We start from the raw sequence: 53417 nt of genomic DNA, 5'->3' as shown, positions 1-53417 counted from the left end.
TCAAGCCTATATCATGACACAGTATCTCTCTGTTACTGTTCCCTCTGCCTTTCTCTATCTTAATTTCATGTTTTTACCAACTCAATAAAACTATACCCATATCAGCAACCAACACATCAAGCAATTTTGCTCACAGTAAGAGAGATAAGAGACTAAGGCAATACAGCCAACCTCACCCAGCACAAGAGCAATAACTTTCTAGGTTTGACAAATGCTTCCTGTAATGCAACACAACATACTAAAATAATTCACTATTGTCATACTCTTGTTTGAAGTGCGTGCATTAGCATAAAGCGACTGTAGCTGCGTCGCATGGCGTCAGGGACGGGTCACCCAGCTGCGTCTTACAATAGCAACTCATTAACCTTGTTGTGGGCAATTGATCACACATCAGACTCTTAAGTGATGTCAGCATGTGTGTGTGTGTGTGTGTGTGTATTTATGAATGCGCTAGGATGAAGGGATTACTTAGTGTTGTTGTATTAGTGTGTATTTGTGCGTGTGTGCAAATGTACAAGTGCGCATCCGTTGATGAGTTTTCCTCATTTAGAAAGTGTGTGTGTTGCTGGGTGGATGCGGTTGTCTGTTGCCTCGACGATGTTTGGCCTCACCCATAAGCCCCTGACAAAGTATGCATGTACTAACAGTGGCAGCCAGCCCAGGCAGTGAAATGGCTTTACTCACACATTCTGGGATTAAATCTTCCTAGAATACTTGGGTTAATATGTGTGTGTGTGTGTGTGTGTGTGTGTAGTCATGTACATTTATTTCTAGAATCATCAAATGGCACAAAGATGACAAGGGGTTAAATTAGGGTCCGAGCCAGGTAATGTTATCAGGCAGAGCTGAACTGTGACTAGCAGCTACAATTTTTCCCCATTAAGTGGAAATTAGGACATTGTACCTGCATTATTTGACCTTAATGATAGACTCACATTTCTTACCCCATCTCATTTATTTTTCAAGCAAAACGCACAGTCAGTCGCCTTCATGTCAGTAAGCATTGTCACTGCATCATTAAAGCTTCAATAGATTTCTTTCATCCCCACACCACTCACTGTTTGGTAGATTGAACTCCACAGGTAGGTTTTTACTTAACTTTAATTAATCTTAGTGAATTTGTTTTTCATTTGCAGTGCACCTGTCAGTGGTTGGAAACACATTTGTTGAGCTCTAGTGATTTCAAATAGTCTTTTGTCTGTGACACTGCAAACAGAGCAGTTATGAAATTATGGAAATGGGTGTAAAAATATAAAGTTCATGTTCTAGACAACGAGATTCTCATTTATTTGAAATTCATGAACTGGATATATGGAAGCAACAAAGGTACTGTTACTGGGTTTAAACAATAAATCCAGTCACCTTTGGCTTCTGTTTATACTGTATATCAGCTGGACTTTCAAACCTCCTGTCACATTCTGAGTATTCTGTACAAACTCTAAAACACAATGAAGATATATTGAATTGGAAAATTGGAATTGTCACAAACTGGCTTGGGGAAATGTGACAAAGGAAGAGTCCACACAGTAATATATACAGTATTCAACTAACATCACTTACTTAAGCTGAATTTAAATAAAGTAAACAAAAAGTGTGGAGATCAACAATGTTAGCAATTTATGAATGTACTGTGGAGGTGTGGGATGGTGCAAAAATGAAAAGAAGACAGGAAGACAGAAGTAGCTCATGTGCCAGCTTTTATAGCTGAGATCCCAGGTGACAAAGCTTCACCATCAGCCAACTGTCTCCAGAAATTGACAGCCCACTGTTCTCGACACCTCAACTCAAATAAATGTAATAAATATTCCTAATACTCAAAATGAAACCATCACTTTGTGAGTCTGAAAGGCTGATACAGTAATTACATTGGTATTTAGTGTTAGTCTGTGGTAGGCACAGGAAACTTCCGCCTGTCTGAACTGAGGGGTAAACTTCAAAACCAGCTGGGACCCTTTCATCCTTTCTTCTCTCATCTCAGCATTTCCTGCCTGAAATATTTTACATTGCTGTTCACCCAACAGAATATGCAGAAAGTGAGTTTCAAAAGCTAGACTCCTCAGTAAACGTAGATTAATTGGTGTATATGTTCACAGTCAGAATGGGCTTAACATTTAAAATGGCCAAAATTTGCAGTGAGGTTTGGTTAAGAATTAGGAACACATTTATGAATGAGGAAGAGAGAGTTAACGTTGGGAAATAAAGGTAGTGAATGAAGAAATATGGTCATGTCAACATATGTGCCTCTCTTATGTGTGTGTGTGTGTGTGTCTCATTTCAATCTGGAGTGTGTGGCATATCCCTTTACAGTTCTCACAGCCAAGGCTCTGTGTGGTGAACGTGACACATCAATTATAGATAAGCAGTAATGCACACTTTGCTTGAGTGCATACCCGAGTGGCACCATTAAAGATGAAAATATTCTGGGCTGCGCTGACTGCAACATCAATTAATTACTGTGACGTTCCTGGATACCTCTCCTCAAAGTTTCAGTCTCTTCAGCTGCTAGAGTTATAAGGAGTGCTATTAAGAAGACTGACCAGAATATGTTAGTGGGAACATGAGGGCTGAGCTGAAAGCTAGAGAGAGTTTATTGATTATTGATTCCTCTGCTGTCTTCACACTGAGTAACTGCAAGATCTAAGGAAAGAGTGAACACCTGCTTCACCTGTAGCTAATCTGATCGCAGATCCTCTCTGTCCTCATTTCTGATCTCTTTCCTTCCCGCACATAAGCAGGTATACGAACATGAAAGGGGAATTCCAGTTTATTTCAATCTAATGTATTTCCCATACATGTGGCCATTGTGGCTCCATATGTCATGCTGTTGTTGCTCTCTCCAGCTCCATTATAGAGATTGAGTTATAAATGCACAAAGCAACGAGCATCGGGGCAAGCTGCTGAGCCTCCTACATTATTTCAAATGAACATGATTTTTACATGAATCGCTTCAAAAGTTTGTTTCTGAGTCTGACAGAGAAACTAGCTGCCTGTAGCAGCCATTATGTTGTATTTAATTTGCAGAAACCATTCTCCTGACAGAAAGTTTGAGCACTGGAGTGACACGCCAGACCATGTGACACATTGTTGAGATTTGGGAGGTGTGTGCATGGGATCCTCTGCAAGCCTTCTCAGTGCAGATCCCCAGATATGTACGTGTATCTTAGCAGAACTGTTAGCAGATTCAGTCTACGGATCCTATAAATGAAGTTATCCAAAACAGCATGCACGCAACATGTTAAAGTCCCCCTCTACTCAAAAATCTGTTTTTCGTCTTGTTCTTACAGTTGGATGTTTGAGCTTCACTGTGCAGAATGATGTATGTGCAGAGTTTGACACTAGAAAGCTGTTTTCACATTCATCTGCTGAAAGTGGAAAGTTTCTCTGAGCTCATTGAAAATCAGATTTTAAGGGGCGGGCCTATAAACAGGATTTGTGACTTGACAATCAGTTTGGAGCTAATTATGGTCCAGTGTGCAACTTGTAAACATGAGGCCTCCACTGCACATACACTGAGAACAGAATTTTCAGTGAACGAGAAGACATCTTGTGTCCATCAATTCAACTTTTGAAATGAAAAACATTTGCATATTCATAGACTCTGGATTTTTTTTTTTCTGTATTCTGGAGGGAATAGGAGTAGATGGAATTTTAAGAGAGATGGTTGAACTTTTTCACAAATTATTATGCAAAGCAGAGTGTTTTATATACATAAAACATTTCTGGAGGGGATCTTTAAGCTTCTTAGCATTTTGCTGTTACTGTCAGCAGGCAGCGTGACTCAAAATATTGCTCAGCTACATCACCTTAGCAAGCAATAAAGCATACACTTCTGTCTATAACATCACCAGCTAGCACCATCACCTAAAAACATTCTAGCCAACAACAACAACCAGTCCAGCTAACATGAATATCTATGAAACACACTGACAGGGTGGGAAAAGGTGTTTTTTTTTCCAACCTTAACACTATTTAAAGCTGCCTTAATTCATTTTTTGACCACTTAAGGGTAGTGCAAAAAGCTGTAAACACAACATTTACTTGTTATCACAAGTAGACACGGAGCAACATTATCATTAATTTGGAGCTGTGGCCAAGACTCACTCTCCTTTAGCTCTATATGGTCTCCACCAATTCCTGAGGGAAATATCTGTGTCTTTAACTGCTAACGTCATCTGTTTGGTATTGGACAGGTAGCACAGTGCCTTCATCACAGAGATTAAAAAGAAAAAAACAGGTGCCTGCTGCTGCTGGAAACAAAGTTGATGAAAGCGGTGAACAGTGAAATAAAACAGTGAACCAAAACCACGAGCTGGAAGACATTGAAAGGCCTCATAGAACGGAGATGAAGTGCAGAGCAGGGTGATTATTCTCTCTGGGTTCGTCATTATGACCAACACCTTTCAGATTACACAGTCATTTGATCCATTGTTAGTGTGACATATTGATTAGAGCAGCTTTAATGAGAAATAAAAGGAGTAAACTGGATGTTAAGGGGTTAAATCACAACACACTCAAGTCTGTGTACAGTAAAATGTTCCTGAATCATATGTGTGAAAGCAGTTTTTTGCTCGCTTCTTCTTGCAGTTCCCAGTGTAGACTTGTAGATAATAATGGGTCGAGGCAGTTCTGCTTTTTAGCTCATCAGCTTTACTCCCTCTAATGCCCCTGCTGAGCCTCCCAGTGCTCCCTCCCTCTTCCTACTCTTCCTCTTCATCCTCCTCCCTCTCTCCAACTTGGTTTGTCTCCTCCCCTCATCATCATCTGGTTCTCCCACTGTCATAAACCACTCCGTTGGACATTTTTCCCTGTTTTCTCTGTCACGACTCTGTCATATGTCTCTCCCTCACCCTTTCGCTCTGGCTCTCTCCACCTTTATTTACATTTCCTCTCTTCCTTTTCAGCTGCTTTTCAAATGCTCTATTAGGCCATTGATTAGCCATAATTAGATTTTTTTCCACCATCCTCTCTTATTCAAGTAAATAGCCTTTTTGCCTACAGCTTCAATTATGTATTCTTCAAATGACTAAAAAAAAAAATCATAAAGAACATAGACAAGACATATTGTGACTCATATTCTTCTGGTTTTATAGTTGAGCGGATGAATGGTTATGGCGTTCTATATTCTGTGTCTATCCCTTGGTGCATATAGGCATAAAATGGCCTCAGGTAGGCTGCACACACACTTACACACACACACACACACACACATGCACTATGGCTTAAGGTCACCGCCTGTCTCTATTGTATTCAGTGTGGCTGTGCAGAAGCTCATTTTGCCCTTTAGCTGATTGCTATCTGCTCATTTGGTTCATTTAACATGTAATAAAAGGCTTTCTCAGATGAGCAGCTTAAAAATACACACTCATATGCACACACACGCACGCACAGGATAGGGATCAGACAAAAACCAAAGGATCTCAGCCGTTGAAAGAAGTCAATACTAAGCAGTTTGCTATGGCAACCATTCTCAACCGAGGCCCCGGCAACAGCCCCTATGGGCTCCACAAGCCTTTAGTTGTGTTTGTCTTACACACATGCACACGCACATCCATACACTGATCACGACAAGGCTTAAGGACCTTGTGGACATCAGTTTTCAAAGACGTCTTAATTGCAGGAAGAAACGGAGAGGATGAATGGTGTCATAAAGTTGAGATGTTCTTTTTGAAGATCGGACATCTTCAGAGGATTTTCTATTTCAAGCACACTTGAGAGGAAATCAGAAGTTGTACAGTAGAAGGCAGCTTTGAATATCTGCTCTACTCAGACAGACATCTCGATATCTCTGGATATTACCTGAGAATAATTCTTCTGTATTTCTCTCAGGAACCTGCTAGGACACCTACCCTTCCATAGATGAGGCCCAGATTTGAAGTGGATACCAGTAGGGAGACATTTTAATGAATTAATATACATTGGCCCAATTAGCCTCTGCACTGCAATAATTATCACCGCCGCACACACATGTGCACACATTTATGCGCTGGAAATCGGGACATCCCATTGCGCAGTTCTAGAAACCCAAAGGATTTTGGGACTTATTTTTAAGCTGGAGGAGGTCAAATGTTTCTGATTTGTTCTCTCTGCACATTAATTAGCTGGAATTCGCTTGCGTTAAGAATATGATGTGACAGATGAGTGGTCTGATATCTAATTCCTCCGATTTCGCCTCCGGGGATGTGGGGGAGGGGACGGCATGTTGTTAGAAAGCAAAACACAGTTTGCTTCGACCATGTGATTATCATAAACAGCTTATATCCATGCTCTGGGTGTCAATTAAGGTTTTTTGTTTTCCTTCTTGAAGTTGTGCTTTAGCTTTTTTTGAACAAGATTGGGGAAATGGAGTGAAGTGAATGTTGCTGTGTGGGACAAAAGGAAAGAAATAAGAGTGCTTCAAGGTGTAAATTGTTTCAATATATATTCTAAGCTAATACTGAATCAATTAAATTAACAGTGGATTAGATGACTTGACAGAAAATCAATACAAAACTATTCTATAAGCTTCACAAATCAGTGAGAGGGGCCACTCGCAGTGATGAACACATAGAGAATTATTATTTTAGCATCTTTTAGATAATTTTTTTGGTTTCCTAGCCCTCGAACTTTAATCCCATCAACCATTTTTTAATTTTTTGACAAAAAAACAAACAACATCTTTTTCCTGAAAAGCTTTAATAAATCCACTGAACACTACCTGCTCAGCACCAAATGGCAGACAGACAAAGTTAGCTCTGGAGCATTTAGCAGCTAAAGACACACACTGGGTTTTTTCAAGAGTTGTTGGAGACTTAAATAAAACTAAAAGTAGAGAGAAAGTTGGACTTATATTTGTCATGTAGCCAGAAACATAACTTCAAATAAATGTAGCACTGCATCTGCTGCATGAATAAATACACCACTGTTAGCTTTGCTATAATAACTTTATATGGTTATAAGAAAGATGTTTGTTTTTTTTTTTCTTTTTTAGCTAGTTTTGCTCTTCCAAAAATTTTTTAAATGCAACTTTAGGTCATCTATCAAGCAAAACGTTTTGTTCTACTTTAGCTAATGTGATGATTTGCTGCTTTTCTCTCTATAATAATAACAATAACAATAACATTGTAACTTAAATTGTAACTTTGAAGCTTGGAGAATGTTGGTCAAGCAAAACAAGTATTTTGGACAGTGGTAAAAGAAGAAGGAAATAGTGAAATTTTTTTACTCAGGTAGAAATATTACAATTTTACAATAAAAGCCCCTTATTCAGCATTTTATTACATAATACATGTAAGTATTAGTGGCAAGTACAAGCTGTCCTCACATGCAGAATGGTGCCTTCCTGAGCATTTTTAAATGATTTATTATTATATTATTGAATATAATGTATGCTATATTATTGTATCACTATTATAAGTATTCACATGTAAACAGCCTTTTAATGTTGTATTTGGTCAAAGTGCAGATAATTTAACTATACTTTACATACTATAGTTAATCTTTTAAAAAAAATGCATATATTTTGTATACAGTCTTAATCTATAAAGTAACTAGTAACCATGGCTGATGGAGTAAAGGGTACAATATTAGTTAAAGGAGTTAAAGTGTAAAGTAGCATAAAATTGAAATACTCAAGTACATCAATATTGCAGTGTACAGTAGTTGAGTAAATGTATTTAATTACATTCCTTCCCTAATTTCAAAGACAACACCTTGGGAAGTTGTTATGGATATTTTTCACAAATGTTAGGCTATAATTATTGCAACTTGCCTTTACATATTTTTTCCAAGACACCACAATGTGACATCTTTGTGTATATCCTCTCTTTTACTTTATTATTTTATCTGGCAGAGCAGATATAAGGAGAGAGTGCACAAGCATCATCAACTTTGACTTTTTAGTGTTAAGCTAAAGTAAAAATAAAAGAATGTAAAAGTTAGGAAAATGCAACTTTTATTATCCATCTCCATTCCATCATCCGACTTCAGAGGCTTTTATTTGTCGACAACAAATCGACTGCAACAATACCAGCCTGAGTTGTTTTATCTGCAGTAACCTGTGACGGAGGCAGGTACTATTAAAAAATGGATGATCTAGAGAACGGGGGAGGGAGGACATAGAGAAAGTAAACAGTGGGAATACTGTTTACATATACAGGAGGTGAGGATGGAGTGACGGAAGGGAAATGTCTGCATGAGTCAAAGCAAACATGACAGGATAGAGTCAGGGAGGCAACGACTAGACTGGCTGACTGGCCTTTGGCATCTAACACACTTTAATTAAAACAGATTGGAGATAGAGAAAGAGAGAGAGAGAGAGAGAGAGAGAGAGAGAGAGAGAGAGAGGTAAAGAGGAGGGGACTGTTACTATGGAAACCAAGTTTGGGTAGATTGAGATCTTAAGTCATGTTAAAGGAGGAGAGGGCTGTACCATACTGCATATTCCACATGCCCTTACTGTTTTACATCACTTAAGATCTAATCTAATCTGTTTTATTGAGATATCAGCTTTATTTTTACATTAATATTAATATTTATTCATCAAAAGGAAGTTTTAAAAATTAGAAGTCAGTCTTGATTTTCCACTTAATTTTACAGACTATCTAGCAGAAGGATATGATCTCAATCGCAGAGAATATTATATGTAGAATTCTCTCTGTGTGTAAACATTGCATGTGAGTGTGTGAGTGTGTTTACACGCTCACCTATGTGCATGTTTCAGATTGTTACATTCACAGCTCTCTGGACCTGTGTGTGTTTGTGTGTGTGTGTGTGTGGGTGCGTGCATCTGATTGCAGACGCTGAGGTGAAGGTTTGTGTAACATACCAGCTGATACAGAGCACAGTGCTGTTTGGCAGAGGCTCCTCAGCCCCCTGTAGAGCCTTGGGGGGGAGGCTGGGAGCAGTTCATCACTCACACAGGATGGGGGTGATTACTTGGCTACTGTATTCTGGGTCCTGGATCTAAATATAGCTGCGCTGTTGCGCTGGGGAAGGGCCGGGCTGCTGGGAGGATGGTGATGAAGGCATGTGGTCATCATTGATTTAACAGCAGGGAAAAGACAGCTTTTTAACATTTATGCAGATAACGCTGTACTTTACATTCACACAGCTACATACATTAATTCAGCGCTGATTAGTAAAACACACTCTTGTGTCTCTCGCTGAGAGGAGGAGGAAATTAAATTTTCATTGTGACTATATTCAGGCTGCAAGCAAATCTGACACAATCACATCAGTCTCCACTTAATAATCATTAACAGAATATTTTGATGTTTTGGGAGATCCACTTTGATGGAAAAAGATCAATACCACTCAGAGCTAAGTACAATATGAAGCTAGAGCCAGGCGGTGATTAGCTTAGCTTAGCATGAAGACTGGAAACAGCTAGCATGGTTCACCCCAAAGTTAAAAAAAATATGCCTACCTGCAACTCAAAAGTGCACTTGTTAACACGTATCTTGTCCTGTTTCCTGTTTAATCTGTACATTTAAGATAAAACATCAAAATGTATGTTTTATTGGGAGTTACAAATTTTTCTTTTACTGTGCCCAGCTGCAGGGTGCCATGAACTAGTTACAGCATGTAACTCCAAATACATTTCTGTATCGCTTAGTAATAATAGTAATAAGTGTAATAATTTATGATCAAATCTGAAAAATATGTTTTTCTTCTTGTTCCTTCAGTTGGATGTTTGACACTGGAAGTTTCTCTGTGCACAACTTAAATCTGAATTTAAAACATGTACTGTACATACAAGCATGATTTTGTAGCATCACAGCTAGTTTGGAAGCCAAGTGTAGTTCAATATACAGTTATTTTTAATTTTTTTTAATTTTTAATTTTTTTTGAGTAAAAACCATAACAGACACAACAACAACATTATCTGAAGAGGATCTTTAAAGAAGCAATGTTTTAGTAATAAATCACGTCTGATTAAGGAAAATGCAGAAAAGTGCTCATGTCATTAATAATAAATTAATATACATACAGAAAATGATGTCAAAAAACACTTCAGTGAGGTGTGAGTTTATAATGCAAGGGCAGATCTATCCTTCAATCGGGATGTGAATGGTGTTACAGGTTGTACTTCATTAATAGCAGCATCAGCCTCCTTCATCCTCACTAAATGTTGAGTGGAGTGTCACTGTCAAAGATAGATTAACAGTTTTTGGACCATCTAAATTTGGAGTGACAGAAAAAGTTTGTGGATTTTGTCCCCTCTTTCTTACAGTATTTCTTACATCTTCCAACAAACATATGGGATGTGTGTGTTGTATTTAGACAGACTAGAAAAATCCAAATGACAGTATGTAAATATATATATATATATATATATATGTAACTGAGTAACTGACTCAAAGACTAAGCCATCAATAAATCATACTCTGCTGCCAGCGAGTGTTTTGAAGAGTGCGTGACAAACAGTAATTTTGAGTGCTTGATGTAAGGTGACATTCTGCTTACTGTGTACAGATACAATTGACACAGACATTTCTTTTCGATACCTGACAAAACAAGCTCCTCCAAAAAAGCTATGATGGCCACCAACTGTACAGTGAAAAATAATCTCTGGCATGCGGTCGAGAGAGGCACTTCTCTCTGCTTCAAGGGCCATTGAGAGAATCATTCCCACAGGCGGTGGGATGAGCGAGGTTTCCACTGTGGTTGGTGTAATCTGTTGCTAGATTTGCCGCTGGGAGGAGAGGAGCCTGAGTGATCCCGGCTGTTGCCAGGTAGGTTTCAAACAACAGGTCTGATATGTTCTCCTGGGGGACTGTGAGCTTCTCTTGTATGATTAAGGCTTTGTAAACCAAATCTGGGCTTTGGTACATGAGTCATCTATGTCTCATTTCCCTCAGTTACCCTAAGTTTTCATTATGGTTTATGGTTCATACATGATTGCATTTCATAAATCAAGCTCAACTGTGTTTAAGTGCTCAAGCCCACTTACACAATTTGGAACAAACCCTTGTTTAACCCGGTCAGACAATCATCATGAAGGGCCATATAATCCATTTTGTTGTCTCTTGAATTTTATTTTGAAATCATTATACACAATCATTACAGTACACACCCCTTATGGAGCCACAACTCATTCACTATGCATGTGTAGCTCTAATCAGACTGATGAGCATTTTTACAGCAGTGCTGTGTGTATGTAAAGCTTTTCAGTTGCCCTAAGATAAAAATCCTGCTAGCAGTAAAGGGGACAAAACACATAAATCTACAAATGCCATTAAATATAATGTTTTCTGTATTGTGGAGAAAGATTAAAGCTCCTAAAAGACTCATATTCCTCCGTCTCGTTACATTCACCTCAGCTCACCGAGAGGTGTCAGAGCATGGAGATATATGCATATTCACAGTGAAGATTTTTGGCAGAGTCCTTCGTGGAAATTGGCACGTGAAGTCAATTTAGTTTGTGCACATCTGGCCGGTGGTGGTGGCTGATTAAATGTGGGGGTGAGGTGGACCGCAAAAGCTGCTTCACAGATTTTCTGTCAAATCAGAGCTTGGAGAGTAGAGTGCAACAGTAATGAATATTGGGACAGATTAAAAGATTATGTTTCAAAAAATTAGGAGTCACTAATGCAATGCAGGCTGCAAATGCAGTTTAGCTTGTGACTTTTCAAGAAACAAGAGTCACTAACCCTGAACCTAACCCTAGCCTTAACACACAATGGGCTAAATGACCGGTTTACATCCATATATTTTTTTTGCATTGATTTAACTCTGCTGTGAAATTTTGAATGTGTGAGAGTTGTTGCCAAAATCAAGAAAAACTGATTAAATCACTTTACAGTTTGCCCTTCCACTTAATCAGTTTTCTAATTTGAGTCAAAGTTCATTTCACAAACACCTCATTGCTTCCTCTCACTAATAAACCATCCATTTTCCCTCCTCCACCCTCTCCTTCCTCCTGCCCCCTCTCCACTCCCGCCTCCATGCATACTGTGTACTGATTCTACAAGCCTGTGCATTGCACGCACCACATATTGAACACTCCACTCATCAATGTACACATGGGCCCGGAGTGAGTGCCAGTGATTATCAAGGTGTGCTACAGTGTGTGTTCAACCACCCAGGTGGAATGAGCAGCAGGGCTGGCTAGCTAATGGATACAAGCCAAACACGAACATACACTCATTCCCTGCCTGTCACAAGAGGCGAGGGAGGCACTGCAGTTCATCACTGTCGCATCCTGTTGGATTTCACACAAGGCAACAAGGAGATGGAAGAAATGAGCTTTATGGTGGCCATAGATGCTTCTTATTTTGCAGCAGTTTAAATCTTGACAAAGGAATACTCACACTATTCACTCTCTTGTTGGATCTCCAGTGAAATCTAGTTTTTCTGCCTTTGCTGCATGAAGCATTGTTCAACAACTTCGTCTCACATACCAGCATGTTGTCATCACTCTTAGTTCTTGTTAATGCTTACCAACACAGATATACACAGAACAACACAGAAAGAGATAAATGTAGATACCATTTAAAACTCTATTAATTACATTTATAAACTAGCTAAATTAATTACTTTAACAGCCATATGTTTTTTTTCAATGCAGGAACTGTGATGTTGTGCATATAGCGCATATAGTCTGACATTTGAATGGATGTTGAAAAGGAGACATAGGTGGGGACTAAGAGTCTACAGGCATGCTAGCAACTCTGTGAGGCATGCTAATATCCTGAAGTTATTTTATTTGCATATTATATATACAATATACTGTTTATACTGTATATATTATATATATGGGAATATATTTTTGCGGGTATTTTTGCAGGTATTTATGCCCAAATGCCAAACATTTTGGCAGATTAAAATTTTGACCTGATAATGGCACTTCATTGGGTACAGATCACAGGTGGTTTGGTGCTCACATCAATGTGTGTACCAAATTTCATGCCAATCCATCCTGTAGTTGTTGAGATATTTCAGTCAGGACCAAATTGGTGGACAGACATTTGATTTCTGTTGATTTTTGTTCAGTAGTGACTATCACTGCTCATAGCAACTACCCAGTTCTTCTATTTATTCTAAACCTGCAAATTTAAACACATTACATCATGTGTACTCATACATTAACTGAAGTAAACACCAACAAGACAGTGTTCTGAACAGCAAACATAAAATCCTGCCTGAAGGGTGCATCACTGTAGTGATTGGCTTGTGATTGATTGTTACTTTTTGTGCTATGGTTTTGATCTTTCAATAACCTGACAGCAAATCAAAAGTACATGTAGGAGTCAACACCAAGTATTAGGACTCCTGTGTAAACAATGGAGTGTTTGTAGGAAATTGCAGAATTAAACTGCCTCTACAACCTGAGCACCAGTGCACACCAGCATTTCCAGCTCAACAAACACACATTCTGCCGAGACCCCGCTGACCCCAATAAGGTAGTGAGTGAGTGTGTTTGCGTGTCTGTGTGTATGTGTGTGTGCTCACAGCACAGCCGTGCATCTGCTCATTTGCTGTGTGTGTTGTCATGTGTGTGACAGGCCATCAGTCATGACTGAATCCCTGTACCGCGGCGGGTGAGAGCGGTCGCTGCCAGGTGGCCCTCTGGGAGAGAAAGACGTACTATGGCAGCGATGGAGTGAAGTGTGCTCCTGCTTGTGTGTGTATGTGTGTGTGTACAACTTGTGTGTGAATGTGCATGTAAATGAATGAATGTGCATACTGTAGCTGGTGGGTTGTACTGGTTGTTGTTTGAGTGACAGCTGGCTGCTTCATCTGCTCTGCTGGGATAAAACGCTGCCCGGTTCCACAGGGCAGAGGAAACACAGCTTTAATAATCCACCTCCTCTGCCCTCTTTTATTTTTGGCCTCCTTATCTCTCCAAATCTCTAAACCTCCCCTCTTTTCTGCAAATTTACAGTCTACATCTCTGTGCCCTTCCATTTCCCTCTTTCTATCTGTCATCTGTGCTGTGTGTTATCCAGCTGCTCTGTGACTCATACCACTGACTGTGTGTGTGCGTCTGCATGTGTATGATCTTGTACTTTATCTGTGTGAAGAGCAAATATTTCTTACAGTAATAGTAAAGATTAGGGAAGGACTCCAAAGTGTACACAATCAATTGATCCTTTGAACAAGTATCGCCTCTGTAGCCAAAGCCTGATGTATCTTATTCTTCTGTGCTGTACAGCAACATTGCTGTCCAAAAACAATTAAAAAAACATCAATTAGTTTATTTAGTGTCACTCACGTGCATTGTTCGGAATACTAGTGCACCAAATCAGTTCAATCAAGTACAGTGTTTACCCGGTTTGACTAACATTTGTAAAAAAAAGAAAAAAAAAAAACAAAACAAAAAACAAACTACATTTCCCAGCTATTTAAGAAAATTATTTAGCCTTTTCCATAAACTAAAATATAAATTGTAGTTTTTAAAGGTTTATGTGAGAGGCTAATTGTTTACTATTTAATAAGGTACCCACAATTTAATTCAGTTAAAAAGTTAACTTGCAATTGCGTTCTTAGTCCTTTATATGCAGGCAATGTTTATCTAGACTGCAGTGTTCATAATTTCGTATTTTATGCAGCATTGATGTTTGTGAATGTGCTGCACAGCTTCTGCCACCAGGTGGTGCCTTAGAGGGAGTCAAGCGAGTTTTGAAACAGAAGTAGTAGAAGAAGAGCAACTCTCCTTCTATTACTGTGTATTGCAATTGGTGGTAGAAGCTAGTATTTTTATTTTTAATTTTAAACAGCCTGGTGGACAATATAGCAATCATACACTGGCTTGTTTTCTTTGTAAAGTGCATGAATAAAGTCACTGCAAGTTAAACTGCATCCCAGCATTCACTTGACTTTCTCACTACAACATTTACATCTTCAGTAGAAACAAATGAGAGCGACTGACAGGGTTTTGTCGGTTTTGGTCTTTTCGTGGGATCTGTTGATAGTAACACAAGCAGAGAATATTGCAAGCCTTATCCTTCAATATAGTATTACATGTTTAGCACTGAGCATGTCATTTACATAAACAGCTCCAGTTGAACAGGTGTTTTCTGACATTGCAACCACTGGCACAACTACAAAGTAGTTCATTTCCAGATGGGGTTTTACAGAATAGCTCCTAGCTTCGCAGTGTCTATACCCTGCAATGTGTTGTTGTCACATGCAAGAATAATGCAACAATGATCCACAAGCTGGCAAGATTTATCGGCACTGTGGTTGAGCTGGTCCTAGTCTTGGCATCGGTTAGTCTGGACACATCTTATTCTGCAGATTCATGAAAGATTTGTGGAGTACTTTCAGCAGGAGCAGCAGATGCAGCTGGGTAGGAACACTGTCACTAGCAAATCAAAATCACGCTATTAGTTGCTGTTCTTGTGCATCAGAGGCCATGGTAAATGGTAAATGATCTGCATTAAAAGAGTGTACCTTTTGAGTCTCGGAGTCTGGACAGCCAGTGTCATTAAGTGTGCAGTAGTAAGATTCAATTCACAATGACTGGCATCCTATCTCATCTCCAGTCTTTGAGTCTGGGATAGAAATACAGCAGGTCCAGGATTTAGTTCAGGGATGAAAGGAACAGTCCAACATTTTGGGAAACACTCAAATGTGATGAGTACACAAAAGAAAAGATGAGAAATGCAATGTCAATTTGATCCCTGTGCGCCTAGAGATACTGTAGGTCTGGGATGTGATTTGCCTAGCAAAGCACAAAGATTGGAAGCAGGGGGAAACTGCTAGCAAAGCTTTGAAAAAACACATTTCTAAGATTTGCACATATGTCCTATTTACAACTTTTATGTCTGGCTTTTCAGTTAACATCTATGTGAGGGAGCTTAGCCAGAGCATCACAGAAGGTGATAGGAGGCAGACTCAGAGACTTGTTGAATGGCTTTAAGAAAAGCGATTTATTCAAACCTGTGTATCCACACAAACACATTTCTCCAAAAAAAAAAAAAAGAAAACAAACCAAACTTATCTTAACTCAGGAAAACTCAACAAACGTAGGCGTACTCACATGCATACAGCTACAGAGGGACATCCCCTTGTTTCTCCTCTCCCAAACTAACAGCTCTCCCCTTAAATAGGCTCTCCAATCTGTGTAAGCAGAACCATATTTCTCTCATCATCCACAGCATACTCCTCACCATAAGCCAAAGTAAGTACAAATTACATAATACTAAATATTTAACTCAACACAATAAATCCCCTCCATACTTGGTCCAACCCATGACATCACGAGTGACGTCAGCAAGAGCTTAAAAGCAGGAAGTGGCTGGGTGACTCCCCCTTTTATCTACTGGGAAGCATGGTGGATATGGTAAGTAACAGAACAAACTAATATATAACTCAAGAAACTCTGCACATAAAATCAATAAACAACTGAACTTAAACAACACTTGTCTGGAATGTAGATGTACAACAAAACAATAGTAAACACTGGTGATTGCCAAACATGGCTTTCCTGAAGCAATGAAGCCTTGCAGCCAGTTGCATCACCAAAAGATTCATTGCTTTAAGTCTCATTTAACAGTGTTCACTAGTGACATCTACTGGTTAAAATTAATTAAGAGCAGCCAAATTATAAATAGCTGCTGCTATTACTGACATGTTGCTGCACTTCGTGCTATCCAGTAAGGATTCTTACATCTCTTTATACTTTGTTATTACTTGGTATTACTACTAGAATTGCAGTTTTTGGCTTCATATTTCTCACTATGATGGATGGATGGATGGATGGAATATAAAGTTATGTGTATTTGAATGACTATGTTGTAGGTTTGGGGGACAACAGGAGATTGAAATAGTTAATTTGGGAAAGTGCTTATGTGACTGGGGATTGAGAGTGCTTGTGTAACAAAGAGGAAAGGGAAACTTTCATTGATTTTTATTTAGAAACAGAACATGATGTAAAAAAACCTCCACCTCCACCAACTACTCAATATTTAAATTCAGCACACTGTCAAGCTCTTGGCACTTTCCACAAAGCAACCACCTCATGGGACATACACCTACGAGAGATTCAGGTTTCACAATCCTTATATCAAAAAATCAAATCTCAAACTGAAACTTCACCTGCATCTGCCGAAACCAAGGCCTCGTTTGTCATAAGTCACATGATTCTCTGAAAATTAAACAAGCCTCGGTATGAGGCATCAGCGGAAACTGTCAGACGCACTGAACACACGCTTGGGAGCCTCAGTATCAAAAGTAATATCACTAATAAACACAAACAAAACCCAGGATAGTGTGTGAAAGCAATGGCTAAACAAACAAATGACAAGTATGGTAAGAAATACATTAGAGTGTAACAGGGACAAATGGTGTGGTCACAATCTACATAAAGAAATGTAAAAATTGTAAAATTTAGGGAAGATTGATTGACCTGAAATTGTCAGTCCTCACAATGATAGAAAAACAAACGTGTGTCAGTGTGTCTATGGGTGTGTGCATGTGTCACACAGCGCTGAATGGCTGTGTCGTCTTATTGCTAAAACAGGAAATCCATTCTGGCAGTCTCCCTAATTGTCAGGCTTCACACACACACACACACAGACACACACAGAGTACAGGCTTACAAAACTGCGTAAATTGCCATGTAAAAAACAGACACATCTACAATACTGTCGTGTGCCCCTGTGTACACACACACACACACACATATAGATCTCTTTGGCTAATTTGTGCACATTAAGGCCATTAGAAGCAACATCATCTCTTTGATCAGTGATGATAGCAGCCATATACCAGAGCTGTGGTGAGGCCTTTAACAAATTCAGAGTGCTTTAGATCATCTGAGGGCAGCTGACCTTTTTCACTACCATTAGAGGAAAAGTTTTGATTTAACTGACAATACACTGAACGAGCAAGGAAATCCATTGCTCTCTAAAACCCAGCACAGACAGTGAAAAGCAAAGTCGCACTACCCACTTAAGCTTAATTAGCCCGACTTATATGGCAACGTTTCAGCAGACAACACCAGATGGTAAATTTCTTTTTTTTTTCACACAGTTGAAGGTGTTGATTGACTCCATACCATGTTATCCTACTCATTTCTCCGAAGGGTTCTCAGCCCTTAACACTGAGCATTTTTCCTACATTGCTATAATTTCTGATATCCAACTTTTGGAGGTTCAAACCTGGAGGGCTGAAACCCTTATGTTTTTGTGATGGTTTATTATTATTTTTCTTCAGAAATGTTCATGCAAATTCCAGTGAGATGGTAAATGGTGGAGACATGAGATTTTGCCCATTGATTGGAAATTGTGCATAAGTGCTGCCCAAGAATCAGCCAGATGGTGGCGCTATAACAGCAAGCTTTACACTCTGGCCTATAACTTTTGAACTGTAAGTCTCACAAACAATTTTTTTTCCCCTTGGATTCTGTTGGTCCAGACGAATCTATCCATATAAGCCATGGCCATTTCCATCATTATTGGACCAAGCTTTTTAAAAGTTACGTAAAGCTTGTTGATATATTATTTTTTTTTTTATAAGACATTGACCAATGAACTTCAAAAGGGCATGGTTCAGCACATAAATAGACCAAAGTCAACAACTGTTGGGCCAATCATCACAAAACTTGGAGGATATGTCCACATAAACATACCCCGAACGTTTAATTCAAATCAACCACTAGGGACACTACAAATGCAAAAAATGCGCGTGGCATTACACAAATTAGACTATAAATCAGAAATTGTTTGTCCAATCATTACAAAACTGGCAGGATATGTTTCATAACAATGTTGAACCACGTGTGTAAAACTATTTTGAAATTGCTCAATAGGGGACACCAACAGTTACAAACACAGGCCTGGGCCTGGTGCAAATTTGGCCATAAATCAATGACAGTTTGTCCAAACATCAGCAAACTCAGTGGGTATTTTTAATTAAGCTGTAGAATCTTTCGGTCTTTCTGCCAACAGTTTATATTGGCTTGAAACCCTGGAATCGCCACTTGTGGCTATATTTTAGAATTTGTAGCTTAAATTACAAATATGGCTGCAATGAACAAGGATTTACTTGAGCCACTTTAGGTTCATCCCATTTAACCAGATTAATTTGTGGGGTTGCTATGGCAATTCGGAGGAGAATTTCAGTGCACAAAGTGATTAACCAAAATGTCAGAGTGAACTGTACAGTAGGTATAAACAAATTAATATGTGTATGACATAACAAAATGTACAGTATGGAAGCAATCATTTTCTCTCCACTGACAAGTCAGAGGAAGAATGCAAACATAAACTGTAGCCTCTTCCATAAAAACTTTATTACAGCATGTATAAAATATAATACATACTGTGACATTGAGGTACATCAGTGATACTCATGGTATTACAGATAAAGTCAAAAGTCTAAATTTAAATGGTAATAGCAGCATTATTTGGCCATGTTGTCATAAGGCTGGGGTAAAATTAATGAGAGAGGTAGAGAGTGGACCCAGACAGAAACACACCACAGAGGCTTTTTGTTTAGAAATGCATTTCTTCGCATATCAATCATGCTGGTAGCAAAAAGGTGATGGATTGAGCTCCTTTGCTTGCTGTGGGTCTAAAAGGTGGTAAATCTATGTATTAGAGGAGGTCTGGGTCTGTATTTACCTCTTTCCTTTTTCCAGGCAAAACCTTTGAGATTAAAAGTATCACATGTATCTCCTTTATGATATAAGAATACAAGGAATGTTTATTTGTGTATGTCCAGTTTGGTGCTTTGTAATGAAAACCCAACCTTAGATTTTTCTTTTAGCTTTTAGTCTTTCTTAGTATTTCAGTTGTGGCAGAGAGATTGTAATTAGCTGCTCTTTCTATTTGTTTTCCAACACAAATTACATGCAAATGATGGAGAAAAAAAGATTAGTGTTGATTCACAGGTACTCCCCCAGACCTATGAAAATACTTTGCTTTGAATAATTTGTGTCTCATGTGTTTTTTCCACAAAACAAGTTCAATTCCCTTGTTGAAATCCTGAAAATAACATCTACTGATGTCACAAATCATACTCGTAGGTACACCCCTTTCGGTAAACACTGACTTTCCCTCTTCGGCAGATGAATGTGAAAACAGCCTTTTGGTGACAAACTCTGCACATACATCAATCTGCACAGTGAAGCTCAAACCTCTAACTGAAATAACAATAAGCAAAACACAGAGGATTATTAGTTGTAGATTAGTAGTATTTGAGATGCTTGTTGTTCCTATATTCATTCTGTGTGACAAAAACATGCTTTAACTGAACGCACTGCTTTAAACACCATGCTAAAACTCATTTGAATTTGCATGATAGGTTAAAACTGATATTAAAGGGGACATCCAAAGAAAATATTGCTTACTGCTAGTGAACTACTTTCAAGTTCAATTGTCAAGCTTATCTCTGTCTGGCTAATTACTGTAGCTGTTGGGTGCAAAAAGCCTTCTATTTATGTCCTGAAGTCACATGTTGCATCAGAGGTTTTTATGCAACATCCTGGCATGAAACAAAGGCGCAGGGAAAAACGATACTTGATTCTGATGTATGACTCACAATTGCCTCAAACTATCAGCTATTCAGTGTTATACTCCAAATTGCTTTCAAAAACTTGTACTTGTCAAGGCCTATGGTCTTTATACATCCTGATAGGAGAAAATGAAACATAACAATCACACACCTGAAAGTGTGGTGCACATTCCATCTTACAGTGGTTGATGAAATTCTTACGCTGAGACAGCCAGAGGCCTTTCTTCCTTACATTTCAATGAATATTCTTCAAATCTGTCATCAGCTATGGCTTTGGCTGCTGGTATAGTGGAGAGGTGTCTAAAGATAGACCAGAGTTTGTCACTTTTTCCAATCACTTTTCTTCACTGAGTCTCGGTGAAGGCTCTGGTTAAAAAAAAAACTTTCTATTACTGTGAGTCAGTTCACACATTACCATTATCACCTCCTGCTGCCTCCACAGTGGCTCTGGACATACTGTTCATCTGGAAAACCTCCAGTCTCTCATATTGTCAATGCTTCAAATTTAACCATTAAGTATAATCCACACTTCTCTACAACTTCTTCTGCAAGAATGTACTGAAACAGAGGCCAAACATGGTTAGTAGTTACTACTGAAAATTGGAATCTTGGATTTCTTTTTCCCTGTGCAATGTTTGCCTGTTACTACAACTTGAGTCAAAGTTTCCCAACACAGCTACAGTACAACTGCTGCCGTCACAGCCATATAAAGTCATGTAATGTATAGTAATTAGGAAAGTGACTGCTGTGCTGCACACATACATCACACTGTAATTTATTCATATTTCATTCATTTATCAAAGACATTGAATCATGAATATCTAGCTCTGCTTGGCTCACTCGTGTTCTACTCCAACGCCTTTGAAGTCTGACAAATATAGCTATTATAACTGAAGAAATTGCGGTCTGATACTTTGCATGTGGAACACTGCTCCTTTCTTTGAGTGGACTTTTTCTGCTGTTACCAGCACCTCTGTGATTCAGCTTTACTCAGAGCACACATTAATAAGAGGACACATTCCTTTTTCAATTCTGCTATGCATAATGCATGCACAGTTGGAGAGTAAAGCAATAATTATAATGCATATACAAATGACACTATTTTCACTTCCAGCTGGTCACATTTAATTTGCTTTGTGTGCATCAGAGAGGAATAATAAAGAACCGTATTGTTAATATGTCTTTGTATTCATGACATCTGCTTATTTAATTATAACTGGTCATTACTGTTTGTTCCATATACAGTTAATGTCATTGTAGCTTCTTTGTTCGCCTTGTCGACCTATTTATAGTTTCAAGGAATAGAAAATAGGCATATTTGCCTATAATGGAGCTGGACCAGGCAGATGATTAGCTTAGCTTAGCATAAAGTTGAAACAGGAAAACAGCTAGCCTGGCTCACTCCAAAGCTAAAAAAATAAGACAACCACGGTACCTCTAAAGCTGACTAAATGAGATGTTGTATCTCATTTATTAAAACTGCGATTTGTGATTTCAGGGATTGTGTGCAAGAAGTAGGCTTGTAAAACCACAACTTGTCATTTTTACATTTTGGTTTGTGTACAGATTAAACAAACAAGATTAAACAATCAAGATACGAAATAAGAGAGCTCTAGAGGTGCTGGTGAGTGCATTTTTTAAACCTTTAGTCAAGCTAGCTGTCTCCCTAGTTTTCACCACTAGCTCCTTAATCCACAGACATAAGTGGCATCGATAACTCTCAACAAAAAAGTGAACATGCTTATTTACCAAAATGCCAAACTATATTCCATGAATAATTTTTATGTTTTTTTTGGTCATTTGTAGAATGGTTGTGCTCTTTATTTGTGTTAATAAGTTGGTCTCAAATTTACTTCCAGCAAATGTTGAAATAGCTTTCTGAAACCTTGAATGTGAGTTTTTGCGAATGGCATTTACGCAGTCTTACCCAGTCCAATTCAGACTACAATACAGAGCTGATCTAGTGGAGTTATATGGATATTGTTTAAGCTGGTTTAGCTAAACTCTCTTCATATGTTGAGTTAGAGAAAATCAATCCATCTGATGAAGCCCTGTGAAGTAAAACAGCTCTGCCAGCCGTCTGCTCACTATCTCACTTTCCAACTGTCTTTCCTTCCTTCATCTCTTCAGTCCCTCTTTTTGCCCACACTTCGATCTCCTTTATCTCTGAGGATCTTCCCGTGCTTAGCAACATGCCTCACCACTCTCTTAGTGACGTGTTCCCTACTGGATATGTGTGTGTGTGTGTGTGTGTAAGGGCACACACACTTCATGTCACACTTCTGTTGTATGCACTGTGTTGTATGTTTGAATCACCTCAAGTGGGTGCAGGCAGTCTTGCGAATGCCTTAAATCTACATTTATTGTACTGTAAATCAATGCTTCTTCTTAATTTGTACGTTTTCCTTCCTTTTGTCTTCTTATTCTACTCCTGTTGATATTTTCTCTCCTCTGTACCCTTTCCCCTTTTCTTGCTTTCCTCTACCCTCCTCTGTCTTCTTCCTTTCCCCTTTTCACCTCCATGTATACATTCATCCTCTTTCCCTCCTTTCTCCACATCCTGGAAAAGGTAGCCATGGAAACACAGTTGAAGTGTGTTGGTGACAAAATAGATTTTGAAAAGGCCAATCCATGGATTACTTACCTACCTGAGACACACACAAACTAGAACTTTCGAGCTTCCAGCTCTCCTCTTATCTCTCTCGAAGGATAACCTTAATCTGTTGCTATGGATACCAGCATAAGGGCTAAATCCTTCTAGAATCAACTATGAAGCACTTAAAGGAAGATAAGTATGACAGAGTGAACATTTATAGGAAATTGTCCTGTACCCGTTCATTCAGTTAACCTATCACTATTAGTATTTACTGTCAGACTGAGGAGCTCCTGCATGCATTACTGCAGGTTTGTGTAACAATCCAATACACACAATTCAGAGACATACTGCTGCACTGACCAACAGACCCAGTTATTTTAAAAAACCATGCTGTAGATTTGCTAAGGTTACTGTACAAAGCCTGAGGCATGGCAGCAGCAATCATATCAAAAGCAGTTCCACCTTGACAGTACTGAATGTGAAAAGGTCAATACACAACTGCAGCCATATAAGTATTATATATGGAGATAGGTGTTGTTTGGTACCAGGTGGTATACTATGATTTTTAAAATGGGACAGGAGGCATTTACAAATTAGGGATTATGGGTTGTTTTGGGTTTTTTTGCCTGGATGTGCGTATGTTTCTATCTTCATGATTAGTCTATAGAGCCAGGTGTTCCCTCAGTTTAACAGTAGGGATTTGATTAAAATGCCTAAAATAAAGTCTGAAGTTGGTTTCTAGAGTTTTTATGTGCCTTAATAAAGAAAAAAAAAACAGTTAATGGCACACTGTTTTAGAAAATGCTCTATCCTCTGATGGGTTTTGTCAATAAATCCTATCATTCCATTGTTTTCAATTTAATGATACTGAATCCAGCTGCAATCACAACTCAGTCTATCAATTTATTTTGTTGGTGTAGCAGTTTCATTTATGAATATTATCTTAAGTAATGACAAAAAAGAAAAAAGATAGAAGAAAATACTGCAAGTCTGCAGTTCAGTTCTAACTGACTTTGTTGAATGTCAAACCTTTTTCTCTACCCTTGTTTCCTGTCTGTCTGCACTTACAGCTGTCAGATAAAAACAAAAATAATCTTAAAAATCCTCCCAAAACATTAAAACATATCATGAGCTTTGTGTAAAGGAAAAGCCTGGCAATGGGATTTGTCAACAACTCCTATGAAAGGATCAAAACCAACTATATATGTCAGTTTGTCTCTCAATTCTTTTCATCTTCCCACCCTGTCTGTGGCACTAAGCCTCAAGCCCTTTGGTTCCTACTGAAGAAAAAAATCCTTAAAATCCAGTTATAAATATACAGTATACTTTGATTTTGAAAGGACGCTGAGTAATTACTTTAAAAAAACTGGATGGACACGTGTTGTTGTTTTTTTGTTTTTTGTTACGACTAAATATGCATTTGGTGGAGTCTAAAAAGAAACCACAGTGCCCATGTTCATCATAATGACAGAGTGCAACGGTTTGGCTCACTTATTATGTTATTAGTAGTTTTTGGACAATGATGGAGCTCTATGTGCACAGAGAAATAAGCGATCAGGCTTTGGATAAACAGGAAATACTTTTGGTCATTTAATAGCATTTATTGACAAGAAGGAAAATATAGAATATCATCCGACAGAGTCCTGGAAGATATAAATGAAATACAATATTTGCATTCCAAGAATTTATTTCACAATACAATATTGTTTTTCTTTCACTTCAGATTGAGGTCAGTTTATTAGGCCCATAATCTTCCTTGGAGGTCAGCCGTGAAAAACGTCTAATAATGAACTGATTTAGGGTTCCCCTAAAGGAATATATCTATCTTTATGACCAGCTTTCATCACATAAAGCATCTTGAACTGCAGAAATGAAAGCGCGAGACAGAGAATCGTCTCTACTAAGGAGAGAATTGGACTGGATACAATTTGGCTTAATATATCTGGTGCCTCCAAGAACCCAAACCACCAATATGAAATTTTGTGGTAGGGCTTACCTGACTCCTGTGATGAGACATCAGATGAGACTAATACTCAACCAATATTGAAACATCTGCAACCATGGAACATTGGGATAATTTTTGGATTCTGTTTGGAGGTTTTCAGGAGTACATTTTGGACAAAAGTGGTCAGCACTGTCTCCCAACTGACAAACACGCACTTTCCAATGGACCCTGCTTTACATTAGCTCAATGATGACTTATTATGATGTTCTTCTGTAATAAAGTTATGAAGTTACGAAGTTCAATAAAAAAATGAGTGATAAAAAATTAGATATATCACCAGAGCTTTCATCAACTGCAGCTGTTATTTTTCGCTTGATACGATAATGGAAATGTATTTCTTGCTTGTGATAACGCCAGTTATGTTTCTGTCAGGTATAGGATGATAAGATAACAATCCAGACACCACTGACATAGAATCCAACACAAAACATGCACACACAAACAACCACAGACACAGATACACACTTGTTTGTGAGATGAAATTGGTATTTTTACTCATCTCAACTGTACAATGCTATGCTTGATGAACTCTCACACACAGGTTATATTCCCAATCCCAGCTGCTTCTCAACCAGGCAACTGCAGAATCTCCGTAAAACTGCCTGTGATGAATTCATAGATACTCACTTACTGAGGCCAAATACTTCTACACACACAGTCGCACGTTTTGAAGCAGCTGTGTATTGATTTCACAGAGGATACTGCACATTACAAATCTGATAGAGAGTTCAGCAAATTAGCTCAACATCCACGAGCCAGATTATTAACTCCACTGACCTCCTTTTTATTTTGATAAAGTGACACTGTACAAAGAGACCTTTCTAAAAGCTGTCCTAAGCTCAGTTCCTAATTAAATTCTTTGCAAGGAGCAGAGTGTGTCGACTTTAAGAAGTCAAAAGACTACAAAGTGTAGCAGATAAAAAGTGTGCTGGAACAGATCGAAAACATTTTGTGGATTGGCCTCCCACTGCAGGGTTGCAGACTCCCTGTAAGTCTGACCAGCAATCTCTGCCAAGACAGAGTGAGTCACCCATCTTTTCCCTCCATGGGTGCCACTCTGCTTTGTGACCTAGCAGAAGGAAAACAACGCTCTTCACATCTGTGTCTTTGGGGCAAGTGCTGCTTTCATCTCTCCATCTGTCTCTCTCTTTATCCTGATCGTTTTTTTCTCGCTGTCTTTCTTGCAGTGTATTGTGTTGTTATCCGGTGCCGATAAAGGCAGACTGCAACCCCCCCCCCCACTTCACCACCCCACCACCCAGCTCAGACTCTCCTCTGTAGGTCACATCTGGCAGTGAAACAGCTTATGGTCTGCTATGTAATGTCCCGCGTTTGGTCATCAATTGCAGTCAGTGGAATGTATAACTAATCTATAGAATAACTCCCCTTCCCATCATGTTCTATTTCTTTTCTTTGCACTTGTGTCATTGTCCTCCTATCACAGGAGTGCTCAACCAAACTATGATCTCTGCCACCCTAATTTTCAAAGAAAATCCCCAGCTATAACACCTGAAATGAGAATCTATCACAACAAAAATCAACTTGATCCACAATTTATTTTTTCTCTACTTCACACTTCACACCTTCAAGCATTTATCTATTAAGCAGGATGGTGGGATATTGTGGTCATTTCTGTCCCTAGGCACCATCTCATTTTGGCATAGTGAAGCACAGAGCCATCGTGTTGCACTCTTCTCCATTCATACTGATAGTTATTGTCTGTTTATGGATACAGCTGGCAGCCTGCGTATGTGTGCCATTATGTGCACAGGGTTTGTAGAGTTCACCAGCTGGCCATATCTTATCTATCTAGCCTTTGCTCTCTATGTTGCTAGCAAATCTACATGAATGTCAATCCATCAGCATTTACCAGCAGGGCCGTCCCTGTGGTGTTATTAGCAATATGGCGCCAGATAGACCAGTGCTGGATGTTTGCGCTTTCTGGCTTTTATCACACAGACTCTGCTGGGAAGATCCAATTCAGCTGGGAATGATTGGGAATATTAACACATTTATCAAAGAAATGTGAAGGGGGTGAGGAGGGCTGAAGTGTAGGTAGTAATATGATATTGCTCATTCTGAAGAGTGACAAATTAGAGTAAAGGGGGATTAAGATGAGAAGATGTGTGACACAAGAAGGAAATAGAGAGACATTAGGAGGGCAGGAGAGAAGAGAAGATGCTAAGCTAAACCTTTGCAACATCAAAGTTTAATTTACTCTGAGTTTTTAAATCAGTGTCAAGTGATATTTTTTTCATCCCAAATAAAAACAAAATGTGATGAATGAAGACCACATGCTGCAGAAGATCATTTATCATTCCAGTGCTGCCACTCCATGGTTGACTGAAGGAGTGCATCATTGACTGTGTAAGAGTTACAATATGTGGTGGTTTTGCAGGTCTTCTTCTCACTGTATGTTAGTCTATGGCTGGTTTCACTGCAGTAATGTATTTAATGACTAAGACAAGTATGATAATTTACATCTTTATTTATTGTTCGTGTACATTTTCTTTGCAAAGCCATTAAAATCAAAGATCAATAAAGTCATCATGAACTGATGAAATTAAAATAGTCCAACCTTCCCTGAATGGCACCTTGCAGATTAGCTCATCCTGTTTAAACTTTTTTGTCTTATAACTCAACCATCATTTTAGGGCTAATGTCTGCCAAAAGAAACATCTGTTTAATTATGTGTTCTGTGAAATTATTGGGGGATTGCTTGTCATCTTTGAGGCCCTCAGAAGGCTGGTGAGCTGTAATGAACCATCGCTAAATATAGGTGGAAGATATCTGAAGACTTGCCGGTGGAGACAAAGTGATGTGAAGTGGATTGGCATTTTCAAAAGGCCACTGCGGCCTTTTTGTCAGTGAAAGACGAATTCAGGTTTTTCAATCAAACATAATTCATAACTTAAATAAGGTATTCAGTGCCAATTAGGTACTGATTGCCAGACAGTTAAATTGGTAACATTTTAAAATATCAATCAGTGCCACCTAGCATTTGTACTAGCCTTGATGTACAGGAGATGGCAGTAAAATCAAGATAGCTGCTTATTGCACATCAGTTTATGTGACTTCACTTCAGGAGCCACAACACCTTTAGCCAGCAGGTTGACTTACAAACAAGACTAGCCATGCTAGCTAGCAGCCCTGTGAGACTATAATCATTTAGAAAGCTTAATTGTTGGATGGATTAAAAATAGCTAAAAAAAGAGCTAAAACATGACAGTTTTTATATTCATACCACTAATGCGGCAAAACATGTAGCCTAACATTTGACCTCATTGAGGCACAGCCATGTTTTTTTACTGTACATCAAACAGCCATTTTACGTAATCTCAGACCAACATGTGAGACTTAGCTTTCATGCCAATTCCACCTTCACTGCCATGAACCTAAGTGTTGAACCTAAGTTTTGTACAATTTTGACCTGTTCCTGGTGGTACATGAAAAGTAATGGACACCAAATTCCAAATTATCAACATATTGAGATAGTTTCAATGAATACACTATTTACGGCCATGCTAGCAGCATGGCCATAAATAGTGTATTCATTGAAACTAAAGGCACCCACTGAAATGTTTGGCTGTCTATATTTGTTTTGGACTGACATAAGAGTAAAATAAGATGCTATCTTCATAAATATGAAATACATTTAACATGCTAATAGAAGAATATGTAGCATATTAATGGTATTGTGTACAGCTGAGGCTAGGGGGGGTTTGGCCATTAACTTTAGCTTTAGAGATGTGAAGCTACATGAAAAGTGAGGGAGCACAGAAATGCATTAGGTTTCATTCTCTGTATTGAATTTTATGGTAATTTATCCAATAATTGCCAAAATATTTCACTCTGGAGAGTTGGGGCAACCACACTGCTATCATGGCTAAAACAGTGTATTCATTGAAACTAAGGCACAAACTGAAACTTATAGCTTTCTATTATTTGTTTTGGACTAACAGAATAATAAAATAATATTATGTTGTTATCTTCAGTAATATGAAATACATTTAGTATACTAGCAAACAAACAGTTTTACATTCCTGTGAAGTCAAACTGATTGACACATAATTTCAATTATAACTCTCTACAATACATCACTATAACTTTTACCTTATTATGTCTCTACATTGTGCTTATGGCTCATTTATTGACGACATACAGTGTAGTCTCTGTGCTTTACTTAAAACAGAAATCAGTGAGACCATTCATTCGGTATCCTCAAGCATTCGCTAAAGAGGTGTCTTCTTAATCAACATGAGTAGTGGTGAGAGTTATAGAGTCAGGTCACCATGGAAACCAAGCACCTTTAAAGTCCCATACAAAGCGAAATTTGATAAAAACACTTTAGTATTCAGTAGATTGTGGCATCCAGGTCATCTTGGGTTCCAGACCTCTACTTGACCTCTACCCAGACCTGTATCTAACTCCTAACATGATAGCATTAAGCTGAGACAGTTTACATTGTGATAAAACAAACTTATAATAGAATTGCTACAATATGGAAATGATGCATTTCCACATACTTTACAGTACAAGTTCATCTTTCCTCGCTTCCTGAAACCCCTCTTTTCACAACTTGTTCCTCTCCAAGATGTTTCTCCATCCCTCTTCTCCTGCTGTGTTTCTTTCTGGATGTCTGTGCCATTAGCATCTGAAGTCCTTCTGTCTACTTCCCCACACTAGTACTCTGTTTGGGGTTATGTTTCTGTGCAATGCCGTAGGGCACATGGGCAGCAATGGTACCCATCTCTGCCGCTCCCTCCACATGAAACATCTGATCGTCAAAGTAGATGTGAGGTCTTATCTTCTCAAGCATGGGGCCCTTTGCTGCCCCTGCTAGGAACAAGGCCTCGTCGATCTCTAAACCCCAGGCCCTAAGTGTCTTCAGTGCCCGAATCCCGGAGCTGGCTGCGCTACGAGCTGTAACCAAGTAGGTCCGGATTGGACAATTCAGGCGCTGGCCTTTAGCGTAGAACTTTTTCTGGAGCTTCCCAAGTGCCTCCAGGAAGCCCTTCAGGGGACCCTGCAAGACAGGAAGAGGAGAGATTGTGATAGAACGGGGAGGCAGAAAAGGTGAGACTGTGTTTTCATGGGCTTCATTGTTTTGTCTTGTGTATATTATGCCTTGAATTATCAGTTGTTGTTGCCTTGTCATGCCACATCTTAATGTGTATGCAGAAACACACATTATTGAAGTAGCACCATTTTACTTTAATGTAGCACAGTTAGAAGCCTGCACAGCTTACCGCTAATTTTTATAAATTGTCGGCTGTCTGAAATAATGCACCAATTGATAGTCTGAATCCTAGTGCCTTTTGAAACCATTAATCACATCATTTTGCATAATTTATTCATAGAATAATCACTTAATCAAATGCATTTAATATCGAGAACATCTGCATAATAATTTACAGGTGATTAGGGCTGCATGGAAATGATGGAAATGGCAGCGTAATGTTACAAAAGGATATCAGGGTAAATTTTGTTGCCTCAGTTTCTGTTATAGGCAGGCTTTTTTCTGTTTATTTACAAATGACACAAAAACCAAACCTTACCCATTCTGTGATGCACTGAAATGCACTGATTCCATCCTTTAGCCTTGGGTATTAAAATATGAGATATTAAGAGGATATGAGACATCCAACCACACATTTCTGTGCTTTCCTTTGAAAACCACGTATCTCCAATATGTCAAGAAAAACAGCACTGATGTACAATACATTTTTCAGATGGTCCGATGAGTTTTAAATGTCTTATTTAGCTGAATAAGTCGAATAATTCCTTCAGTTTATCTGAAAATGTCAAAATCACAAAAATTGGAGATACATGGTTTTCACTGGACGACGACGGTTTGTTGCTAAAGTGAAAATGTACAGATTTTGTGAAAACTACATACATGATCCAGTAGTGTGTCCTCATGTTCCCTCTCATGTTCAAAGAACTTGTCCAGCCCATGGGCCTTGAAGATGCGCTCGGACTCATCAGAGAAGAGAACAGCATCACCATCAAACGCCACCCTCAGCTGGGACTCTGATACCTCTGTCATCTTCTCTGGCATGAACATCGTGGCTGCTGCAATGCCTGAACACAAACACAGACAGAGAAACCAATAATAATTGGTTCATTAATGCATGAGTCTAAGGCAGTTAAAGACAGTATGTGGTTGCACAACCCCAAGAACTCCAAAGGAAACCTCATTTAATTGTGCTTCACTTCTCTTCACTTCGTTTTATTTCATTTGACTTCACTTCACTTCATTTCACTTAATTTTACTGTACTTCACTCACTATTTTACTTTACGTCGCTTAACTTCATTCATTTCACTTTCACTTGACTTCATTTGACTTTACTTTATTCATCTTTGACTCTTCTTTACTTTATTTCACTTCACTTTACTTCACTTCATTTGACTCAGCTTCATTCACTTCATTTGACTTGACTTCATTCATTTTATTTGCAGAATCAAGAATACAAAGATATTACTTTCTCTTTTTTCTTTTTTTTTTTTTTTTTTTTACCAGTTTACCACTTAATTTGCTTTCATCTTGAAGAAACACAAAAATAACCAATCAAGAAGGTTTTGATCAAAAATGTTACAGCTGTAGTGCTAATAAAAACACTCTCAGACAAGACACTTGTCTCCGCTTACAAGAAGTATTAACAAATGGCTATAAATGGCTAATTAAAACCCTTCAAGTAAAATGTCAAGGACACTTGTGTTGCGTGTGTGTGTGTGTGTGCGTGTGTGTATGTGGGAGTGGGCTTGTTGGTGTGTGTGGGCTTCCAATAGCGTCACTGCATTAGTGACATTAAGCCTGTAAGTCACATGAGGACTGTCCCAGGGGTCACGTTGAGAGGTATGTGGCTGCGATCAGTCAGCATTGCAGTTAATTTTCCCTCAGACCTCTACCCACAGAGATGGCGAGACAGTCACGGTATTGTTTTCTGCTTCTGATCACTTGAAAATGAAGATTGAGGGAATCTCAAACATTCTGCATCAAGTAAGTTAATTCAAATCTTGTCTTAAAAGCAGTTTGAAACTAGTTTTACCTTCCATCATGTTTTCATACATATGGCTCTGGATGAGTTTAGGTTCACCCCTCTCTGTCTCGGATTGGTCTGCTCTATTTTCGTATGTGTTCTCCCCCTTTGACAGCAATGATAACACAGCATGACATGTGCTGCGCTGAACAAATTTAAACCTTCAGAGGGGGTTATCACCTCGGGGTCCCACAAATTTCACATCAATATGTTCCGTTTTCAGCTCCTTGTCAGCACAGCATATTACTGTACCAATTTATATTTATTTGGCAGAGACTGGTGTGTATTTTCAAATACTGATATTTATTCAGAGCCACGCGGTTGCTGCCTGCCGGTAATCCCTTCAGTGTAAGTCTTGATATGCTATGACACGCAGGAATCCATGAAGGAAATACAAAGAGAGGAAATAATCAATATGCTGATTTATGGTAATGTCACTACAGCACTGGAGAAGATGTCAGTCATTGCTACTCATTATGCAAACGGCACAGAAAAAAAATCAGAACATATTCTCGCAACTCAGCATTCTCTGTATGTGTGTGTAAGCGTGTAAGAATTTCAGTAGCTTCATTAATTTTTCATTTAAATTGAACTTTAAAGGCAGAACTAAGTTTTTGCAAGTTTAATTCCATTTATTAGAACTCACATCCCATGAAATCATTCTGCACAGCTGCACTCAAGTACAATGACAACAATAAAAACCAAATACGCACTATGTTTCGAGTCTCTGCAGATAGATTTTTTTGCTATGATAAAAGGAGTCAAAATCCATGTGTGCCTGGGAGGTAGAAAAGACATTTAAAACTGGCCAGCAGTAATGTCAAGTGTATGTGTAGTAAATGGACCAAAGCATGTAAAACACTGTATGTTTAATATAATGGTTATATTTAGGTTTGTGTCAAACACACACCTGCACCACCACAGATATCCAGAAACCCATGTATGTATCAAACTGTTAAGAAATTCATTTTTGACTAAAGTGACATATTAAAGTAAGAGTAAGAGTGAGGTGCTCTTATTTGCAAACCTAATAATAAAAGCTATTTATCAAAATTCTCTTGACATAAGAATAAAAAGAGGTTTCTTGTTTGGTTAAAAGCAGCCTGTCAGGGTCTCACTGTAGATGGATGAAGTACAGAGAAAGAGGCAAACACACACCTTCTCAGACATTTTTGGCATCACTGTACAATAGATCTTTCTTTAGATAGAAGCTTCTTCATTGTCTGCACTTGTCATTGTGATACTAAATTCCCCTTATTATATGTTCAGATGTAGAAGCAGAATTTCCTCCCTGCTATAGTTTCCATTTAATTTAACTTCTTATTATTTCACCTCTATTCATATATCATTACTATATATGTTGTAAATATATAGTTGTTTATTTATGGTTGTGTCTGTGTGTTAATTGCATGATATTAAAGATAAAATAAACATGCTCACTTCTTCTGCAGTGAATTTGTATTCAGAGATGTACTGTGTCACAGTGTTGTTTGCAGTAATGCACATCTAGGCTAGTTTTGTGACTGACAATAATCAACAGACATTAAGAAGATTAAATTCATGTCATGTTGGATTTATTCTTCTTAATGACACTGATAAAAATAATATCATATATTGCCAACTTAAATACTAAATAACATATCCCTTCATACATTTCTTCCTTAAAAATGTTACCAGACATAAACCACTCAAAATGTAAATCATGAATTATCTACCCTCTTGGCTCCTGTCTGTCTTTTACTGTAACCTAAATGTAACTGTAACACTGCATGATTGATCCCACTTATGTGTTCATTATGTGGAAATTAAATAAAACTAATAAGACATCTGAGCTCGACTGAGCCATGTATTTGCATAGCCTCATTAATCGAGCACCTCCCAGTGATCTCTGCTAACATACTGCCTGTGTCTGATTGGTATCATATACAGTATGTGATCAATCATATGATCATCTTAGAGATTCCTCCAACACTTTGCTGTAAGCAGTAAGTTGATTCATAAATATGTCAACATTTTCTTCACTTTTAGCAAAGAACGTTTTTACTTCTAAATTGGCTCTTTCAGGTATTCTCAAGTGTAATTCTTAGAAGTCTGATAAATACGAGCTGAATGACGAGATGAATGACATGTATCTTGTGTTCCATATAAATGTTGTATCTTATATATGATAAAAAAACATCATGATTCTGTGTTTGTGTTTTTGCATTTATACTGTCTGATGATGTGGCTTTCTTGTTCCATACTATACATCCTTCATTCTGTGGCAAAAGATATCCAAAACTACTCTTTACCCTAGTGTGTGTGTGTGTGTGTGTGTGTGTGTGTGTATTTGCGCACCTTCAGACAGCGCCTCCCTGACCTTTTCGGCGTCAGCAGACAGGTAGAGGTCAGTGAGCCAGGCCTTCAGGTAGCCGATAGGACTGCTTCCCCCTGTCATACAAAACCTCTCGATGAACAAGTCTGGGGACAAAGGGAGCAAACAGTAACAAAAGATTTAGTTTCAGTGTTGAACATCAACATACAGCACTTTAGCCGCGTTACAGATCCATTGCAGTAATGTTATGAGCATACATTTTTCATGCTCACGGTGGTGCTGTGGCTTTGAATCTGTCATGGGGCTTATGATTAGAAATGTGGGGAGTCATGGGAGGTGAAGTGGAGGGGACATGGGGGTAGGCACGGGGTGAGAGGATAAACTTACAAATGCTTAAAAGATGGAGAGGGTTCCAAAGAGGGGATTATAGAAGGGAGACACAGGAGGCCAGGGGAAGTAGGGAGGATGAGACAGAGAATGAATTAAGACTGGTGGGAAAGTTTCTGTTTGCATTTTGGCTGAGGGAGGCTCTGGCCTGATCCGAAGAGCAGAGGAGAGATGCTAAATGGAGAACGAAAGGAGGCTGATATAAGGTAATTAGATCCATGATTACAGAGCTGTGGATCATATCTGTTCCTTCAGGTAAAATAGCTGATATTATGAGGGAAGAGAGAAAAGAGGAGGCGAGGGAGCGTTAGAAAGGGCACACGAGTAATGTAATAGACGAATGTTGGAAGGAGATGTGATAAAATGAGTTTGAATTGAAGGTTATAGTACAATGAGAACGGGCGGATGACACCCAAGATAGATGGAGATATAGTAAAAGTGAAGGTTAGTGTGGGAGAGTAATAATGTGGGGAGAGACTTCAATGTTATGGCATTTATTTAAAGCTGCACCAGGCAAAACAAACTTATCTTGTCTCAGGCGACATCAACATTAAAGTGGCACTGCAGCAATTTCTTACTTTTATACAGTTTGGTGACTCATAAGCGATAAAAAAACAGCATCTTTTCATCAGACCCTCCCTCCCTGGTAAGCATCTTCTCAACTGTGCACTTCCAATTTGTAACGCAAACTTTCTGTTATAAATTTCTTGTGTCCACACCCAAGTTGAGGTAACCCTGATGACATCACTATGACACCACCATAGTTATTTTCTTCTTACAAAGCTCCACCAGAGCCACTGAAGACATTATACAAATGTGTTTTCTTCCCACACAAGAAGACCCTGAAGATTCACACCACCTGTCCAAATGAAATTCTGAATAACTCATAATAACTCATATTTAAAGTCTAAAATCATTTTTGAAATTTTTATCAACACAAAAGTCTGCCATTTTTTCTGCAGATACTACACAGAAGTGCTTTAGCCTATGATTAATTGTTGTTTTGGCCACTTAACAGCATAAAGGAATAGTTTTGGATAAAACAAAATAGATACATGTTAATTAGTGAGCTTTAAAGTGCTGGTAGGTGGATATTGTTACATTAACTATGTTCAGACAGAATGTGAAGTGAATATTAGAGGTGGTGTGACTGCATACACAGTCAATGGAAAGACACAGTTAGAGTCATGAGTTGGTGTTTCAACTTGAGCAAAAAATTGCGCATATCCTGGAGCTTTATCAATCTGCCACATAAACATAGTGAGGCAAGAGGAAAAAATCTGAGACTGGAGGGAAATACCAGAAAGATCTGGAGTTTCTGAGTTCAGTCAGAGGCTGAGCTGAACACAAACACACAGAAACATTTCCACAGAAAAAGTCAGTTTGTCCAACAGTAGCTAGCTTGTAGCTAATGCAGAGTTGGTTCATTGGCTGTTTGATTTGAATAAACACAAAGAGTCCAGCAGTCACATTTGTGTGAATGACACAAGGTAAAAATTCTCTTTACTTTCTGTCTGAACACACAGTAAGACAGAGGCTTGCTGTTTACAGTCTTTGTGCCAATCCAAGCTAACTGGCTGCAGCGGGAGCCTTATATTTACCAGACAGACATGAGAGTGACTCTTTGCAAGAAAGCAAATAAGTGTATTTCCCAAACGTTTCCTGTAATTAAATGCAAGAAAACCCCGGCCGTTAACAAATCATTTGGAGTAACACAGTCACCATGGAGGAACAGACAAAACAAAAGAGTGCCATCATCAAAAACTCAAACTTCATCAAACACACACAAGTCAGAAAGTATTCTGAGAACATGAACACAATGAACAGTGAGTGCGAGTCTCACCACACACGCACACGAAAATAACTGTGATCATGTGGAGTGGTTCCCAACCTTTTCAGCTGATGAACTATTAGAATGACACAACATCCACTTGCGACCCCTTGTCATATGTTGAGTATGTCTATGAGTTGTAAGCAGTTCAACCAAACCTCTCAGACTGTTTCATTTGAATAACTGTTAGTGGTCTGAAGAAGTTAAACAACCTAATATTTTACAAGGAAAAAGCAAAGATTTGAGAAAATCTGTACAAATCTGAATTTGAAAAGTAGAATAATATTGGTGTTCCTGTCCCATTAATCAACTTATGAGCCCTCAGATTTATCCAAAGTAGCATGAGTTAGTGCCCCATCAAGAAGTCAAACAATTCATACTGTTGACTCTTGCTTGTAGCTGTGTAGTGCAGTTTTAAAGTAGAAGACAGTGAAACACATGGAAACAATACTCATAAACAGGCCGAAGGCAGATGGAGACAGAAACTAAATGAAACAGGGGGGCAGTGTTGCTTTAAGCCCCCTGAGTGATCTCTCCACCATTCAAAGAACCAACTGTCCTCAACACATTTCCTAACTGGTTTATTTAGCTTTGTAGTCGGGCCCTGGTGAGTTCGACCGGCACTATGCTGTAACTCAACATTTCAAACTTCCCAAGCTTTCCCTGCCTTTAAGACCGGTGCCGAGGAGTGGGAGTCACTGGAGGGAACATGTCCTCACCATTGATGTCTTTTTTTTTTTGCCCCCTTGCATAAATATTATTTTATAATCTATCTCTGTATGATGTATTTGCTTGTTCAGAAGATCTGAAACATGGTAATAGGAAAGCAGGAAATCAGCGGGACTGCAAGGATGCTGTTTTCACATCAAAGAATGAGCGGCTTCATTGTGCAGTTGAACATTTTACTCTCATATCGGCAAGGTGTATGTCCATGCAGGATATGTTATGCATGTTGCATGCATATATGAGGTCCTGTAATGGCTTCAGTTCTCATTTCCATAAAGAATGATAATGTCATCATATGAAATCTCAATTTGCTGCATATAGATCACAAGGATCTGCCAGTCAACTTGGCCCTTGGGTCCTACGATGCCCTTGAGTCCTGTCAGGCAAAGTAGTTGCATGAAATTGCTGATGGGCACCTATGCTTGTCACTCACAGCTATGTGTTAACTGTATAGTTGTCCCCAGTCATCCAAATGCAAGGAGTGAAACTTTATACTTCATCCTGCAGCTGTTCAAAATAGCTGCAGTGTAAGCAGATGATAAGGCATAAATAAGTGTTTAAATGTTTCATGAGGTGTCCATATTCAGTTTCAAATGTTACATGCTCAGGAACAAATAAATGTTTGTGACTTAATCATTTGTTAAAACTGTGTTACCCATGGCGACCTACAGGTATGATGTTCAACAAATTCTTATCTCTGTGACATCAGATAAACTCTGTAGGAAAGGTCAGAGTTCAGGGGACTGTTTGAATGCATTGGGCCCCTCATGCAGAGCGCCACCAGAGAGATCTAACATGTACATGCTGTGTGTTGCTTTGGTGGCTCCGCTCAGGCTTGTTTTTGTTTCGGACTTCTTGGATTATTCTTGCATCCCACAGGACGTAATCTTGAACTCTTGAATCTTGAAGCTCTGAGAATTTGACAAACGTTTGAAGCACTGAGCAGGAAGTGGTCTGTGATGAAAATGTCATCACAGGGTCGCAGATTTTCCTGGGAAGGGATACTATCAGTCAGCTGTTCATACACTTTGTTGTTTGTGTCTCAGCTGAGCTTGCATCAGCTTCAGTGTCCTGACCGACCGGGATTATCTCATCCCATCAACTCTTGCGTCTTAAAAAGTTATTTATTCTACTATTTTTTTCCTTAAAGCTACATGTGGACACATTACATAACACCTCATTAATTGACCATGGGAAATGCTGAGCTCACAATACAAAACAGCGATGAAGAACTGGTCCATTAAGAAAAAGCTGGATTCACTGGAAATGAGCTTGCTGTCACAAGTTTGTTTTCCGTTTTCCATTCCACCACTTTGGTCCCACTGACAGACCATATCTGAACAAGTACAATATGAATGTCCATGAAAGTCTGTAGAGACATTCACAGTTCCTGGAGGATACATCCTAATAACTTTAATGATTCCTTGACCTTTCCTTTAGTGCCACAATGTGGTTGACATTTGTTGTTTTAGGTGAAATATCTTGGCAACCATTGGATGGATTATCTTTCAATAAAATACCACTTGATTGCTGTAGACTCTTGTCTTTAGAGTCTTGTTAACCTATCAATGGACTGTCCCATTGATATGGCCCATAGGAGAAGGTATTTAAAGTCACTATTGCTGTATACTACATTGTTTTGTTTGTTATTTTATATAAGGGGTGCCATAGTTGGAAGTTCTAAAGTATGATTTAACAAGTATTTCCCAATACTCCCAACCAAAGCCTGCATTTTCTCTACTGGGAGCAACTGAAGCTCATCTACTTTTTAATTAGATCTTGATGAGACTTACTGTGATGGTTGATGGTGTTGATGAGCCGGATCCCTACGTGTGCATGGTTGTATGTCACCAAAACAATGTCGAACAGTTCTTCACTTTGTGGATACAGCTCCCGCAGGCGAGTGTTGACCGCCTCCAGAGCCTGTCAGGATAAAAAGGGTTAGGTAAAAACATGTACCATGCAAGTCTACAAGTGCTGCACTGGATTTGCTCTGTCTGTAAGTCTGTGTTTGCGTGCACTATGGGGTGACTTTGACCTTGACAAAGGCGAATGCGGGTCCAGGGGCAAAGGGTTCGTTCTCATGTTCGATTTGGTATCTCAGATACTCCTCCACGCCTTGCTGCTCGAATACCCTCTGCTCCCGCTCAGTTCGAAACAGGACCCGAGAAGAAACAGCAATGGTCACTGCGTTTTCTGGCTTAGGCTGCGGACAGGGAGGGAAGGACAACAGAGAATGATATAAAAGACATGAAAAGAAAAGAGGGGAGTATAAGTGAAGAAATGAACAGTGATGAGCCACTCAGGATGAATACAAGGAAAAGAGGTGAAAGGAGAGAATGATGACACTGTGGTGCCAGATTTACACCTGTTAGAACGTTTCCTTGTAACTACTGTATACAAGTGCTGCTGTAACATCTTTTACAAGAGACTTCACAGGCAACATCGTTAAAACTTTATTTGGATGCAGTAAAGGGATATTTACAGTCTTCTCACATCACAATTCATGCTACATGCAAAAACATTTAAAACATTTCATGCCTACTTTCTGCTGTGATGTCATCACATTATCTTGCAGTTGCAACATACAGTATAAATGGGGATCTGTTATTAGTAGAATGGTGTCATGTCTAATCATAAGATAAATAGACTACGTATGTTCAGCCACATGACCATGCATTCCCAATGCTTCACTCATAGAGGGAGGAAGAATATAATAGAGTACAGCTGCAACTACAACTACCTGAGTACAATTTACAAAAGTTTGCAAGTACTTCTGGCAGTTATGTAGTACACCTTCATCTAGAAAACCATTTTTACAATACTTTATGACATGGTTTTGGTTTTGGTCATAGCCAAGCACAAGCTGTTACTTTGCAACTATTGCATATTAATGAAATATGATTCCACTATTTTGTCAACCCCACGTGTGTCAAGTGGTGCACAGTGGACTGTGACTTATCAAGGGGACATGGAGAAGGAATGTCAGAGCCCTGACGACAGACTGATGATTTTAGAGCTCAGTGTGTGTGTGTGTGTGTGTGTGTGTGTGTGTGTGTGTGTGTGTGTGTGTGCATGTTTGTTTGAGTGTGATTTTTATTCAAGACTCTTCCACTATGGGGTCAAATGGTTAGTACTGGATGGCACTGTGTGGCCTCATGTTGGGCTCATGTTGCCTAATGTGTCTGTTTACAGTCGGGTGCCGGTGTTTGAAGGGGGAGGGCAGCATTCCGACTGGGGCAGCCAGCATTAGTGCCCACAGTGGGCAGCTCAGATGATGCCTGGGTGGTGGGATATGGGGGGAGGGAGGAGGGGGTGATGGGGCAGAAGAGGCTAACTAATTTAAAGTACAATAATGTGCTTGTTCTCACAAACTTGCCTACAGTACGTGTGTGAATGTGCTGCATATGTAGCATATGTTCAAAAGAAACTCTATTCCATTCATGGTGTCTGTAATAATATGATGATAAAACAGATCTAATGATAATCTAATAAATTGAACTGTAGAGATAATAATCATCATTATCACTGTTAGTACAATATTAGTGCAAAGAGGAAATGTAGGCAACTTTACTGGAAAAATAAACATCTTTGTGATATAAAAGGGCAAAGGCATAAAATAATAATAAATAATGCATGCTTTCGAGTCAATATAAGTCTATATTCATGTGTGTTTGCAGTGGGGGCAAGAGTCTGTGTATTAGGACACATGCATGTTTGTATCCAAGCCCCAGTGGATATGGGTTGGTAAATAGGCCACAGGCTGACAGGAGCACTGAGCGATTGTCTCTCTATTTGGCTTAGTTTTGTTCCATCACAACATCGCTTCCTGCTGACATGTCACCTACTTACCTGTTACCAAAAACACACATAAACACACATCACCTAGTCAGGATTAATCCTTGCCCACAACAAAGTCAGATTAAAAGGAGAATTTGAAAGAATAATTCAAAATATAATCCAACCTCAACGATTTTCTCTAGAACTCAGAGATCTCTTTTTTAAATCTCTATTGAGTTGAAGTACAATTTCACACATATAGATACATGGATACATGCCATACAACATGTGATCTTTTTCTCAGTACATATGAGACACAGTATGTGATATATGTGATACAAAAAGTCCTGAAGAATGCACAACATACTTGACCCACCTGCAGGCTTTACCTACATGCAGTATGGCAATGTACACAAATACAGGCGTGGGTAAAGGTGGTGTTTGTACCGCACACTGATGTGGACTGGTTTTATTTTGTCACCAGAGGGAAAGCTCCTCAAGGTGTGAAGGTTGCAATTTGTTATGACACAATTAAACTAACATATATGACATTCACCATTACAAGATTAATACATATTCTGAAAAAAGGGCAAATTGTTGAACTTTTTGTAACTAACCATCCGATCATCAATGGTCAGGATAGTTTGTTTTGACAACTTACAAAAAGAAGAAATTTTAGTTTAATTTATATTTCTGCAGCAATAGCTGGAGGGCTGATGTTAGCGGTTGCTAGTCCCATCTGTGATTTGAGCACTCTGTACATTAGTTTGTTACCCTGTACGTTACATTGTTTCATTCGAATCACCCTGTGATTCGAAACCCAGGGTAATGTTGCTGCTGTGACTCAGCAGATGTTGAAATGACAAATATGATTATGAACAAAAAGTCTAGTGGGAATCAGTGCTAGCTTCACCTTTCTGAATGTAAGCTAGTTAGCCTGGCTTTTTACCCTAGAGTGAAATAAACTTAATAACACTTTATATTCAGTGTCAATTATATAATTATAGTGTTAATAATATAATTAATTAATTAATCCAAGATGGCAGTGCGCACAAGTGTAGTGGCTCAGTGCTGCCTGAAATGTAACTGTGTTTTGTTGTGGTTTTACTCCTTTTTTTCCTGAATTCCTCATTTTCACCACGAGTGCCTTCCGGCACTCCCATGAGATACCAGCGGAGGTAGCATGGTGGAGAGAACAGAGACAGAAGCGAGGTTGCCGGTCCATTAAGGCTAAGGAGGGCTCCTCACAGATCATCACTATCCAGCCTCTTCATCACCAATGCCAGGTCGCTTTCCAACAAAATGGATGAGCTGAGACTAGGTTTATCATTGCAGACATCCACTCGGGATAACTGCGTGATGATTATTAATGAAACTTGGCTAAATCTAGGATTCCCAGATGCAGCTATCGGGCTAGAAGGCCCTGGCTGGAGTTTCTGACATTAAACTGCAGACCCTTCCATCTGCCGTGGGAGTTCTCTGTTGTTATTGTTACAGCCGTGTATGTCCCACGAGATGCTAATGCTAACCTAGCACTTGGCTAACAGCAAACAGAATGAGTAACCTGAAGGGGTCATCATTGTTGCTGGAGATTTTAATCACGCCAATCTGTGCTTCGAAAATTTAGACCAAAATGGTAAATGTGCAACTAGGGTGGACTATCTACTCAAACATCACCAAAGGATACAGAGCCTCACCCCTCTCACATCTTCAACGATCTGATCACCTATCACTATCCCCAACCTTACAGTACTATTATGCCACCACCAGAACTGTTAAAACTTGACCTTAGAGCATCTCTACAACTGCAGGACTGTTCCAATGCACCTACTAAGACCTGTTCTCTGATCAAGATGTAGAGGGATATACCTCAACAGTAGTCTTCTACATCAGGACCTGTGCTGAAAATGTTACCATCAACAAACAGGAAACCATGGTTGACAAAGGAGGTCTAGATCCTTTTGAAGGACCGGAACGCAGCCTTAAGATCTGGTGACAGAGAACAGTAGAGCACTGCCAGACCCAACCCGAAGAAAGGTATCAAATGTGCCAAGGCCACATTCAAGAAAAAGATTGAGGACCACTTCACCAACAAGGATCCAACAAGTATGTGGCAGGGCATCCAGAACATCACCATTGCCTTGCTGGCAGAGAAATTTCTTTGCCTGATTTTAAACAAAAGAGTTAGACAATGTAGCTACGCCCCCACCAGTTACCACCAATCACGTACTTACCATATAGACACAGGAGGTGATGCAAATTCTCAGCACTGTGAATGTTAAGAAGCAATTGAGACCATAAACTGTTTAGTAAGGTAATAAATCAAGTGAGAAGTAGGATCATTTTCTCATAGACTTCCATATAATCAAACTTGTTTTTGGAGCCAGTGGAGTCACCCCCTGCTGGCCATTAGAGAGAATACAGGTTTAAGTCACTTCCGCATTAGCTTTACTTTTCAGAACCGGAGCTACCCACTTGGTGCATGTGGATCAAGGACTTTCTATCCAACTGCCAACAGACAGTCAGACTCAGTCCCCACCTCTCCCCAAGCCTGACCCTCGACACCACAAGGCTGCATGCTGTGTGCATATACATGAGACTGCATCCTCACATGCCCCACAAACACTATCATCAAATTTGCAGGTAACACAACAGTGGTGGGACTGATCTCAATCAGGGACAAGAGAGCCTACTGAGATGAAGTCTGCAAACTGACAGGATGGTGTACAGAAAGCAATCTATCACTGAACATCAAAAACAAGAGAACTCATCATAGACTTTAGGAGACACTGTGAGGACTTCTGTGAAGAGGGTTTCCATCTTCAAGGAACCTACATCACAGAGGACCTCACATGGACAATCGACCTCCTCTACTTTGGCAAAAAAGGTCAACAGCAGCTCTACTTTCTAATGACACTTAGGAAAAGCAACCTGTCTGTGAAGCTGCTCGTGTCCTTCTACCACTGCTCTATAGAGAGTATACTGACCTACTGTATTACAGTATGGTATGCCAACTGTTCAGCAGTGGACAGGGGAGCTCTCCAGAGTCATAAACACAGCCCAGAAAATAATTGGAATCCCCCTGCCCTCACTGGAAGACACCTTCCGATTACACTGCCTCTGCAGAGCCAGCGGAATTCTGAGGGATGCAACTCACCCCTATTATCAGCCATGAAGACCCCCATTTCCAGGCTCAAAAACAGCTTTTACACCAGAGCCATCACTGAACTGAACTCCACAAAACACTTTCCCCCTACCACCAACCCCCCCAACATCATTGTAACACTCCAAACCAAAGAACTAACAACTCCATACAATTGAGGAAATGTGCAATAACATCTGTAAATATTTGTATAAAACATGCAATAATATTTTTATAAGGTGCAATAGCATTTGGTACAATTTACAGTAGTATTATTTTTATTAATATATTTTTTTTATTTTTATTACTTTTTTGATGTGATCTCTAAATTGTTATTATTTGTCTGTATGGGGAGGTGCACATATGTATGTATGTGTATGTGTGCATGTGTGGAATGTTAAACTGTTTTTCGTTCTATGACAATGTGCAATAACAATAAAGGCATTCTATTCTATTCTAAGAACAGATGTATATAGCCAATGCTATGTGGGCTTGTTGGCAAACAGGGAGAAGACATCAACATTCATAGGCTATAAAGGGCTATGAGGCAATGTCATTATAGTTTTTCCTCACACAAAAGCAAGGAGAATTAAAACTTTCGTTCAACTTTAATTTTTGAGTTGGGCCTCTGAGGCCATGTAATCTGTCAAGTGACATTAAAACTCAAAAATCAGAAGCATGAGTTAACATATCAAAGGGCAGCTCAGTTTAACTGTTTAGTGATTGGAACACCGCATACTGAGGTTCATCAGCTCAGTTCAGGCACAGAAATCCAATCCAATATGAATCAACATAACAGCACAATGCATTGAGTCAGGTGGTTGATTAGTAGAGTGGGTGTGTCCAGGATCATGCAGGCACATCAACAGCCATCACGGGGGAGGTTAAAAGAAGGTGAAAGGGCAGAGGTGATGGCCGTAGCCATGGACACAACCTTTGACCTCACATGATGAAGGGACATACTTACGAAGAACACGCCTCCCTCCACCTTCCGGGCTCGTCTTCCTGTCACCTTAGCAGAATGACATTTTGTTTTTATTCATCAGAAAGAAATCTAGTACAGATGATAGAGATGGTAAAAGGAAGCAATCTGGTTTCAACTATTGTTAGGGTGTTTTCAAACCTATAGTTTGTTTACTCTGGTCCAAATCACCGGATGAGTTGGTAAACTGTGTGCTTTCCCCTGGTTTGGATTGTTTTCACACAGAAAAACTTCAAGCGAATCAAAATGCAAAATGCTAAAAGCTACATGAGAACATTCAGTCTGCTCATTGGTCAGATATTTCTGGTGCAGGGGTGAGAACATAAACACCAGAAGAAGCAGGTCAAATTGCCCAAATATCAATCAAAGCAACATATTTTGTTGTGCTAGTTCAGGTCGGACCATGATTTATTCTCCAGCTAGCTGCTAGCAACTGATGATTTCACTTATTCACATCTCAGTATGCAAAGCACACCTTGTTACAGGATCTATTTAGCTCAAACTTGTAAAGTACACCTTGTAGTTGGGTCAGATCGAGGTTGAATTATGCTCCGACCACAAGATAAGTGCTGATGAGGTTGTTCTGATCCACACCCAAATACGATTACTGTGTTCAGATCTGCCCAAATGAATTGTAACAAGGGGGAAAGCAAACCAGAGTCTGTTTCAGCCAGATTTAACATTGCAGGTTTGAAAATGCCCTTAAAGACTATAAGTAACCTGTTAAGATATGTTTGCAATGCCTGGCCCATACATAAAGTTTCCATACATTCCTTAAGCTCTATGAAGACACAGTTGTATACACACAGTAGGTCAAACTACGTTTAATGTACTCTGTAGTTAACAGTGGAAAACATGGTGCTCTTTCAAATGCTGCTCAAAGATGTACGAGACCTTTGGTGCAGCTTATCCATTAGAGTCAGTTTACTCTATGAACAAAATGTCACACAGCCTGGAAGTAATCCAAATGCAGGAGTCCAGTTCTTTGCAGTGATCTGATACTGGTAGTGTTAACAGCTTGCCCTCTCAGTAGGCCTCCTATCCACTGGGAATGCCTTGGTCACAAGGTTGCTCAGCACAGGACCCCACACTATTTGTAATCACCCCCTACCTATTGATTAGTGTACTGTGGAAAAGGCAAATGAATATAATTAAACCTGCTGGGAATGAAACCTAAACATTAATTTGCTTTTAATTTAAATTGTACTTGTCCTGTAGGAAATACAGCACCCATTGTTGCCCTGTAAAGCACAAAAATGTTGCTGAAACTCCCCCCACCCCCCTCTTCCAAACACTATATATTAATCCTTTTAGAGCTCTGCCAGGTCAGCAGTGCTGGTGTCTGCGCATAACCCAGATCCAAGAGTCATCTGTTATTTACATATTGAAGCTGTGAGACATCCCTTCCACCCGTCTGAGAATGAAAATAGGAGAGGTGGAAGGGATTTCCAGACAACAGATGCAGAAAGAATAGAGGGGGAGCAGTGGGAAAAATAAAGAGGTGTGAGTGTGAGCAGAAAGTGACTGGGTTGGGGGTGAGCAGCAGTGGGGGGCTGATATTTATAGATACGTAAAAGGCCAGTGATGATGCATGGCCTTGGCAGATACGGTAGCACAAGAGTGTGACTGCACAGACACCCAGTTACAGCAATGCTAATATACTGGTTTGTCTGAAATCAGGCCAATGTTGGCCTTTTGTTAAAAATCACATATGAGCAAGAGAGTGACATAGACCTCTGATATGATGTTGTTTGATTAAATGTTCAGTGTATACAATATTTGATAAGTGCTATATGTCTACATGATTACTTATTATTAGTGTCTCTGAGTCTAAATGTTGTTTCAGACATACTTCCATCATTGTGTTTCTGAGAGAGGCATTTATAAAGCCCAAATTTATTGGTATAAACATTCAAAGACCCAAAATCAGTTAACCCTTCCTCGTCATTCCATGAAGGATTGACAGTGTTAATAATGTAATTAATCATTAATTAATTAATGACAGCAGTAACAGAATTAAGGCTAAATTACAGTGAAGTGGATGTGCAAATTTTGTACAGTACAGCTCAAGTTTTATTTGAAGAATGAAAACAACTGTTTCAACTTTCCCTTTGCTGTAATGACAACTGTTGCTATTTTTTTCAGTTGAGACTAGCTAGCTAATCAAGCTAACATTAATCCATATATAAGACATGTAAATAAACAGTTTTGATCTTGTAGAGCTAGTAAGTCCCAGTAAGTATGATACGTAAACATTTAACATCACACTCTCTCTCTTTCATTCTAACACAACCCTGTTTGGCTGCCGGCTTAACATTAGCTTACATACTTGGATAATCAAGACAGGGGTTAGAATGGTTGGGATGAAGACTAATTGTTTAGTTTGGCAAAAGATAAGCTATCTCAAATAGCAACTTAAGCTGGAGTTGCTAGAGTGTAAACTTCCCCACATCCAAGAAAAAAGAGAGCCGCTAAATCATAGTATCCAGGACCAGCTTCCACACAGTAGAGAAGTACAACACAGTGGATTTGCTAATCAAGAACAAGAAGTAACGTTGGGTTACAACATTGTTTCTTACTGCTCTAGGTACTGAAGGAAGCTAGTTAGCCTGACATGTTAACTTTTACAGTTTATGTTAGAGCAGATAACCATACCACACACTTCTATTTTTCCCGCTCCAATCATTCTTTTTATTTTTTAATCAAACTCTCTCTCTCTCTCAAGACTTAATATTTATATACATTATCCAAAACTCTATTTCAAACAGCCCCTAAGTCATTTTCCTCTCTTGGTCTTTGACCGCAGATTGAAGTAGATGAGAAGTGGCTTTAATCTAATATGAATGCTACTTAATTACACTAGCCCCGCCATTTAATTGGAATTAAAATTATATTACTGACATTATATGAAACAAGTATTGAATAAGTTCCTCATTTCGTTTTTATTAATGAGGCTCACATTGTTGAGTAAAAGGTCCCATTACACAAAAAAGTCACACCTTTGAGCCGTATCCATTATGTACTCTTTTCTATTCATTCATTTGGGTAACCAGGTACGCATAAGGGAGATGTCATCCATGAAAAGGTATAGTATGAATGTAAAAAATGCATTATTCCCTTTTAATGAAAAGACACATTTTATACAGTGATATTTATTATTTGTTAATAACAAGCACGCAAACATTTTTGTAATAATTCTACTTTTTTCTGAAAAAATTATTCCCTGATGGGTTGTAGTTCTTATTCTCCTTGACATCATTGCCGTAACATAACTCTACTCAATTACAATACTACCATCTAATGTAAAGAGATATTCGTTTAGATGAAAGCTTTATAATCTGTGCGGTCCATTACTCATGATGAATAATCACATGTGCACTAATGCTGTTATGTGTCTTCAAAATCTAAATATTATAGATTGAACATGTGAGCATGCAACAGTCGGTCAAGTGAAGGCAGGGGTGTATCCATTAAGCCAGATTCATAGTTTTGTAATGCAATGCAGTAATACGTGGATTGATAGTGGAGTAGTATCACTTCTGCTACATAGTAATGGATGCTTACAGTCTGAAAATACACCTCTGTGGCCGAACTAATCCTCAACCAGCAGAGATTATGCGGCTTTTAGCTACTTTTAGCTCCTGTGTACTTTCCCTTTCCTTGGCAGTGTTTCTCTTTGTTGTTGTGTTTTCTGTTTGTACCTCCCTCTCTCTTCTTCTTTGTTTCTTGTTTCTGTGCCACTCAAATACTCCATATATTTTCATTTTGTGCTGAAGCTCTCCATTTCAAAGTCATTCATTCTGGGTCAGGAATCTGTCCCCTGATTCTCTGAAAATGCTGCTGTGTCCTGTGCAGTATGTTCATGTCCTGCAACGCTATAAACAGCACTAAACCCTGCCAGTGAGTGTGTCTAGTTCTCTTTTAAATGCCTGCTCACATTCATGTTAAACTTTTGCAAACTGGAGTTTCACTTCTCTGAACATTTTGGAGATGCAAAGTTGTTTTGGGCACAGAACTATAGACCTACTGGTTGACGTTGGTTACGCCAAGTAGCATTCACTTTTATTGAGCATGAAATCTGCTGTGTCTATTGTCAAAATATCCACTACTACTGGTAATACTGGTACTTTCAGTTCACTCAAAAAGAAAAGTAACATAATGGAAGCTCTAATTACTGCCTTGTCACATCATCTGGTTCTATACAACACTGCGGCAGTTATTCATTTACAGTTAGTCATTTACATTTATATTTACCAAGTCTTTTTGATTTATCATTTAAATTGTTGTATAAATTAACTAGGAGCTTAGTCTCATACACAAATATTGGAATACAGACTATGTCACACATAGTGTCTTATCCTTTATTGTCATATACAGTGAACATACTTACAGTAATTTGACAAAATCATGCCTGAGTCCAGTGAGAAAGATGAGAGAGAACTACAAAAATGTTATCTAGACAATATTATGTAAGTTAAATTGTTACCCCAACCTCCAAAATCATGAATGCCATTGTCATATTTTTTGGTCTTGTGCATCTGTTAATAAAATGCATGTGCATAGATTGAATGAAGGGTGCCACAGGAGTTTGTCATCAAACTCTGTGGCCTCAGAAGCAGATGCACTGTGTCTCATCTTGCCTGACCAGCGTCCCATTTACGAGCTATGCTTTGAAGCTGTGTGTGACGTGAGCGATGTAAACATCCGACTCTAAGTAATAAACTGGCAAGAGTGGCAACAGGGCAGATGAGGAGAGAAGTGGACAGAGGAATGATGGGAGGAAAGTTGTCGTCCACAGTTTAAGTATCCAGTGATGCCCTTAACATTATTTCAGAAGCCTTTGCTTTGCTGATAATCTGGAAATTCAAAAATCCAGATCTAACAAACACAGACACGCTGACAGATGGATGCAGATGTCAACATGACATAAAAAGTTATGAACGGTTGGTCAGACTTACTGATTTTGGCTTGGCGGTGAGGCCCAGGTGGTCTTGATCAAACTCTTCTTTTACTTCCCATGATCCTCTGCTGTCCCCGTTGGAAGACGGGGAAACTTTGAGCTCCTTGACCTGGCCACTCATCACCTGTACGGGGTCCAGACTCATCTTCACCATAGAGAATCCCCCTTCCGTGCTCCCAATGATGCCCTCTGAAATGCCCTGACTGCTCTATCTGTTATAAACACACAAGTCTCTTCTTGGGTCAAACACTGCAACCAGATGAACAAAATGTCCTGCTACAGTTTGTAGCATTTATCGAGATACTCCTATCATGATAACAGGCTCACTACAGTAGCTTGGAGGACTTGCACCTGCCCTGTGAAAGCAGCAGAAGTGTGAAGAGTAAAAGTGCTCACTCTTCTGTGTCCCTCTTTTCCTCAAGAGGATTACTGCTCACCGCACTAAATTCCAGAGGACATGAAAGACGCTCGCTGTTACACCCTCAGTCATTCACAACCATTATCCTACATGCAGCGTCCCTGTTATGCACGCATACACACACACTGTCACACATACAGTCTATCCCTTGTAAATGTGTTGCAGGCTCTAGTCCATCTGCTGCTATCTCTCTGTCTCTCTCTCCCAACGCACTCCCCCCCTGTCCCATTCAATCACTCTCTCAGCTCCCTGGCTTCATTCCCCTCTGTCCTCCCGCTGACCAATCACAGCCCTGCTTCCTTATTCAGCGTGGCCCCGCCCCCTCCTGCTGTGCCTTGTTGACGGTGCAATTTGCCCAGGAGGCTCATGGGACTATCACACACTAAGTACACAGCAAAAAATAGCCATCATGCTAAACCATTTAATCTCCAACTAAATCAAAACATTTTTTTTTCTTTTTTTAGTGTAAGATGAAGCAAGAAAATTTTGCTTTTCTGCCAATGCTAATCTGGAAAAAAAGTTTCTTATACAAGGTACTGGTATAAAATTTATAACAAATCAATCTCATTGGAAACTACATGAACGATCTCACCTCATATTGGCAAATTGTTTCTGTATTCTAACACTAATCCCATACCGCTTTCAAATAATGTTATTAGTCATTTTTAATGATTAAAATATACCTAAAGGGAAACATAACAGGCATAGGAAAGTAAAAAAAAGGTGTCAGTTGGGAAGGATAGTAGCTGATAACTCTGGAAAAGAATGAGTGGGAGGGAGGAGATCAGGCTATGGGAGTTAAATTAGCCTAAAGGTAGCAGATAATGGATGTAACCTCCATCTCAAACCAAGGTTGTACACCGAGTTAAACACAGTGCCATTAGTGTCCTCATGCATGCTGAACTCAGCAGAGTGTCAGGGCTTAAAACAACCAGAGGCCTCTGTGGTTTGTTGCCATGTTTTATACAAATTCATTTCTATTTTAATCACAAGGAAACTGATGCACGTTTTTATCCCTCGATGGCGACTGTCACCTGATCACCTCATTATGATGTACTATTGACTTTGTCTAAACTGGTGCCACCAGATTCAAAAAAGTAAAGAGAATGTATGGTACTGTCCCCCCATGCTAACTTCACTTGTCTGCTTACATGTGCAGTTAAGGATTCATATTTACTTTATTATCTTTACAGCACAATCAATACGGTCAATACCCAAGGCTGAAAACACTGGTGGAGCTCCTTACTCTTCGGTTTTAATTATTCAGTGCATTTGTTCATTAATATTTGATTATATTTGCATGTACATTTATTGTTCACTCTTAGTTGTAATGACTGTTGTAAATGCTTGATAAGGTATCTTTAGCCATGCTAGCAGCACTTTGGTCCATGCTATATCTCAACACCTACTAGATGTATTGTCATGAGATTTTGACATTCATGGTACCCAGAGGATGAATCCTAATGACTTTGGTGATTTTTCCTCTATAGTGCCACCACCAGGTCAAAGCTTTCACTTATCCTGTGAAACATCTCAACATCCGCTACATGGATTGGTACAAAATCTTACAGAGACTTTGATGATCCACTGACTTCTCCTGTTTAGCCACCATGAATTTCAAAGTTGCGGTTCTTTGTGAAATATCTCAATAACAATTGGATGGATTGCCATGAAATTTTGTTTAAACATTAATGTCACCCTAAGAATGAAATGTGATAAATTTGTTGATCCCTCAACTTTTTATCTGGCAACATGATCATTTTATTTATTCCAATATTTTGAGTTATGACCAAATACCTACAAAACTAATGACATCAGCCTCAGCTATTATTTGTGTCATTTTTAAATATCATGCTAAGATGCTTAACTAGCTAAGTAGGCCAATTAGCCAAGCTAACTAAGATGGTGAACTTGGTCAACATTACACTTGCTAAACATTATGTTTTCATTGTCATTATGTTAGCATGCTGACATTACAGTATTGCATTGAGCTCATTTCTCAATAAGTATTTGGGTCAATAACCACCAACTCTGATAAGTTTTCAAAGTAAGAAAGTTTTGTGACATCGATGAATATTGGCTTCGGTTCACTGCCGATGCCACTACAGTTAAAGACTGAACTGATGTAAAGACAGTTAGAGACTAATTTCAAACTTTTACTGAATATCTATCCAAATAAATATAATATTTTCTGTCAAATTAATGTTATTTTTCATTTCTTTTTATTTTCATTATTGTATTTGTTGTATTGTAATATTAGTATAGAAATATTAGTATTTTATTGTAAGTAGTGGTATATAGTGTGTGAGCAGTTGTCCCAGTAGAGGCAGCAGCACTACTACTATTGAATTTTTGTGTTAGATTTAACTACAAAGTTGAATAGGAGTAGTAGTAGATTACTGGAATAAAAGAAGAACTGTACTAGTAGCAGGATTATTAGTGCTAATAGTAGCAGTAGTTGTAGTCATAGCAGTAGTAGTAGTGGGGGTTTTCCTCTTTCCTCTGCTCATTCATTACACTCTCCTTGTCCTCACAGACTTTAAGTGCTTGTCCACTGGACATTCACACAGTGAGGGAGGGTTGCTTAGCAGCCATGTCTATCTGCCTGGCTATTGGCTAGTGTTATAGTGACTGAGTGTGGTCAGTTGTGTTGTTTCGTAGTTGAATGCCTTTGCCCAGTGTCTCTACGCTAATGCTAAACTCTTCACACTATTTTCACCCAACAATTTAAAGTGAGTTTAAAGTTGTTTCATTTTGCTTTTACATGCCCACATGAATGTTGTAAGAGCA

The 53417-nt window shown here is 39.0% G+C and overlaps 1 protein-coding gene across 1 annotated transcript; it reads right to left on the bottom strand.

The window, feature by feature from the left end:
* Positions 1-27513: 27513 nt before the first annotated feature.
* On the bottom strand, positions 27514-50842 carry nt5c1aa (5'-nucleotidase, cytosolic IAa). Its single transcript, XM_044335968.1, has 7 exons — positions 50208-50842; positions 45235-45279; positions 39384-39551; positions 39139-39268; positions 34425-34547; positions 30943-31127; positions 27514-30069 (listed from the first exon to the last, which is right to left on the bottom strand). The coding sequence occupies exons 1-7, from the start codon at positions 50361-50363 to the stop codon at positions 29713-29715; spliced, it is 1164 nt and encodes a 387-aa protein (XP_044191903.1). The 5' UTR covers positions 50364-50842; the 3' UTR covers positions 27514-29712.
* Between the last annotated feature and the right edge of the window lie 2575 nt (positions 50843-53417).

This window comes from Thunnus albacares, chromosome 19 (genome assembly GCF_914725855.1).
Source record: "Thunnus albacares chromosome 19, fThuAlb1.1, whole genome shotgun sequence".
Lineage (NCBI taxonomy): Eukaryota > Metazoa > Chordata > Actinopteri > Scombriformes > Scombridae > Thunnus > Thunnus albacares.
The sequence above is the reverse complement of the archived record's forward strand: the minus strand, read 5'-3'. Positions and strand labels throughout refer to the sequence as shown.

Excerpts from the sequence above, each read along its gene's own strand:
- nt5c1aa (XM_044335968.1), bottom strand. The coding sequence starts at position 50,363 with ATGGTGAAGATGAGTCTGGACCCCGTACAGGTGATGAGTGGCCAGGTC. Across the intron at positions 45,280-50,207 it reads TCACCGCCAAGCCAAAATCA|GTGACAGGAAGACGAGCCCG; the intron begins GTAAGTCTGACC and ends CATTCTGCTAAG. Across the intron at positions 31,128-34,424 it reads CAGGGAGGCGCTGTCTGAAG|GCATTGCAGCAGCCACGATG; the intron begins GTGCGCAAATAC and ends GTTTGTGTTCAG.